The sequence below is a fragment of the Nicotiana tomentosiformis genome, chromosome 3 (genome assembly GCF_000390325.3).
Source record: "Nicotiana tomentosiformis chromosome 3, ASM39032v3, whole genome shotgun sequence".
NCBI classification, from domain to species: domain Eukaryota; kingdom Viridiplantae; phylum Streptophyta; class Magnoliopsida; order Solanales; family Solanaceae; genus Nicotiana; species Nicotiana tomentosiformis.
The window spans coordinates 93,144,958-93,217,046 of record NC_090814.1 but is presented as its reverse complement, the minus strand read 5'-3'; the positions used below and the strand labels follow the sequence as shown (position 1 = coordinate 93,217,046).

Here is a 72,089-nt window from a genome sequence, read left to right as displayed (position 1 = left end):
AAGGAAATATTATGTAACAACTGCCCACGATGTACAGTTCGACAACGAGGGAGCTAACACAAGGCGAATAATTCCAAATAAGGACAAGTCAACTAAAATATAGGATATCTAACTTCTTTTAAGGTTGGTAATTAAGAAAGAGATACAACAAATTCAATTAGGGATAAGAACCAGAAAGATAATCATAGCCCAATTAAGGATGAACAATTACAAAAGAGATAATTATAACTTCAAATAAAAATAAGCAGTTAGGGGAAAGATAACATGGCTATAGAAGAGATAACAATTTCAGTTAAGGCACAGATGACTCAAATAAGATCAAGGGCGGATCATGAAGTAATTAATTCTAATTAAAGCAGGTAGAGGTGAAACTAGTAATTAAGAGACGTATTCATAACATAACAATTGCATAATCAGTGAATACAAGGACCTAATAACCCTAAAAGGTCAACCTTCAACAAATAGGTCTGAGCACGTACTCGTCACCTCGCGTACATGGACTACAATTAGCATAGAAGACTCAAATCCTAAGGGGTAGTTCTCCCACATGAAGTTAGGCAAGATACTTACCTCGAACCAAGCTCAATAAATCAATAAGAATGCCCTTTCCTTGATTATCCGAATTTGAATGGCCCAAATCTAGCCAAACACAATTACATATCATGAATAAAATTACGAGAAACTAAAATTAATAATAAATCTACGACTTTAGGAAAGAATCAAAAATTCGGCCCAAAAAGTCGACCTGGGCCCACGTCTCGGAATCGGGTAAAAGTCACAAAATACGAACACCCAATCAACCACGAGTTCACTCGAACCAAAATTATCCAAATCCGATATCAAAATCCGAATCAAAACTCAAAAATTAATTTGAAGGACTTTCCAACTTTTTCCCAAATTTCTCAACCAAATTCCTTAATTAAATGATGAATTCAACTATAGATTAATGGAGTATAACCATAAATGAGTTAGGAATTCTTACATAGCTTTTTCTAAAAAACCCTTGAATTATCGCCTCAATCCGAGCTCTCAAAGACCGAAAAATGAAAATGGGATAAAACCCTTGAACTTGGCCTTTTCTGCCCAGCGATTTCGCTTCTGCGGGCTTCCAGTCGCACCTGCGAAAATTCCATCGCAGGTGCGGAAATGACTTAAGTCCTCTGGTCCGCTTCTGCGAGCACAAGGCCACACCTGCGAGTGCGCGCCTGCAGATTCTTGTATGCTTCAGCTTCTGCGATCCCTTCTCCGCAGAAGCGGCTCCGCTTCTGCGCCCCTTTTGTCGCACCTGCGACCACTGGTTACCCAGACCAGGGCCGCATCTGCGAGCTCCCTTCCGCACGTGCGAGTCCGCACCTGCGGCCACCCCACTGTAGGTGCGATTACACCAGAAGCTTGAAAGCTTCAGCAACTACACAAGTCCAAATTTCGATCCGTTAAGCATTCGAATCTCACCCGAGGCCCCCGGGACCTCAACCAAACATACCAACAAGTCCTAAAACACCATACGAACTTAGTCGAGGCCTCAAATCACATCAAACAACACTAAAAACATGAATCACCCTCCGATTCAAACTTAATGAACTTGAAACTTTAAATTTCTACAACCGATGCTGAAACCTATCAAATCACGTTCGATTGACCTCAAATTTCTTAGGCAAGTCCCAAATAACATAAAAGAGCTATCCCAACTCTTGAAATCACATTCCTACCCCGATACCACCAAAGTCAACTATTGGTCGAACCTCTCCACCTTCCAAGCTTCAACTTTTCCAACTTTCGCCGAAATCCTTCAAATCACCCTACGAACCTCCAAATCCAAATTCGGACGCACGCCTAAGTCCAAAATCACCATACGAAGCTGTGGAAACCATCCAAAACCCATTCTGGAGCCTTTTACGCAAAATTCAAATTTCGGTTAACTTTTACCGCTTAAGCTTCCAAAACTAGAATCCTTCTTATGATTTAACTCCGAATCATCCGGTAAATGAACGCGACCACGCACGCAAGTCAATACACATAATACGAAGCTGCTCAAGACCTTACGTCGCCGAACGAGACTTAAATTCTCAAAATGACCGGTCGGGTCGTTACAGAACTCCGATAAGGAACTACCCAGTCGCATAACATATAAAACAACCGAAAAGATGCTATGAACTTTCTCATAGAATGAGAAATAAAATACAAAAAAATAAGTATAGGGAACAGTACTCAACATCTCACTGTTGCGGTGTGCAACCCTATCCACACATGATACCGTTGCGGCGTACAACCCGATCCAAACAACATACCCTATGGCGGCGTGACACCTGATCCAAACAATATAACTGTGGTGGCGTGCCACCCGATCCACACAACAACGAACAAGGAAATACCCATCAACCATAATTCTTATACTTACGAAATGCCCGGATATCGACCACAAACATGCCAAGTGCATAATACAACCCTGGGGAGACGGATAGCGCTATACACTACAAAACCCAAGCACGAGTAAACTACAATAAATGACCTGCATCTCGAGAGCCATCCTACTCATATAAAACCACAAGCTACACTGGATCACAACATACGTACGAATAATCAAGCTATCCCATAACCCACCTGGCACAATAAAGTATTACATGGAATAGTTGGCTATAGGAATAACATCCAATGCCGAAGACTCCTCCATATGCAATGTTATGCTGAATGAACACATCTAACTTGACGTAGAGAACACATTCACATTAGACCCACCAATGGACCTCAAGCCAATTCTGATCATACCATACTGGGCTATAACCTTCCAAGGATCCACAATGGCCCTATTCATGACACACACGAGAAGCCGTCCAATCTGGAACAAACCCCTACAGTCCACAACCAAGGAATAGAGTGCCTTCTAGGCATAAACTCTCACATTAGCGATAGTACCATGATCTTCATACTTGGTTTTAATCCCTAATAAATGAAGTGACTAACATGTTACACTTATACGGTCTTCCCGTGGGTTATACTCCTACGACCTTCTGCACCAGGTAGAATAGTCTGCACATCCACACCTCCAACCGTACATATTCTGTAGTGCAAATCAAGAATCTGCAAATTAATACACAATGCCTCGTCCACAGAACACCATTCTTATGCGACATTGAGATAATGCCAGCTTACTCTGAACATCTGAATTCTCCCCTGCCCATCCGAGCTCGTGACATTTCTGTCAACACCGAGCCGTAACCTTGATCCTTCACTTCCAATTCCTATGTCGCTCACTGCACCTATCATGCCACTACGCGCGAGTACAAGAATTCATCATAACCCATGAACTACTCATAGAATAAACACTTCATTGGCTAGAAACCTTTCACTTAACTCATTTTAGAATAACCATTGCAACACACAACTGAATCCCCATAACCGCAAAAAATATAAACCTCAAGTTGTGGTCTAAATCATCATAACTCTTTTGGGATCCATTTACATATAACAAGTCCATTAGAATCAAATACCCCCCAAATTAATCAAATTATGGTGGTTTTCAAGCCCGCACATACAACCACCAACCACCTGTATAACTTACGCGCCAAAAGAATTGATCATTGCCACAATCATGCTGATTCAAACCATTACTAACCGACCCCACTTCTTTCAATTTACTCTTGACTTGCCTTAGAAATAATAATAGCTCCATTCGAGAACATAATGAAACTCAACAACACTCATCCCGAGTGACCCAATTCACGAGACCATATCGTCTCAATACCCATGAACCATCTCATACCCTCCTCATGTGCACAATAGCATCTCAAACTGGTACACCCATTCAGAAAGACCTTACGCGAATCCAAAACTGTTTCTCCCATTTTTCTAATACTGCCCCGCTGACCCAATGATAACATAGAAAATTTTTCAAGTATTCTTCACACTCTGCTGCAAAATCCCAGTCTTCAGCCATATAATGAACACATTAAAACCATTGTTAAGAGTCACCCACTCTGACTTGGTCCCGAATATAAGCCAAACTCTAGTACGTTGTTAGCACATGAACACTCCCAAAAAAGTAACCGGATAAATTATTTTCCTTGTACATCACATCCACAAGAAGCATAAACTCTGAGTCTTCCCAGAACCTGCTCATAAATCAATAAGGAAAAATATAGCACACATTCATCAAGTCCTTTGCTCGAATTACCCCTGATGTTTTCATTTCTTAGTCATAAAATAATCCACCAATGCACCGATAACCAGAAATCGCACAAGCAGAGAACCACACTATCCAATCTTAGACGGTGGGCTCCCCCACTTAGCTTTAAGCTACCATCAGATAATGTAGAACCCATAAAGATTCCTCCTTCTCAATTACCATGATCTCGCACCGTCAACTCGCCAAAATTCTCATAGTCTATTGTTAAACTTTTCATGAACATTCCGAATTACCAGCCACAATCGTATGTTCCACCCTCTGCCGGTTAGTAGGTAGAACTCTTGGTAGAAACTTCATCAAAATCACGCAATCGCTAGCCTGATCACAGGAGATAACCCACCTGTGGAATTCCATGCTAACATCTTCCAACGACGTTGCACTAGGTACAACTACTACGAAATCAGTAAACCCTCCTGAGCCCATGCTTGTCCTCTGGCTGTACAAGCTTGCCCATTCCCCATTGACATCAACTGAAAGTCCGACAATACATTCCAAACTCAAAGTCATGTTGCATCCAAAATGATAATCAGGTTTTCACACCCCTCTTCATTTCAAGCAAACTCCTTTCTGCCATATTCAATCTTCCTCAATACAGTAGCCTCCATCCCAAATAAAATCCGTAGACCTAGTCACTTTCCACCATGACTCCCAAATCGCTCTAAACTTTCTCAAGGCAGATGGCTATCCTACCACAGAATCCATACGCTACTTTGCCACTCCCACTTAGGTTAAACCATCTCCTTAAGCAACTTCTCGACCTCACCTATTCACACTTGACCTTCTAGCAATTCAACCACCATGGGACACCTCCCACCATCCTTCTTCCTCCTTTGTTGCCAAAATACTGCCTCAAATCATAATCCATCTTTGTAGTAACCGAACGGGTAAATTTCCACCAAATATGAGCCTCCTCAAGATCAGTTTTCCTGAGCCATTAACTCTCGTGATCCATAAATGAGCAACCTACCATTCACAACAACACAACACGGTAACAACGCATGAACATCATAACAATCTGTGCATAGCCTCAAAACTATAGGCAATACTGATACAAGTTTGAGATGACATAACACCCTTCCACAAGAAGATGATAATAACTCATTCGAATACACAGGGAGAAACATCCTGCTCTACTCCTGCAGTACCGCTGCAACTCCTCGATGCCCAATTGACACGAGCGCTCAATATCGTATAAGAATGAGTAGGAAGGGAATGAAGGCGGAAGCTTTATTGGAAATCAAATTGCACGATGAGGAATCAAGAAGGGAAGTGCTCCTAACAGCCCTGTAGCCTCTCGAAGATAAGTACAGACATCTTTGTAACGATCCGTAAGAATCTACTAGACTTGCTCATGACTCGTGAGACCCAAGTGAACCTAGAGCTCTGATACCATGCTGTCACGACCCAAAATCCACTGTAGGTCGTGATGGTGCCTAACACTGCCGTCAGGTAAGCCAACAATGATTAATCAACTTAGTTACTTATTTTATTATTTTTGAAATCATTAATACCATTAAATAAGTGAAGTAAAATCTGGTACTCGTAGAAAACCCGTGATTTTATTTTCTAATTTACGTATAAATTATAAAGTACAAAGTGAAATGATAATAATTACGTGAACTACAATAATGAACATCTAGTAGGAACACTCAACACCCGGTGTCACAAGTGCATGAGCATATACTAGGAATATAATAAAATGCAACATCTGTCTGGAATACAAGTTAGACAGGAGAATATAAATAACTCTGATGGATACTCTGTATGCTGCAAATCGTAACATATAATGCAGCTCATCGTAAAGTCCCCGCAACCGCAACACCTTTGCGCACAAAAGACCACAAGGCATATATATATATATATATATATATATATATACACACACATGCACAATAAGTGTAGCATGAGTACATAAATCAACGCGTACCTAGTAAGTATCTAGCCTAACCCCGGAGAAGTAGTGACGAAGGGTCGGCACCGACACTTACTAGAGGTCCAATAAAGTAGTATGTTAAATCCTAAATAGATATGAAGCACAATAGTAATAGTGGAATGAAACGGTAACCAACATTATCTTTCAAAATTTCTTTTAACAATATGAACTTCTCAATCTCGTATCATATCTCAACAGCTCGAAAACATATCAAGGGCCAATATCAAATGAATAATAAATACCATATAAAATGCAAGGCATCAATGGAAGGATAATCTCATGAATATTCGGACTGCTAGCGATATAACGCACGATTATTCTGAGGTTGTATGGCCCGATCCCATAAGAAATATGATATTGTAGAGGCGAATGTCACGATCCTATAATAATGTGTACACTACCGAGGGTCTAGGGACACGAACCATAGATGCATCTATTATACTGTCGAGGCGAGCGGCCCGCTCCCATAAAAGTATGGTACAAAATCCTGCCGAGGCAAATGGCCCGATCCCATTAGAATAAGAAGCTTTAACGGGTCCTTGACCCCACTCACGAATAAACGTGTGAGTTATGAACTTTAAGGAAAGCTTTGCGTTGAAAATGCACAACGCGGGAGGAATTCATAAGGGAGGCATAAATTATTTCGCGGATTATCAAGTAGCTCGTCACATCTCTATAATAGCGAGTCTATCACCTTATGCAAGTCTAGTCTCAAGTCGTAATGCGAAATAAAGGAATTAAACTAGCAAAGATAACTCAAATAGAATAATTATAGCAGGGCGTGAACCTAAGTCTACCCGGACATAATCAGGAATTCTAGTATACACACGAACACTCGTCACCTCATACGTACGTAACTACCATAGCATGTAGCACATGAGAATATAAAACCTATGAGGTAAATTCCCCCTCACAGGGTCAAATATGAGACTTACCTCGCTCTGAAGTTCCATAACCGGCTCCAATGCCACTCTAACACCTCAAACCAATGCTCATTGCTCCAACACTAGCCGAACAATGTGCAAACCAATACAAATATACTCTAATACTCGTAATAAATCAATTTAAAACAATTCTCAACTCCGCTCGAAAAGTTAATAACGTCAACCCCTAGGCTCTAGGGTTGCTTATCGGGCGGATTGGGCGGTTAATTACTCTTAACGGTTTGGCTTAACGGTTATCGGCTTTTAAATGTATTAATCCGCTAGCCACCCGATAAGATATCGGGCGGATTGGTATCGGTTTAGCTCTTATCGGGCGGTTATTGGGCGGTTTATCGGCCTAATTCAATATATATTGCGTGTATTAATTGTTTGCTGACCGCCTAGCATACAAATTCAAAATAGAAAATTATACGTTGAGTCCAGACATACATGTCTGTTAACGCCTACATAAGAATAATGTAGTGTGTCATGTGTTATAGAGTGAAAAAAGATGTGGCACAACACTGTTGTTCTTCTATTAAACATAGACAACATGCATTAGTTTTAAAAAATAAAAGCAGAGGTGAACCATAGACATCAACTTAAACAATCTTGTTGTAGGGTGGGAGAATAAGCTAAGCCAAGCCAAGCCTGGGATCTTCTGATGCATAGTACGTAAGGGTTCTGATTATTTAGGAATTAGGCGTTAGAACTTAGAGATAGAGTACTAGAAGAAGTGGAAGGATTTTTGATCTTTAATATATATATATATATATATATATATATATATATATATATATATATATATATTCTTAACGGGTTAACGGATTATCCGTTAAGAAAATTGAATAATCTGCCCCCAAACCGATAAGCCGTTAATAAAAAAATTTCAATCCGTTCCTCGTCCGTTAAACCGTTAACCCGATACCAATAAGCCATTAAGTTTTGGTTTCGGTTCGGTTTTCGGTTTCGGTTTAGTTTTGAACACCCCTACTAGGCTCACGTGCCCGAACACGACAAAACTCACAAAATCCAACAACCCATTCAATTACGAGTCCAACCATAATAGTTTCACTCAAATCCGACTCCGAATCGACGTTCAAAACTCAAAAATTCACTCTATAAAACTTTAGACAAAACCCCCTAATTTCTCTTTTAAAATCATCAACCAAATGCCAAAAATGAGGATAGATTCATGAAATATAATCAAACCCGAATAGAGAACACTTACCCCAAACCATATGGCGAAAAGCACTTCAATCTGAGCTCCATAGCTCCAAATATTATAAAATGACTGAGACCCCCAAAATATAGCCTCTGCCTAGGTATTTACCCTTCACGATCGCGAAGCACAACATTTCTCAACTCAAAACTACCCTTCGCGGTCGCGGAAAACCAATCGCAATTGCGAAGAACAAGCTGCCCAACTCCTCCAGATAGTCTCTAGTATAATGGTCATAACATTTTGTACAAATCTACAAATGACAAATGGTTTGAATCTCCGAAAACTAGATACCAAGGGCTACAACTTTTATTTTTGGATCATCTCCAAACTCCGTATAGATTGCAAGATATGAGCTTCCAAAGTCAGCCATGTTCAGCAAAACTTTCTTCTTCGCGAACGCGAATCTGTCTTCAGGAATGCGATTGACAGACCCCTCTCTCCCATTTTGCTCTTCGTGAACGCGATGCACACTGCTATAGCCAAAAACCAGCAATTAAAAATGGTCTGAAACCACTCCAAAACTCACCCGAGCCCCTCGGAACATACCAACAAGTTCCAATACCTTATACAAACTTATCCAAAGGGTCGAAACACCACAAATAACATAAAAATCATGAATCGATGATAAAATATTTCTTTCAACTTTCAAACTTTGACGAGCGCGTTCGAATCATATCAAAAAATTCCGGAATGATGCCAAACTTTATGCACAAGTCACAAATCATAATACGAAACTATTCCAAGGCTCGGAACCCCAAACGAACATCGATATCACCAAAATCCACCTCAAACCAAACTTAGGAAATTCTAAAACCTTCAAAATGCCAACTTTCCATAATAAGCGCCGAAATGCTCCCGGGTAATCCGATACTCATCCCTAACATATGCCCAAGTATGAAATTATCATATGAACCTATTGGAACCTTCAAATCCCGATTCCGAGGTCGTTTACTCAAAAGTCAAACCTTAGTCAATTTTTCCAACTTAAAACTTCCGAAATTAGAATTTTCCATCTGAATCAACTCTGAACTTCCCAATATTCGATTCCGACTATGCATACAAGTCATAAAACATGAAGTGAAGCTACCCAAGGCCTCAAACTGCCGAGCGATATGCTAGAACTCAAAACGATCGGTCGGGTCGTTACATTCTCCCCCATTTAATCTTATTTTCTTTTACAATTATTTTTATTTTTATTTTTTAGAGAGACATTCCATGCCTAATTGTTTTGCTTTACTGCCTTCTCATTTAATTTTAGATAAGTTTAGTTAGTACTAATATTTTGCTTCTTGTTTCTATTTGTTTTGTTTTACTGCCTTCTCATTTGTTTTAAGTAGCTTAGTTGGTAGTATTTTGCTTCTTGTTTAATTTTGTCGGTGGTCACATGTTAGAAATTTAGTTTTATTGTTGTGCATTTGTTTTAAAATGAATACATGAGGTAAAGAAGGTTAAGATAGTTGAGATTAGAGAGATCTAGTAAAGAGGCTGAGGAAATGGGCCATACGACCATTGATGAGCCATGAAACAATTTTGATCTTAGTGAATTATTGGGTCGATGTCGTCTTTGTAGGTTAAAGGGGGCTGCAAGATTGTTTTTTTAAACTTATCCTAATTAGTTTACTAAGGTTGAATCCACAAATGCTTAGTATGTTGAATATTATTAGTTTTGAAAAGTTATTCCGTCGTATGCGCTTAGATGATTTCAATAAAGAATCGGCCGGGTGATTTATTTTCTGTCGAGCCCATTCAAAAACAAAGGTTCGCATGCCTAATTTCTTCCAAATACTAATAATTTTATAATTCCAAAAGTTAAAACATGTCATGGCCTCCAACAATTACAAATATCCATAACTCGTGTGACCTCACAATAAATCTCAAAGTAGTAGGGAACAATTCTCACTCGCTAGTTGCTTTAGGTGCGTCTTAATAAAATAATCGTCAAAGTTATGAGTATGATTCCCGTGGTATAACTGTGACACGTAATCCCAAACTTAAGTGCGCGTTCGCGTGACTTGACCCTACAACTTCAAATAAATTAATAATAAATGCGTTGTAAATCACGAGTGTATTTCACGTGGTATGATTTGCAATGTATACAAAACAGCAAGTGTACGACATCGTAACTTGTTTAGAATAATTCATAAAGACATAAAAAGAATTAAAACATGCAATAAAAGCGATAAAAGGTAAAAGGCACAATAAGTCTAAAACATGTAATAATCGGACAATTAAGCAAGTATAATTCTAAAGCGACCGTGCTTAAACTATGGAATCCAGGTATGCCTCACACCTTCAGAATTCCTAACCCGGTCTTCTGTGTTTCGCAGACTTTAAAACAGAGTCAATTTTCTTTGAATTGAAATTTAAAATAAATGGCGACTTTGAATGCCGTAAATAATTATTTCAAGTGGCGTGTCACGACCCAAAATCCGTTAAAGGTCGTGATGGCGTCGGACACCACTGTCAGGCAAGCCGACTCCAAATAGTTAATTAAATTCTCATTTTAATATTTTTGAAATCGTAAATTTCCTTCAATTAAATAATAAATAATGAACTTCGCAGAGTAAATAATAATATTTTCCAATTTCAATACTGAACATCCCATAATCATCCCAGAACCCGGTGTCACAAGTGCATGAGCCTTTCTAGAAATTTAAAATAAAATACAATAACTGTCCGGAATACAACTTGGACAGGAAAGAAAATACAATACTCTAAAGGAAACTCTGCTGGTTGCGGTGCGTCGTATAGAATGCAGCTCACCTAAGTCCCCGCCATAATCGTGCCTCTGCGCCCACAAGGTTGTTAAACATATGTGTACCTGCAAAAAAATGTGCAGCAAGTATAGTATGAGTACGTAAATCAACGCGTACCCAATAAGTATCCCGCCTAACCCCGAAGAAGTAGTGATGAAGGGTCGACTTCAACACTTACTATGGGCTATAAATGGGGTATCAATGATATAATTAAGTATGGATTATATGAACGGTTGCCAGCTCAATATTTTGAAGTAAGTAAGCAATTCTTTCATAATTAAGAAATCTCCAAATTTATCTCCCATTATTTAACAATTTAACTCAAGCCGAGGAGGCAATATCATTATTTATAAGCTTCAAGGCAAGCAATACAAGCATTCGCAAATCATGCCGAGGTCGTACAGCCCAATCCAACAAATATTTAAATTGTGCACTGCCAGAGGGTCGAATGGCGCGAACCGTAGATGTATCTATTTACTACCGAGGCGCTCGGCCCGATCTACAAATAACAATTGTTTTCAAGAAAATACAAGTTCCTCATTTACAGTCAAGTATCTCATACAAACCTTCAAGTAAGTGAATTGAACCTTAAACAATTCTTTTATCAATTTCTATCATGAATAAGTGATTATATTAGCAAGTAAGGGCACAAACATTCCAAGTATAGCATGTTACGGGTCCTAAACTACCCGGACAATAGCATAATAGTAGCTACGTATGGACTCTCGTCACCTCGTACGTACGTAGCCCCCACAATTAGGTACAAACATTTATTTAATTCACCAATGGGGTTAATTCCCTCTTACAAGGTTAGAAAGGAGACTTACCTCGCTCCGAAGTTCCATAACCGGCTTCTGAGCCCTTCAAACAACTTGAATCGATGCACAACGCTCCAAAACTAGCCAATAATTATGCAAACCCATTAATATATACTGAAATGCTCAATATAATCCAATTCATAACAATTTCTAACCCCGCTTGAAAAGTCGATAAAAATCACCCTCGGGCCCACGTGCCCGAATTCCAAAAATTTTCAAAGATAAACTTTATCCATAACCTAATGAACTCAAATATATAGTTTATTCTCAATTCCATGCCCAATTTCGTGGTCAAAATCAAAAAATACAAAATTCTAGGTCTTCTACCAAATTATACTAATTTCCATGTTTAAATCCTTATACCAACCATGTATTTAACTTATAATAAGTGGGAATCTCTTACCTTGGCATTGATGACGAAGAATGAGCTCCAAACTCACTCTAAGATCGGCTTTCATGGAGAAAATGGGATGAAAATGAGCCAAGCCCTCATTTTTAAAGAACACACTGCCCAGCCCCGTCCTTCACACCTGCGATCAAGTAGCCTCACCTGCGGCTTCACATGTGCGAGAAACCTTCCGCTTCTGCGAGGAACTTTCCGCTTTTGCGAGGCACTTTCTGCTTCTGCGCTTACGCAGATGCGGCCAAAATCTCCGCACTTGTGGTCCTTCACCTGGCCAGCCTGCTCCGCACCTGCAACTCTAATGTCGCTTATGCGCCCTCCGCACCTGCGGTCAAAACATCGCAGGTGCGGGTACACCAGTTATCAGTTGTCTCAACTCTTCTTCAAATTCCAAATTCAATCTGTTAACCACCCGGTATCCACCCGAGGCCCTCGGGACCTCAACCAAATATACCAACACGTCCCAAAATACGTTACGAACTTAGTCGAACCTTCAAATCACATCAAACAACGTCGAATTCATGAATCGCACCCCATTCCAAGCTTAATGAAAATTTATAATTTCAACTTCTACATTCGATGTCGAAACCTATCAAATCACGTCTGATTGTCCTCAAATTTTGCACACAAGTCACATTTGACATTACGGACCTACTCCAACTTCCGGAATCAAATTCTGACCCTGATATCAAAAAGTCCACTTCCGGTCAAACTTCTCAAAAACTTTCAAATTTCTAGCTTTAGCCAAATGACTCCAAAATGACCTCTGTACCTCTGAATCCACTTCCGGACGCGCTCCCAATACCATAATCACCATACGAAGCTATTCCCAGGCTCGGAATCCCAAACGAACATTGATAACATTGAAATGCACTTCAACTCAAATTAATGAAATTCTTCCAAAATGCTAACTTCCGCAATAAGTGCCGAAACGCTCCCGAGGTATCCAAAACCCGATCCGAACATACGCCCAAGTTCGAAATCATCATACGAACCTGCTGGAACCTTCAAATCCTGATTTCGAGGTTGTTTACTCAAAATTCACACCTTAGCCAATTCCTCCAACTTAAGGCTTCCGAAATTAGAATTTTCTCTCCAAATCAACTCCAAACTTCCCAAAATTCCATTTCGACCATACGCACAAGTCATAATACCTGAAGTGAAGCTTCTCATGGCCTCAAACTACCGAACGATGTGCTAGAGCTCAAAACAACCGGTCGGGTGGTTACATTCTCTCCCACTTAAATATACGTTTGTCCTCGAACGTGCTAAGAACTACTCTGGGGTTGCCTGAAATCATTGTTTAATACCTCATGCACTTACCCGTGCTGCCACAACTCAGTTGAGCACACTAGCTCGAGCCAGTCTGAAGATTCTCCCTTTTTACTTAGCCAAATAAGTCTTAGAGTCCAATTCCAACATCCGAAATTCTCTGCCAGGCTTGTTCCCTTCATACGAACACCGTATCAATCACTACACGATGCACTGATACATGATTGCATACCTTTGCTGAATCCACACTATGCTCTGCTTAACTCACATGACCATAATAACATCACCTGATAACAATAGCAAAAATTTCATGAATTCGATGCTCACAATGCACCTCATGGAATATATAAGTCTTGCTCCAACTCTTGCAATACCGCCACAACGGAAGAGATGTGTAGAAATTCATAACCAATTGCCGAGTCATCAAACCATTGAATCTCCCCTCTTGACTAGAATCATCACCTCATTATGAACCAAATAATGGTATTTGCTCTTTAATAGACTGCATATAATTCGATCGCACTGATCCCAGATCCAATAATCTCATCTCTACCAGTATAAGCTGCTCAAGCAATAAGCTACCCCAGACACGATCAAAGGTCACATGTGATGCCACAATGTGCCAACAAGCTACCAACTCGAATGTGATACATAAAGAATACGAACTCTGGAAAGGACTAATCGACCCACGTAACTAACTAGACAACTGAAATGGTGTTACGAACCTTCCTCAAAAAATGGAAAACAAAACACACAAAAATAGATATAGGGTGTTGTACTCAACATCATACTGTTGCGACGCGAAACCCGATCCGAACATAAAATCTATATAAGGAGATACTTACCGAGCTAGAATGCTCATTATTATAAAATACCCGAATATCGGCCACAAGCACGCTAAGTGCATAATACCATCACTGGGGAGACAGATAGTGCCATACGCTACAAAAGTCAAGCACAACTAAGGTACGATATATGATCTAAATCTTGAGAGTCGCCCTGCTCACATAACATCATTGCTAAGCGGAACCTCAACACAAAATTTATCAAGCCGTTTCACAACTCACACGAAACAATATAGTATTACATGAAATAGCCGATGATGAAACGGCATCCAACGTCCGAATACTCCTCCATAAGGAGCATTATGCTGAAATGAACACATTCAGCTTGATACAGAGCCCATATTCATATTTAAATCCTTTCATGGAACTCAAGCTGATTCTGATCACACCGTACTAGGCTAATAACCTTTGAAAGATCCATAATAACCCTTTTTCCCATAACACACAAGAACAACCATCATAACTGGAACAAACTTCCACAGTCCACAACCAAGTGAACCGAGCGCCCTCCAGGCATAAATTCTCGAATAAGCGATATCACCACAATCTTCATACTTGGTTCCAATCTTCGATCAATCAAGTGACTACATGTCACACTTATACAATCTTCCCATGGAACGTGCTCCCATGACCTTCCACACCAGATAACAAGTCTGCACATCCATACCACCGGCCGCACAAACGCTGTAAAGCAAATCAAAAATCCGAAATCACTACTCAAAGCCCCTTGCACAGGACACCGAGCTCAGGTGACGCTAACGACAATAGCAGCTTACTCTAACCATCTGAATCCTTTCCCGCTCATCCGAGCTCTTGACATTCTTATCGACACCAAACCGCAACCTTGATCCTCAACTTCCGAATCCCATGCCGATCACTGCACTTAATCATGCCAATGCGCAAGAGTGCAAGAATTTCATCTTAACTTCTGAACTACTAATAGGGTAAACACATTCATCACATAGAAACCTTTTACTTAACACATTCCAAGAGAACCATTGCAACACGCGACTGAATTCTCATATCCGCAGAAAATACCAACCTCAAGTAGTGGTCTAAACCACCATAACCCCTTCGGGAACCATCTGCACATAACATGCCATAATACTCGAAAGCCTACAAATAAGATCGGTTACGGCGATCGTCAAACCTCGCATGTACCGTCACAAATAACATGAATAACCCAACACACTTAAGGAGTTGATCATTGCCATCATTATGCCAATTCAACCATTGCTAACCAAACCCGACTTCTCCTAATTTACTCTGGATCTTCCTTAGAAATAACAACCGCTCCTTTATCAATACAATGAATTCAATCCGCACTCATCCCGAGTGACCCCATTTTATGAGACCACATTGTCCCCAAAACCCACGAACCATTTCATACCCTCCTTGTGCGCATAATCGCGTCTTCAACTGATACAACCATTCTGATAATTCTTCTATAAATCCAAAGTTACATGCTCCCATTCCTCTCATAATACCCCGTAGACCAAAGATAACACAGAATACTCCAAGCTCCTTTATCATAATCCGCTGCAGCAGCTCGATATTCAACCATACTATGGACTCGAATCATAATCCTTTATCATAATCCTTAGGCACCACGCCTTAACTTTTGAATCCACTAGGACCGCTATTGAGAGTCACCCACTCTGACTTGGTCCCGAATATAATCAACTCTAAGGCTCTCAAGGAAGCACCTGGCCGAATCATCTTCCTTGTAACTCGCCCCTGCACGAAGCATAAATCCTAAATCTTCCCAAAGCCTAAGCATGAATCTATAAGGCCAACTACAGCACACATTCCTCAAATTGCTTGCTCAAATTACCACTAATTTTCTCTTTCCTTAGTCGTAATAACCCACCAATATGTCGATAACCAGAAATCTCACAATTAGCCGACCATGCAATCCAACCGTAGGCGGTGGAACTCTCCCACTTATCTTGAAGCTACCATTGCATAACTCTAGAACCTGCCAAGATTCTTTCTTCATCGTTGACATGACCTTGCACAATCAACCCACAAAATTCCTTGAAACCTTTCTATTAAACTCTTCATAGACACTCTGAATCACTAACCACCTTCACATATTTGACCTCTTACCGGATAACCAGTAGAATTCTTTCGTGACAGCTCCATCAACACCACGCAACTGTTAACCTGCTCACAAGAGATAACCCACTTGTGGAAATTCCATGCCGACATCATCCAATGTCGTTGCACTAGGTACAATAACTACGAAATCAGTAATGCATCCTGAGCCTGTGCTCATTCACAAGCTATACATGTCCGTTCACTCCTCATGGACATCAACTAAAGGTGCGACAATACATTCCAATCCAAAGTCATGTTGTATCCTTCTCCATATCAAGCAACTCCCTCCTGTCACACCCAATCTTCTTCAATATAGCAACTAATATTCCAAATTAAGTTCGTAGACCCAATTACCATCCACCATCATTCCCAAATCACTCTAAACTTTCCTCAAGACATGTAGCTATCCTATCACAGAACCCACATGCTACTCTGCCACTCTCCCACTTTGGTCAAACTCACTCATTTAAGTAGCTACCCTTACTCCTGTTTCTCACGTTTGGCCTTCTATAAGTTTATCCACCGCAAGGCACCTCCCACATCCCCTTCCTCATACTTCGCTGTCTAGTTGCTGCCTTAAATCATTATCTATCTCTGTAGCATTTGAACCATTAGATCGCTAACAACTTTAAACTCCTTCAAGGGTCATATTTCTCAAGCCATCAACACCTAGAACACGGATTCAAATCCTGAACCATCACATACTGCGGTCTCTGTTAACCGCTTTCTCGGCACCATTTATAATACCCTGCCCCAAGGCGAATTGAAGGAAACCATAACACCGGCAAACTTAACACATCATAACCAATCGAAGACGATGACGCCACATCATAGGCGAAGCTTCCACCACGCTGGAAAATATCGAGTCCCGCTATTCCATCAACCCAAGTCTGAACATTCTTAGTTTGATTGCCTCTCCTTCATTGGAAGTAAAATACTGAATCCCTGAATCATGCAGGAGTAAACATCCTTTCAAGTCATTCACTACCCCGAGACATAGGCAAACATCCTGCCATCATATCAATACTGTGTGATAACAACTCATGAGTATCATAGCAACCTGTGCATAGCCTCAAAGCTCTAAGAAGTACAGCTACTGAGCTGAAATGACAGAATATCCTTCCACAAGGCGACGACAATAGCCGAATAAACTACGCAGGGAGAAACATCCCGCACCACATCTGTAGTACCATTACAATTCCTCAATTCCCGACTTATAACCAGCGCTTCACAGAGCACAAGATTGAATAGGAAAGAGATGAAGGCATAAGCCTAAAAGGAATCAAATCGCACGATGAGGAATCAAGAAGAGAAGTGCTCCTAACAGCCCTTTAGCATCTCAAAGATAAGTACAGACGTTTCAGTACTGATCCGCAAGACTCTACTACACTTGCTCAAGACTCGTGAGACCTAAGTGTACCTAGTCCTCTGATACCATGTTGTCATGACCCAAAATCCGTTAAAGGTCATGATGGCGTCGGACACCACTGTCAGGCAAGCCAACACCAAATAGTTTAAATTCTCATTTTAATATTTTTGAAATCATAATTTTCCTTCAATTAAATAATAAATGATGAACTTCACAAAGTAAATAATAATGTTTTCCAATTTCAATACTGAACATCCCATAATCATCCCAGAACCCGGTGTCACAAGTGCATGAGCCTTTTCTAGAAATTTAAAATAAAATACAATAACTGTCCGGAATACAACTTGGAAAGGAAAGAAAAAACAATACAATGAAGGAGACTCTGCTAGCTGCGGTGCGTCGTATAGAATGCAGCTCACCTAAGTCCCCGCCATAATCACGCCTTTGCGCCCACAAGGACGCAAAACATATGTGTACCTACAAAACAATATGCAACAAGTGTAGTATGAGTACGTAAATCAACGCGTACCCAATTAGTATCCCACCTAACCCCGAAGAAGTAGTGACGAGGGGTCGACTTCGACACTTACTATGGGCTATAAATGGGGTATCAATAATATAATTAAGTATGGATTATACGAACGGTTGCAAGCTCAATATTTTGAAGTAAGTAAGCAGTTCTTTCATAATTAAGAAATCTCCAAATTTATCTCCCATTATTTAACAACTTAACTCAGGCCGAGGAGGCAATATCATTATTTATAAGCTTCAATGCAAGCAATACAAGCATGCGCAAATCATGCCGAGGTCGTACGGCTCGATCCAACAAATATTTAAACTGTGCACTGCCAGAGGGTCGAATGGCGCGAACCTTAGATGCATCTATTTACTACCTAGGCGCTTGGCCCGATCCACAAATAACAATGTTTTTCAAGAAAACACAAGGTTCTCATTTACAGTCAAGTATCTCATACAAACCTTCAAGTAAGTGAATTTAACCTTATACAATTCTTTTATCAATTTCTATCATGACTAAGTGATTATATTAGCAAGTAAGGGCACAAACATTCCAAGTATAGCATGATACGGGTCCCAAACTACTCGGATAATAGCATAATAGTAGCTACATACGGACTCGCGTCACCTCATACGTACGTAGCCCCCGCAATTAGGTACAAACATTTATTTAATTCACCTATGGGGTTAATTCCCTCTTACAAGGTTAGAAAGGAGACTTACCTCGCTCTGAAGTTCCATAACCGGCTTCCGAGCCCTTCAAACAACTTGAATCGATGCACAATGCTCCAAAACTAGCCAATAATTATGTAAACCCATTAAAATATACTCAAATACTCAATATAATCCAATTCATAATAATTTCTAACCCCGCTCGGAAAGTCGACAAAAATCACCCTTGAGACCACATGCCCGGATTAAAAAAATGTTCGAAGATAAACTTTACCCATAATCTCACGAACTCAAATATATAGTTTATTCTCAATTCCATGCCCAATTTCGTGGTCAAAATCCAAAAATACTAAATTCTAGGTCTTCTACCAAAAATCCCACAATTTATACTAATTTCCATGTTTAAATCCTTATACCAATCATGTATTTAACTTATAATAAGTGGGAATCACTTACCTTGGCATTGGTGACGAAGACTGAGCTCCAAAATCTCTCCACGATCGGCTCTCATGGAGAAAATGGGGTGAAAATGAGCCAAGCCCTCGTTTTTAAAGAACACACTACCCAGCCCCGTCCTTCGCACCTGCGATCAAGTAGCCTCACCTGCGGCTTCACATGTGCGAGAAACCTTCCGCTTCTGCGAGGAACTTTCCGCTTTTGCGAGGCACTTTCCGCTTCTGCGCTTGCGCAGATGCGGCCAAAATCTCTGCACCTGCGGTCCTTCACCTGGCCATCCTGCTTCGCACCTGCGATTCTAATGTCGCTTTTGCACCCTCCGCACCTACAATCAAAACCTCGCAGGTGCAGGTACACCAGATATCAGCTGCCTCAACTCTTCTTCAAATCCCAAATTCGATCCGTTAACCACTCGGAATTCACCCGAGGCCCTCGGGACCTCAACCAAATATACCAAGATGTTCCAAAACACATTGCGAACTTAGTCGAGCCTTCAAATCACATCAAACAACGTCGAATTCATGAATCGCACCCCATTCCAAGCTTAATGAATATTTAGAATTTCAACTTCTACATTCGATGCCGAAACCTATCAAATCACGTCTGATTGTCCTCAAATTTTGCACATGTCACATTTGACATTACGGACCTGCTCCAACTTTCGGAATCGGATTCCGACCCGGATATCAAAAAGTCCACTTCCGGTCAAACTTCTCCAAAATATTCAAATGACTCCAAAATGACCTCCGGACCTCCGAATCCACTTTCGGACGCGCTCCCAATACCATAATCACCATACGGAGCTATTCCCAGGCTCGGAATCTCAAACGGGCATTGATAACATTGAAATGCACTTCAACTCAAATTAGTGAAATTCTTCCAAAATGTTAACTTCCGCAATATGTACCGAAATGCTCTCGGGGTATCCAATACCCGATCCGAACATACGCCCAAGTCCGAAATCATCATATGAACCTGTTGAAACCTTCAAATCCTATTTTCGAAGTCGTTTACTCAAAATTCACAACTTAGCCAATTCCTCTAACTTAAGGCTTCTGAAATTAGAATTTTCTCTTCAAATCAACTCCGAATTTCCTGAAATTTAATTCCAACCATACGCACATGTCATAATACCTGAAGTGAAGCTGCTCATGGCCTCAAACTGCCGAACAACGCGCTAGAACTCAAAACGACCGATCGGATCGTTAAATGGCGACTCTTTAAAAATAAATAAAATAATCTCAATTCAATAATATAACTTAAATTAGAAAAAATCTTTCCCTCGTAAAAAGGAGGTGTGACGCCTATTTCTCATATTAGACCATATTTCACACATAAAAAAATTCATCTTAAATAATACGATTTGTGGGAAGGCCGATCTACACACTTGCATTTATCTTGATGTATATGATGTTGGTATTTATTTTTTGCTTTGTCTGACATGGTTGAACAATTAGGAAGTTCATAATAGTATCGGTGGTTCTCTAGCAACTTATGTCCATTCTTCATTTGTGGACAATTTTTTTGGGAGCATTTATCTCTTTTTACCATCTTACTTTTTATTTGGCCTCGAAAGTATGGTGTTTTTACTTTATTCTTTCATGTATAATTATTTATTAAGTTTTAATAATATTGATACTATTTTATGGTATAGTATATGTAACGACCCGACCGGTCGTTTTGCTTTCTAGGTCCATGTTCCCCTAAATAAGACTCCCTGTATGTGCTTTTACTATTTCATGACTTGCGGAGATGGTTAGTTTGGGATTTGAAAGGGTTCGGGTTAAAATCGGAACACTCAGTTCCTTAAAGTTGGCTAAAAGGGCTAAGTTTGACTTGAGTCAACATTTTGTGTAAACGATCCCGAAACCGGAATTTGATGGTTCCAATAGGTTCGTATGATAATTTTGGACTTGAGCATATGTTCGGATGGAGTTTTCGATGACCCGGGAGCATTTCAGCGCTTAATATTGATAGTTGGCACCTTGAAGGTTTTAAAGTTCTTTAAATTTGGTTTAGAGTAGGTTTTGGTGTTATCGATGTCTGTTTGGGATTCCGAGCCTGGGAATAGTTCTGTATGGTGATTTAAGACTTGCACACAAAATTTGAAGTCATTCCGAATAGTTTAAGTATATTTCGGCGTGTTCAGAGTAAGTTGGAAGAACTTGAAGTTCATAAGTTGATTCAATTTAGTTTGGGGTGTGATTCTTAGTTTTGGTTTTTTTGCCATGTTCTGAGGGTTCGAACAAGTCCTTATCCTATTTACGAACTTGTTGGTATGTTTGGACAAGGTCTTGGGAGCCTCGGGTGCAATCCGAGCGATGCCCGGATCGAGTTAGGACTCAAAAATGGCTGTTGATGCACCAGTTCTGGTGAGCCCGAATGTAATGACCCAACCGATCATTTTGACTTTTAGAACCGCATTCCCCTAAATACAAATCCCCGTATGTGCTTTTATTAATTTTTGACTTGCGGGGATGGTTGGTTCAGAATTTGGAAGTGATCGGGTTGAAATCGGAATAATTGGTTCCTTAGTTTGGCTTTAAAAGGCCAAGTTTGACTACGGTCAACATTTTGAAAAAACGACCCCGGAATCGGGATTTGACGGTTTTAATAGGTTCGTATGATGATTTCGAACTTTGGCGTATGTTCGAATTGGGTTTTGAATAAACCGGGAGCGTTTTAGCGCTTAATAGTGAAAATCAACTATTTGAAGGTATAAAGTTCTTTAAATTTGGTTTGGAGTAGGTTTTGGAGTAATTGAGGTCCGTTTGAAATTCCGAGTTTGGGAATAGTTTCGTATGATGATTTAAGACTTGCACGCAAAATTTGGTGTTATTCCGAATAGTATAAGTATGTTTCGGCGTGTTCAGAGTAAGTTTGAAGAATTTGAAATTTCTAAGTTGAATCAATTTGGTTTGAGGTATGATTCTAAGTTTTGATGTTGTTTTACACGTTCCGAGGGTTCGAGCAAGTCCGTTGTATGATTTCAAACTTGTTGGTATGTTCGGGTGGGCCCCCAGGTGCCCCGAGTGTTAACCAGACAAGACTCGGACCAATTTTGGAATTTAGAGGAAGAACTAAAGATTTCTGCTTCTGGTACGCTCGCACCTGCACTTGGACAGCCGCAAGTGCGACCCTCGCAGATGCGAGTTTTGTTCGCAAAAGCGGAAAAGGGAAGGGGAGGCCATCGCCGTAGATACGGAATTTTAGCGCACCTGCGAACGCGCGGGTGCGAAGTAGTATGCGCAGATGTGACTTTGGTCCAGGCAAGTGAAACTCGCACCTGCGAAGAATTTCCGCAGGTGCGAAAAAACTGCTTGGGCAGAACCTTAAAAACGGATGAGGCTCAGTTCATTTTAGTCCGTTTTTCTTCCATGTTTGGGCTATTTCATGGCTTTTTGATAGGGGATTTCAACTAGCAATTGGAAGGTAAGTTAATTCTACATACCTTGAGTTAAATACATAGATTATGGGTAGATTATAACCGGTAAATGTTAGAAATCAAGGATTTAGATGAAAAACCTAGATTTGTATAAAAACAAGATTTTAACCACGAAAATGGTTATGTAATTGGAGAGAAATTATATATTTGAGTTCTTGAGCTTATGGGAAATGTTTTCCTCCAAAAACTTCCGGAATCCGGGCACGTGGACCAAGGGTGAATTTTAGAAATTTTACCATTTTGATAGGGTAATTTATTTAATAGATAAATTTTGAATTATTGAACATGTATTAATTATTTTATATAACTTTTGGATAGTTTAGGATTTTTCGGCATTGAATTGAGGTTTTACGCGACATTTTGATCGGAAAGTAGACTTTGAGACAAGGTAAGTCTCTTGTCTAATCTTGTGAGAGGGAATTTACCCCATAGGTGATTAAATTAATAATTGTTGCTAATTGTGGGGGACTACGTACGCACGAGGTAACGAGAGTCCATGCGTAGCTACTATTTATGCTAAAGTTCGGGTAGTTTAGAACTCAAATCATGAATTACTTGTGTAAATTGTATTCTATATTTAATCAAATTATTTGAAATATATTATGAATTGTTACGGAAATATACTAAGATGGAAATCTAATATACTTAATTTTTCTGTATAAATTATTTAATTGTTAAAAGAAATTGTGCATCCTCTCGTATTAATCTATCAATAAATAAACTCTCCTTCCGGAGGTACATAAGAAAATGTCCTTCTTTCTTGTGGAGCGGGCCGAACGCCTCAGCAGTATAGATGCATCTATGGATCGCGTCGCACGTCCCTCGGTAGTGTACACGACACTCTGGATCGGGTCGTACGATCTCGGCAGAAATCGTGCCTAATAATAATAATAATTACACGATACTTTGTTATTTTAATTACAGCTTGTGAATTTAATTAATAGATTGGGAATTGTTGCATTTGAAGGAATTTAATTATTTCTGTTGGTTAAATAAAATTATTGTTAACTCTGTGAATCATGTTGATTTAAATATATTTCTATTTCTATTTTATTTATTATTATTGACCCTTAGTGAGCGTCAAAGTCGACCATCTCGTATCTACCTCTTCGAGATTAGGCTTGATACTTACTGGGTACACGTTGTTTATGTACTCATGCTACAGTTTTTGCACTTTTTGTGCAGAACTTGAGACAGGTGCTATAGTTGGACCTATCGGCACACACCCACGATATCCAGAGGCTTAATGGTGAGCTGCCCTTCTGAGCCATTCTACAGCAACAAGTGCCTCTTCCTAAAAATTTTATTCTGTCTACTGTATTTCAAACAATATTTGGAAATTTTTGTATAATCTATTAGATGCTCATACACTTGTGACACCAGGTCTTGGTACACATACTAGTAGAATTTTTAGATTTAATTATGTTCTTGAGTATTTTAAATTTTCTAAATCTTTTCATATTATCTTAATTGTTGTCAATAAGAAGAGTTTAATTACTCGGTTAATTTTAAAGAATTGAATATATGTTTAAATTACTAGTTGGCTTACCTAGTTGTAGTGTTGGGCGCCATCACGACCTATAGGTAAAATTGGATCGAGACAACATGGTATCAGAGCACTAGATTCACGTAGGTCTCACAAGTTATGAGCAAACCTAATAGAGTCTTGTGGATCGGTACGGAGACGTCTGTACTTATCTTCGAGAGGCTATAGGGTGTTAGGAAACTACTTTTCTTCATATTCCATCGTGCAAGTGATGTAGCACGAAATATATTTCTCTTATTCTCTCATAGATGGTGAGAACGTGCTCTAACGAGGCTCCAAACCAGGGAAGAGCTACTCCCCCAGTTGTTAGAGACCGAGGAAGAGGCCGAGCGAGGGCTCCAGCCTGTGGTAGGGGACGAAGACGTCCCAGGACTGTTCCAGTTATGCCGCCAGTGGGTCCAGCAGAGAATCCTATTGTTGAGGAACAGGGTGAGGTGCCTGTGGTAGAGCCAGCTCCGGTGGATTTCACATCTGCAACGGGATTCCAGGATGTCGTGGGTGGTATGTTGTGGTTCATGGACACTATGACCCAGGCCGGTTTATTTCCGGCAGACCCAGCCACATCTCAGGCGGGCGGGGGAGCACAGACTTCGACCGCACAGGCTCATGGGCAGGCAGCTGCTATATATCAGACCCAGGGTGCACTACCCGTTAGTAGAGCCCAGCTAGTGGCAGAAGCTACACCTAAGCCCAGGCCAGCTGCAGCCGCTGATCCGCAGAAATTATTGGACAAATGGACTAGACTACATCCTCCTGTCTTAGGGGGTGAGCGACATGAGGATCCCTAGGACTTCATTGATCGGTGCAGGGACAAACTGCACAACATGAGGATATTAGAGTCTTATAGGGTAGACTTTGCTACTTTTCAGCTAGAGGGCAGAGCCCGTAGATGGTGGAAGTCTTATCTTCTTGGCAAACCAGCAGATTCTCCTCCCATGACTTGGGACAGGTTCACCCGTATCTTCCTGGACAGGTATATTCGACCCTCCCAGAAGGAAGAGTTGCGGTTTCAGTTTGAGCAGCTCCAGCAGGGTCAGATGTTAGTGACCGATTATGAGGCGAGGTTCTCTGAGTTATCTCGCCATGCACTTATGTTACTCCCTATTGAGGCGGGGAGAGTGCGGAGGTTTGTTGCAGGTTTATATACTGGCATTCAGGCCACTATGGCTCGAGAGGTTGAGATGGGCACTTTTTATGAGCTCGTCATGGAGATAGCCCGGAGGATTGAGGGTGTGCGTCAGCGGAGCCGAGAGCAAATTATGAGAGATAAGCAGTTTAGATATTTTGGAAAGTTCAGAGGTGCTCCGTTTGGGGGCAGAGGTCAGTTCGTGATAGGGTAATCCATCAGGCCCCCATATCCAGCACCACCACCTCCTCGGGGTCCTCCAGTTCGACCTAATTTCAGTGTTATGCCACAGAGTTCTTATCGCCCACCAGCTATTCATGGTCCTTCCAGTGGGTATTCCGGTTCCCAGGGTCAGACTCTTAGTCAGCAGCCCATCACACCGAAGAGTTGTTACGAGTGCGGGGATCCCAGTCACATGCGGAGATTTTGCCCTAGGCTTTGGGGTAGACCAGTGCAGCAGGGTCAGCAACCTATGATTACCACACCAGTTGCTCCACCAGTCGTCCGACCACCAAGAGGTGGAGAATAGGTGGGTAGGGGTTGTCCTAGAGGTGGAGGTCAGCCAGGCGGAGGCCAGCCAGTTGGCACTCCAGCTAGTTTCTATGCTTTTCCGGCCAGACTAGATGCAGAGGACTCAGATGTCGTGATTACAGGTACTATTTTTGTTTGCGGCAAATATGCCTCTGTATTATTTGATCCAGGATCTACGTATTCATATGTGTCATCTCTATTTGCTCAATTTCTGGGTATTTCTCGTGAGTCCTTGAGTACTCCTGTTTATGTGTCCACTCTTGTGGGCGATTTTGTTGTTGTGAATCGGATCTACCGGTCCTGTATTGTTACATTCTGTGGTTATGAAACTAGAGCAGACCTCCTACTTCTTGAGATGACCGATTTTGAAATTATCCTAGGCATGGACTGGTTATCTCCATATCATGCCATTCTAGATTGTCATGCCAAGACTGTTACCTTGGCTATTCTAGCATTGCCTAGGCTAGAGTGGAAGGGTTCGTCTGTTAGTGCATTTAATCGGGTCATTTCTTTTATGAAGGCTCAACACATGGTTGAGAAGGGTTGTTTAGCTTATCTAGCCTATGTTCGGGATACTACTACAGAGACTCCAACTATTGATTCAGTGCCTGTAGTTTGGGAGTTCTCCAATGTATTTCCTTCAGATCTTCCAGGCATGCCACCTAATCGTCATATTGATTTCTGTATTGACTTGGCCCAGATACCCAGCCTATATCTATCTCATTGTATCGCATGGCTCCGAAAGAATTGAAAGAATATCTTGAGGAGTTACTAGTCAAAGGGTTTGTCAGATCGAGTGTATTGCCTTGGGGTGCACCGGTGTTATTTATGAAGAAGAAGGATGGAACGATGTGAATGTGTATTGATTATCGCCAATTGAACAAAGTCACTATTAAGAACAAGTACCCGTTGCCGCGTATTGATAATCTATTTTACCAGTTGCAGGGTGCTAGGGTGTTCTCTAAGATCAACTTGAGGACGGGGTACCATCAGTTGAAGATTCGGGATTCGGATGTTCTGAAGACTGCTTTCCGAACTAGATATGGTCATTATGAGTTTCTAGTGATGTCCTTTGGTTTAACTAATGCCCTGATAGCGTTTATGGATTTGATGAATAGGGTATTCAGGCCATATATTGATTTGTTTGTCATTGTCTTCATTGATGACATCTTGATCTACTCGCGCAGTAAGGAAGAGCACGAGCAGCGTATGAGAGTGGTGCTTCAGACGCTGCAGGAACAAAAGCTATATGCTAAGTTCTCCAAATTTTATTACTAGCTAGAGTCTGTAGCATTTTTGGGGCATATTGTATCGGGCGAGGGCATTAATGTTGATCCCAAAAAGATTGAGGCAGTTCATAATTGGCATCGTAACACTTCGGCGACTGAGATCAGGAGTTTTCTGGGTTTAGCCGGTTATTATCGTCGGTTTGTGGAAGGTTTTTCCTCTATTGCAGCACCTTTGACCAAATTAACCCAGAAGGGTGCTCCGTTCCGATGGTCCGATAATTGTGAGGTGAGCTTTCAGAAGCTCAAGACAACAATGACCAAAACACCAGTGTTAGTGTTGCCTTTCGGTTCGTGGATGTATATAATGTATTGTGACGTTTCACGCATTGGCTTGGGTTGTGTATTGATGCAGGAAGGATGAGTTATTGCATATGCTTCACGTCAGCTGAAGCGGTACATGATTTGGAGTTGGCTGTGATTGTTGATACTCTTAAGATTCGGAGGCATTATCTTTATGGGGTGTCTTGTGAGGTTTACACTGACCATCGCAGCTTGCAGCATTTGTTCAAGCAGAGGGACCTAAATTTGAGATAGTGCAGATGGCTTGAGTTACTAAAAGATTATGATATTACTATCATGTATCATCCGGGCAAAGCAAATGTAGTTGCAGACGCCTTGAGTAGAAAGGCGGAGAGTATGGGTAGTTTGGCTTTCATTTCAGCAGAGGAGAGGCCATTAGCTTTGGATATTCAATCCTTGGCTAACCGACTTGTGAGGTTGGACATTTCAGAGCCCAGTCTAGTTCTTGCATGTGTCGTAGCCCAGTCTTCACTATTTGAGCAGATCAAAGCTCGCCAGTATGATGATCCACACTTAATGGTTCTTCGAGAAATGGTACTACGGGGTGGTGCCAAGAAAGTTGCTATTGGCGTAAATGGTGTTCTGCAAATTTAGGATCGTCTATGTGTTCCTAATGTGGATGAACTGAGGAAAAATATCCTAGTGGAAGCACACAGTTTTAGGTATTCTATTCATCCAGGTGCTACAAAGATGTATCGTGACTTGAGGCAGCATTATTTGTGGCAACGAATGAAAAAGGACATAATTGAGTATGTAGCTAGGTGTCTAAATTATCAGCAAGTTAAATATGAGCACCAGAGACTAGGTGGCCTACTTCAGCAGATGACTATACCAGAGTGGAAATGGGAACACATTACTATGGACTTTGTAGTTGGGTTGTCGTGTACCTTGCGGAAGTTTGATGCAGTTTGGGTGATTGTTGACAGGTTGACCAAGTCGGCACACTTTATTCCGGTTGTGACTACGTATACTTCAGAGAGGCTGGCCCAGATTTATATTCAGGAAATGGTCTGGTTGCACGGTGTGCCAATTTCCATCATATCAAATAGAGGCCCTCAGTTTACTTCACATTTCTGTAGAGTAGTACAAAGTGAATTGGGGACCCGTGTAGAGCTCAGCACAGCCTTTCATCCGCAGACCGACGGGCAGTCAGAGCGGATAATTCAGATTTTGGAGTATATGCTCAGGGCATGTGTGATTGACTTTGGAGGTCAGTGGGATCGTTTCTTGCCTTTGGCCGAGTTTGCTTATAATAACAGTTACCAATCCAGCATCGAGATGGCTCTATTTGAGGATTTATATGGTCGGCGATGTCGTTTGCCCATCGGATGGTTTGATCCCGGTGAGGCTAAGTTATATGGTACTGATTTGGTAAAGGATGCCTTGGAAAAGGTAAAGTTGATTCAGGAGCGACTTCGTACAGCACAGTCTAGACAGAAGAGTTACGCGGATCAGAAAGCGCGTGATTTATCATTTATGGTAGGTGAAAAAGTTCTCTTGAAAGTTTCGCCGCTGAAAGGAATCATAAGGTTTGGGAAAAAGGGCAAGTTGAGCCCAAGGTTTATAGGCCTATTTGAGGTGTTGAGACGAGTTGGGAAGGTTGCTTACGAGCTTGCTTTGCCTCCCAATCTATCAGGAGTCCATCCAGTTTTCCATGTATCTATGCTACGAAAGTATCATGCCGACCTGTCACATGTGTTAGACTTCAGCACAGTTCAGCTAGATAATAGCTTAGGTTATGAAGAGGAGCCAGTTGCCATTGTTGATAAACAGGTTTGCCAGTTGAGGTCCAAGAGGATTTTTACAGTAAAGGTCCAGTGGAGGGGCCAACTAGTCGAGGAAGCGACTTGGGAGGCCGATAAAAACATGTGGAGCAGATATCCACACTTATTCAGCACTCCAGGTACAATTCTAAACCTGTTCGAGGACAAACGTTTGTTTAAGAGGTGGAGAATGTAATGACCCAACTGGTCATTTTGACTTTTAGAACCCTGTTCCCCTAAATAAAACTCCCCGCATGTGCTTTTATTAATTTATGACTTGCGGGGATGGTTGGTTCAGAATTTGGAAGTGATCGGGTTGAAATCGGAACAATTGGTTCCTTAGTTTGGGTTTAAAAGGCCAAGTTTGACTTTGGTCAACATTTGGAGAAAACGACCCCGGAATCAGGATTTGGCGGTTCCAATAGGTTTGTATGATGATTTCGGACTTGGGCGTATGTTCGAATCGGGTTTTGGATATCCCGGGAGCGTTTTAGCACTTAAAAGTGAAAATCAACTATTTGAAGGTTTAAAGTTCTTTAAATTTGGTTTGGAGTAGGTTTTGGAATAATCGAGGTCCGTTTGAAATTCCGAGTTTGGGAATAGTTCCGTATGGTGATTTAAGACTTGCACGCAAAATTTAGTGTCATTCCGAGGAGTATAAGTATGTTTCGGCGCGTTCGGAGTAAGTTTGAAGAATCTGAAATTTCTAAGTTGAATAAATTTGGTTTGATGTATGATTCTTAGTTTTGATGTTGTTTTACAGGTTCCGAGGGTTCAAACAAGTCCGTTGTATGATTTCAAATTTGTTGGTATGTTCGGACGGGGCCCCGGGGACCCCAAGTGTTAACCAGATGAGGCTCGGACCAATTTTGGAATTAAGAGGAAGAACTGAAGCTTTCTGCTTCTGGTACGATCGCACCTGCGTTTGGACAGCCGCGGGCGCGACCCTCGCAGATGCGAGTTTTGTTCGCAGAAGCGGAAAAGGGAAAGGGAGGCCATCGGCGCAGATGTGAAATTTTAGCGCACCTGCGCGTTGCGCAAATGCGACCTTGGTCCAGGCGAGTGAAACTCACACCTGCAAGGAATTTCCGCAGGTGCGAAAAACCTGCTTAGGCAGAACCTTAAAAACGGACGGGGCTCAGTTCATTTTAGTCCATTTTTCTTCCAAGTTTGGGCGATTTCAGAGCTTTTTGAGAGGGGATTTCAACTAGCAATTGGAAGGTAAGTTAATTCTACACACCTTGAGTTAAATACATAGATTATGGGTAGATTATAACCAGTAAATCTTAGAAATCAAAGGTTTAGATGAAAGACCTAGATTTATATAAAAATGAGATTTTAACCACGAAAATGGTTATGGAATTGGATAGAAATTATATATTTGAGTTCTTGAGATTATGGGTAACGTTTTCCTCCAAAAATTTTCGGAATCCGAACATGTGGACCCGAGGTGAATTTTAGGAATTTTACCATTTTGGATAGGGTAATTTATTTAATAGATAAATTTCAAATTATTGAACATGTATTAATTATTTTATATAACTTTTGGATAGTTTCGGATTTTTTGGCATTGAATTGAGGTTTTACACGACATTTTGATCGGAAAGTGGACTTTGAGACAAAGTAAGTCTCCTGTCAAATCTTGTGAGGGGGAATTTACCCCATAGGTGATTAAATTAATAATTGTAGCTAATTGTGGAGGGCTACGTATGTACGAGGTGACGAGAGTCCGTGCCTAGCTTCTATTTATGCTAAAGTTCGGGTAGTTTAGGACTCAAATCATGAATTACTTGTGTAAATTGTATTCTATATTTAATTAAATTATTTGAAATATATTGTGAATTGTTAGGGAAATATAGTAAAAGATGTAAATCTAATATACTTAATTTTTCTGTATAAATTATTTAATTGTTAAAAGAAATTGTTCATCCTCTCGTATTAATCTATCAATAAATAAACTCTCCTTCCGGGGGTATATAAGAAAATGTCTTCCTTTCTGGTGGAGCAGGCCGAATGCCTCGACGGTATAGATGCGTCTATGGATCGCGCCGCACATCCCTCGGCAGTGTACACGACACTCTGGATCGGGCCGTACCACCTCGGCAGAAATCGTGCATAATAATAATAATAATAATAATAATAATAATAATAATTACACGATACTTTGCTATTTCAATTGCAGCTTGTGGATTTAATTAATAGATTGAGAATTGTTGCATTTGAAGGAATTTAATTATTTCTGTTCGTTAAATAAAATTATTGTAAACTCTGTGAATCATGTTGATTTAAATATTTCTATTTTTATTTTATTTATTATTATTGACCCTTAGTGAGCGTCAAAGTCGACCATCTCGTCTCTACCTCTTCGAGATTAGGCTTGATACTTACTGGGTAAACGTTGTTTACGTACTCATGCTACATTTGCTGCACTTTTTGTGCAGGACTTGAGACAATGCTATAGTTGGACCTATCGGCACGCACCCACGATATCTAGAGGCTTAGTGGTGAGCTGCCCTTCTGAGCCATTCTGCAACAACCCGTGCCTCTTCCTGAAATTATTATTCTGTCTACTTTATTTCAGAGAGTATTTGGAATTTTTTGTATAATCTACTAGATGCTCATACACTTGTGACACTAGGTCTTGGCACACACACTAGTAGAATGTTTGGATTTAATTTTGTTCTTTTTTATTTTTAATTTTCTAAATCTTTTCATATTATCTTAATTCTTGCCAGTAAGAAGAGTTTAATTACTTGGTTAATTTTAAAGAATTGAATATATGTTTAAATTACTAGTTGGCTTGCCTAGCTGTAGTGTTGGGCGTCATCATGACCTATAGGTAAAATTAGATTGTGACACCAAACCTGCGAGCTTTTGGCCTCAGCTGCGAGCCCGCGGATGCGTGATTTTGGCCGCAGAAGAGGTTTGGGAGCAGTTGGCCAGTGGCCCGCAGAAGCGAAGGGGAGTGCGTAGAAGTGGACTCGCTTCTGTGATGAGGAGCCGCAGGTGCGAGAAGGCCGCAGAATGCGCTTCTTTGACCGCAGAAGAGGGATCACGACCGCAGAAGCGGGATCACGACCGCAGAAGCGGCAAGCGTTGGGCCTGGGGAAATTCGGCAGAAGCAGACCTAGTTCCGCAGAAGCGGTACCGCAGATGCGCCCAGTGACCGCAGGTGCAAAATCGCTGGAGGCAGAATAGTCCATTTAATGCGGGACTTAGGTTATTTTGGCTTACTTTCTTTCATCTCTTGGGCGATTTTGGAGCTCTTGGAGAAGGGTTTTCACCTAGCACTTTGAGGTAAGTAATTTCTATACAATGTGAGTTGAATATATAGATTATGGGTAGGTGTTAACATGTAAAAATTGTGAAAATCATGGGTTTAGGTGAAAAACATAGGTTTTGATAAAAATGGGATTTAACCACGAAAATGGTTATGAGATTGAGTGAAAACTATATATTTGAGTTCGTGAGGTTATGAGTAACAACTTTCTTCAAAAATTTCCGAAATCCGGGCACGTGGGCCCGGGGGTGAATTTTAGGAATCTTCCAATTTGGTTTGGGTAATTACTCTAATAGTTAAATTATGAACTTTTGAACATGTATTAATTAATTTATATAACATTTGACTAGTTTCGGGTCGTTTGGAAATGAGTTGAGGATTTAAAGCATATTTGTGGATCGAGAGTGAGCTTGAGAACGAGGTAAGTCTCTTGCCTAGCCTTGTAAGAGGGAACTCATACCCTTAGGCGTGTTTTTGTTGTGAATTATATGTGTGGGGAGCTATGTACGCACTAGGTGACGAGAGTCCGTGCGTAGCTATATTCTATATGATATCCGGGTAGTCTTAGGCTTACACCATGCTTTGTTTGCTCTAGTATGTTGGTCCTACATATTAGTTATCTTAACTAGAGCTGAGATTAAGGATTTTAATATTTAAAGTCTCCCATTTAAATTTCTTATGTGTGGGAGAGAATGGAAGAATTTTATAATAACTTTGAGAAATCTATATCCATTCACGTCGCAAGTATTTTCGCGAGCGAGGTAAATTCCCTCTACTCTCATGGGAGAGGGTCGTTCGCCTCGGCAGGTTAATAGATGCATCTATGGTTCGTGTCGTTCGACCCTCGACAATGCACACAGTATATACATATATTTTGGATCGGGTCATACGACCGCGGCATAAATCGTGCGTAATAATACTTGGAGCCTAATCTTCGTAATATGATTTTTATTGGCTGGAGAGGTTACAGTTATTTAAATGATGGAAATTGACTTGGGTTTTATTATTAGTGAAAGAAATATTTATTTATCACTTGTTATGGAGATTTATGGTTGTTTACATAACTCATGCTTATTTAATATTTAGGTATTTTATTGTTAGCCTAAAGTAAATGTCGAAGTCAGCCCCTCGTCACTACTTCTTCTAGGTTAGACTAGATACTTACTGGGTACATGTGGTTTATGTACTCACACTACACTTCTGCACTAACCGTGCAGGATCTGAGGCAAGTGCATCTGGACATCATCCCGGCGCGCACTCCTGATGCATCGAGACATAGCGGTGAGCTGCCTTCCGAGCCATTCTACAGCACCCAAAGTCTTTCTTTTGTATTTATTTTTTCTCTACTTTATTTCAGATAGTAGTTTAGTGTTTTGTGTATTCTACTAGTAACTCATACACTTGTGACACCAGGTCTTGGAATTTTTGCTAGTAGACACTTAATGATTTTGAGTGTTTATTTCACTGCACTTGATCTTACAACTTGTTATGTTTTATTTTATTAAATTTTCTCGTCCCTTTCTTTTGTAATAATTAAAAATAAACTATTTTAAAAATGTTAAAAGAATATACACATGGTCAGTTCACCGTTGGCTGGTCTAGCGGCAACGTTGGGTGCCATCACGATCTATAGGAAATTGGGTCGTGACAGTATACTACCTGACTCGGTATACACGATAAATAATTAATTCATTATATAGTGATCTTCATCAATCACGATTCATAAAAAAATGTACTTTATTCTTTACTCAATGTTTTATTTAAATAATATTAATATTATATTTTATAGAACTGTGTCTACATGACTCGACATACACGTGCAACGCACGTGCCGAGGAACTAGTATATATATACATGTGTGTGTGTGTGTGTGTGTGTGTGTGTGTGTATATATATATATGGGAAGAAGGAGAAGAAGACCTCCAATAAGGGAGGGTGTTTTTTAATGTAGGATGCCATGACAGCATTTAAACTTGGGATTTTTACCTTCCTATACTACATATGAAACTTTATTACCCTCTCTAATCAAGTTTTAACTTAATTACATAGGCATATATATTTTACTAATTATATACAATTAGTATTAATGAGTATCTATTTATATTGGGAATTGAATAGGAAAATACTTATTTCCCATCACTGCTTGCTCTCTCTCTCTCTCCCCCCGTCTCTCTTTCTCTCTCTGTGTCTCTCTCTATCTTTCTCTCTTTCTTTGTTCTTTCCCCAATTTTCTTCCTTCGTTTTTCTCTGCTTTTTATCCTCTTTTTTCAGGGAATTCATCAATGAATTTTAATTATTTCAATATAGAGTTTTAGCTTAGCAATTTGTTTTTCATTGCACAATTGGTGTTTGAATTGAAATCGTCAATCAATAAATTTTGAAGGTGTTTGATTCTCAACCACTAACAGCCATTAAAAAGTTTTAAAGCTTTGAATTCGAATTTAGATTTTTAAAATCTACTGTTTGTTTGGATTGGGTATTGTTGCAAACAATTGAAAATCTTCTTTAGAGTTTATATCTCAATTTTGAGGGTGTTTGTGAAGATTAGACTTTATTTTGGATGAATTTCAGACTGAAACTCGAAGAAGAACTCGAAGATTTATTTTGGATGAATTTCAGAATGAAACTCGAAGAAGAAGAAGAAGAAGAAGAAGAAGAAGAAGAAGAAGAAGAAGAAGAAGAAGAAGAAGAAGAAGAAGAAGAAGAAGAAGAAGAAGAAGAACACATGACATACAATATACTTACGAAATTATATTAAAATTATATGTAAATTGTATTTAAGTTGTATTATGTTGTAATTATATTTTTTTTATTTGCATGTTGTATGAAAGTTGAAAAATACTTGTATAATGTATGAATCATTGTATGAAACTTGTATTTAAGTTATAAATATTATACTTTTACATAAATTTGTTGATATGTATCAAAATTGTATTAAGATAGGAAGTTTTGATTAGAATTTCAGAAAGGAAGAAGAACACACCACTTACAAAATATATACAAATCATATACAAAATACATACAAAAAGACATTATATAAATTTTGTATGAAAATTGTATTTAAGTTGTATGATGTTGTAATTGTATTTAACTGTATAAAAATGATGTATGAAAGTTGTAGATAAGTTATAAATAAGTTGTATACTATATAATTAGTTGTATAAAATTTGGTTTTAGTTTATATGTTGTTGTAGATATATCAAATTTGTATCAAATACTTAAGGGACCTCTTCTCTCCAATTTTTAAAAGTCAAGAAAACATCGTCGTCGGTTGAATATTTCATCCCTCGATGTTCTTGCCTTTCGAGTAAACCCTTGGTGCCAAGCAAGTTGAGAAGCGGTTTGGTCGACGAATTTGGTATCGGTTGATTTATTATAAGATGTTTCAAGATAAATGGCAACTCGCCAATTAGTTCGACGAATGGACTGAAGCATCACATGATCCTACTATATTTCATAAGAGTGTAACCAAATTCCCTAATTTAAGGCACTAATAATGGATTGTACATAGAGAGAAGTGACAGAAAATAGAAAAAAAGAAGAGAGAGAAAAGGAAAAAAACATAACTGAATTCCCTAATTTAAGGCACTAATAATGAATTGTATATAAATTGTAAGGAAACTTTGTTTAGGGATGGTAATATACAAAATTAGGATAATTTTAATAAATAAGTTTCAAATATTGTATAGAAACGAAAAAATACCTTTAAACTTTTAAATACTAGGTTGTTTTGGTCAGCTCAACCCAACTGGCCCATTTTAGAGGGCAAAGACCCCTAAAACAAACGGATGGCATAATATTTTTACCTTTTTAATCAAATACTACTCCTATAATATTTTGCCAAATACGTAGATGGCCTCTGAACTTAGTAGATATATTTACTTGGGCACATTAACTAAGGTTTGTACTAATTGAACACTTAAACTAACACTAAATTGTGTTATTACGTACACTTTTATTAAGATATTGTTAATTTTGTATTAATTGTATGTAAACTTAGCTTAGTTGTTAGTTTGAGTGGTCAGTTAATTGAGTTAGTATTAGTTACATTAGTTGAGTTAGCATTAGACATAGTGGAACTCACACGTGTGTTGTATATATGTATTCATTTGCTAGTTAATACAATTCAGTTAGTTCATTTCTCACACAACAGATTCTCTCACCCTTCTCTCTCTTCGAGAACTTTCTAGGGTTCCACCATTGAAGCTCGAGCTGTGCTCATCCTTCACTTCTCCATCTTTACATGGTATCAGAGCATAGTAATCATCTCACTATTGTCCTTGATTTCTTTCTCAATTGAGTTCTAAAGCTGAAATCACAGTCTGAAGTTTTGCCCCAATTTTCTTGATCTATCATTCTCTTCTCTTTTTCATTTCATTTTCAATGAATTGACACTATTTTTCATGGCTATCCGTGATCCAAACAATGATTCTGGAGTTGAACCGAGCAACTCAACTCCCGTCACGGCGTCGACTTTAGAATTAATTTCAGTTGCCCTTTCTACATGCACCCGTAGGACAATCATGGTGCGATGCTAGTGACAGTTCCGTTCAACGACATCAGATATAGATCTTGGAGGAGAAGTGTTCTTAGAGCCCTTTCAGTCAAAAATAAAAATAGGTTTTATAACTGGTGTGTACAAACGCCCAGACCCAGATTCTATAATTCAGTTAGTGGGAGAGGTGTGATGATATGGTAACCTCATGGATCCTGAATTCTCTATGAAAAGATACTGCTGATAGTGTCGAGTATGTTAGTAATGCTTTTGAGTTGTGGAGTGAGTTAGAGGATAGGTACGACAAGACCAACGACACCAAATTGTATCAAATCCAAAAGGAGATCAACAATTTAACTCAAGGAGTCCTTGATATTACCGGATACTACACAAAAATGAAAAAACTTTGGGAGGAATTGAACATGATAAATGTCAAGTCGCAGTGTAGTTGTCAATGCACCTATGAGGCTAAGGATAATGTAAACAAAGCTAAGCAAGACAGAAGGCTAATCCAATTTCTCACGGGATTGAACGAGGTATACACCACAGTACGCAGTAGTATACTCATGATGAATCCCTTACCCTGTATGGCATAATCTTTTTCTTTGCTCATTCAGGAGGAAAAACAAAGAGAAGTAAAGCCACCCAATCAGCTCGTGATGGAATCTGTTTCTTTAAATGCTAATGTCCCTGCACATAATAGTTTAAACAGGGCACCTATCCACAACAACTTTAGAACCAATTACTCTCCAAATAGATATTCCTCCACTAACAGACCTCATCATTTTTGTGATCCCTGCAAGCGTCCTGGTCATACCCAAGACAAATACTTCAAGCTCCACGGTTACCCACAGGACTTTAATCATAATCCCAAGTACAATAAAGGTAAAAAAAACTATGACTAATGTACACAGTACTCCAATTGAAGTATTTCCTGTGAAAAGTGAGGAAACACAGTCCCAAGGCAGAAGCTCCAATGTGAGTCCTACTAGAGAGCAATATGGGCAACTGGTGACTTTACTACAGCACTTTCAGGCTAGTTCTGCTGGATATAACTCAGATAGCAACATCACTGGTGGAGCTGTGAATTTTGCAGGTATTCTTGCTTGCTCTGTCTCTGTTTTCTCTGTTGATTTTGGATTACTGTGATGTAAATGCTTTAAATCAAGAGTTGACATTTGGATTTTGGATTCCGGTGCTTCTAATCATATGACGTTCAACAAATCCTTGCTCACTCAAATTAAAATATTAGTGTATCCTATGTTAATTACTTTACCTAACAGCTATAGAGTCAAAGTCACAAAAATTGGAACAGTTACTCTTTCACTAAACATTACCCTGCATACAGTTCTTTATGTTCCATCTTTCAAATACAATCTTATTTCAATACATTCTTTAGCTTCTCAACTTAAAGGTTTGGTTGCCTTTTCTAACTTCCTATGTCTACTGCAGGCTCCTTCATTGAAGAGGCCTCTGGAGATTAGTAAGGTCAAGGATGGCTTATACCTCCTATGTTCAAGTTGTTTGAAGAATTCCTGCTCCACTTCACCTGCCTCCTTATCATTCTCAGATTCTATTTTTTCTAAAACCACTGATGTAAATAGCTTGCACTGTCAACATTCTGATTTACTTGTAAATGTTTCCACTTGCAATTCACCACTTGTAAATAACTCCATTGGTAATAAAACTCAGTGATTTTCATCACATTCTTTCTTATCTGACATGAATCAAGCTGACTTATTGTGGCATTACAGATTGGGACATGTGCCCTTTATCAATATGAGGGAATTATCCTCTATTCCTGTCCAGTTCTCAACCAAATAACCTTTCCTCTACTCCATTTGTCCCATGGCTAGACAACCTAGAGTTGCATTCCCCCACAGAACCATCACCATCACCTCTATCTTTGAACTTCTTCATGTAGATATCTAGGACCTTACCATGTTTGCACCCATGACAAATAGAAATATTTCCTCACCTTAGCGGATAACCATAGTAGACCCAGCTAGACCTACCTCCTAAGTAATAAAAGCAATACATTTCAAGTCATTATATGGTTCATATCCTTGGTTGAAACTCATTTCAGAACAAATGTAAAGTATCTCAGATCAGACAATGGTTCAGAATTTGTCAATGTAGAAGCCTCATCATTTTTTCAGTCAAAGGGGATTATTCATCAAAGGACATGCCCCTATACTCCTCAACAAAATGGGGTAGTAGAAAGAAAACATAAGTACCTTTTGAAAACTGTCAGGATACTTCTTTTTCAGTCCAAGTTACCCTTGCAGTATTGGGGTAAATGTGTATTGGTTGCAACTCATATTATAAACAGACTCCCCACTACTTACCTGAAGAATAAATGTCCAATTGAAGTCCTCTATAACAAAAAACCAACCTATTCTTATTTAAGAAGCTTTAGATGCCTATGTTTTCCCAATACACCCAAGATTCATAGAGATAAATTTGAACCTAGGATCACTCCTCATGTCTTTGTGGGATATCCTTATGACTAAAGGATAAAAAGTTCTTATTCTGGCCACTATAAAGATTCATGTCTCCAAGGATGTAACCTTTCAAAAGCACATCTTCCCCTTTGCTATCTTACCTGATTCCTCCTCTCATTTTCCCTCAGTGCTTGAGTCTGTTCCTCCTACAGTGGATGTGCCACTTACTGAGGCACATTCTAATGATCATGCACCTGAACCATCAACATGTACTGATGATGTCTCCACTATACTCTCGCCTACAGATAGTTCAGTTGTGCACTCAACCAATCACTCTTTACAATTGCAATCTCCTGTTACTCCTTCACCACCTCTATTACTCCTTCACCACCTCTAACTCAGATCAATCAGGTGCCTAGAAGGTCCACTAGAGAGCATCACTTACCTGTGCATTTGAAAGATTATGTATGTTCCATGCCTAACTTACATCCTGATACACACTCTATATCTGTTTCATCTTCTCCTGCTACCACATCCACTTCAGATTCCTCTTTCTCTCATAATTCTCTCATCTCCAAACATCATCATGTTTCCTTCAACTCTTTGGTTCCTAATAGTCAGCAACTTGTGCAAAGTATTTGTCATGATAGTGAGCCATACTCTTATAAGGAAGTATCTTTGAATCCTGCTTGGCAAGCAACCATGCCAATAGAGTTTGAAGCACTCCATACCAATCACACTTGGGACTTAGTTCCTTTGCCTAAAGGGAAGAAGCCAATAGGTTGATGGGTGTATAAAATCAAACACAAAGTTAATGGTAGTATTGAGAGATTCAAGGTCAGGTTGGTGGTAAAAGGGTATTTTCAGCTGGCTGGTGTTTATTATACTGAGACTTTTTCACCAGTTGTGAAAATGACCACTATCAGGGCACTTATAGCAACTACAGTAAAGAAACATTGAAAGATATTTCAACTTGATGTAAATAATGCCTTGCTTCATGGAGATCTACATGAGGAAGGGTACAGGGATTTTCCTCATGGCCTATTGATTGATACACTTGGACTAGTGTGCAAGTTGAATAAATCACAATATGGATTGAAGTAGGCCAGTCGACAGTGGTATGCTAAACTAACTAAGGCTCTGTGCCCCAAAGGATATGTTCACTCCCTTAATGATTATTATCTGTTTTATAAGAATAGTGGCTCTTCCATAATCTATGTTGTTGTTTATGTAGATGATGTAATCATTATTGAGAACAATTCAAAGGAGATCACATTGTTGAAAAATATTCTACTTGCTTAAATTAGAATCAAGGATTTGGGAAGACTGCACTATTTCTATCACGACCCAAACTGATGGGCCATGACGAGTGCCCGAGTCCTACCTGTCGAACACTCATAAGCATACGTCTAAGATATAAACATGAATTAAGGGTAGGTCATGAATAACATCTGCCATTAAACTGCTGAAGCACGTGAAAAATATACATGAGGAAAATATGTCCAAAAGACATATATATATATATATATATATATATATATATATATATATATATATATATATATATATATACACATACACATACACATGCAGAATACGGTAGGGCGAGCCGACAAGGCTGTGATAGATAACTATATATATCCAAAACTGGAAGCCGACAAGGCCACATATTATTCAGCTATACATGACTGTCTACAGACCTCTAATAGAGTGTACAACTATATAAAGTACGGGACCAGGCCCCGTCGTACCCATATCTACATACCAAATATAGCGTACCAAAACTAGCAACAGCTATGGATCAAGTAGAGCACACCAACTCTCGCTGATCAAGGATCTTAAAAGGGGGGACTGTCAGCCTGTCTACCTGCACCTGTGGCATGAAACGCAGCGTCCCCAGGCAAAAGAGACGTCAATATGAATAATGTACCTAGTATGTAAGGTATGAAAATCAGTACATAAAGACATAGATGAAACATGGAGTAAAGAATTCCACCTGTGAGTCTAAAAAACTTTGTGAATCCTGAAACATTTATAATGTCATGCACATGTGTATAAATGTCGTATCATGCAGAGGTATAGGTGTACATAACATCATCAAGCCTCTGAGGGCATCCCATCATCTCATCTCAGCCACTGTGGGCAAAATCATCAACATATACAAGCTGATCAGGTGGTGGTGTGTATATAACGCCGTAACCTTTTCCCACATCCCAGATACATATAATATACGCGTATATAATGCCATCTGGTCATTGGTCAATGTATATGTATAAATGAATGAAATGCATAAGAAATACATTAATAAGATTTCTCGGAATGTTATAAGATCAATATGTCTTCGGATAAACTTTATTAACTACGTATTTTTCTGAGACCCATGAGTAGAAGATATAATAATAAGCCACATGGGGAATCAAGAACATAGACACCCCTACTACTTCTATGAATAGAGTCATTTATGAAAGTTGTGCGTTTGCTTGTTTTGTTTGTATCGTATGAATCATGCCAAAAAGAAAGAAGGGGTAGCCTTAACATACCTGAGTTGATTCTCTTGACAATCCCTCCTACACACGTTAATCGCGATGAAACACATAATGACGAGATGGAAATAGGGAAAAATCCATATAATATTCTTGAGAAATATTATACCGTACTCCCTTAGAATAGCAACTCTTACGTTGCTAAGTAGTCTTGTATGAATTTTATAGAAAATCACATTGCTATCATTTTGTATGAGTTTGCTGGAGCAATTTACATTGCTATGAAGATTAGATATATCTCTCTTTGTGAATTTTGAGATATCTTTTACCTTAGTGGGTATGGGCCCCACTTAGGTGATGACTTAGCCAAAAGTTCCTCTGAATGTGCCACCTTGTAATGTAAGTAAAGAGTCACAAATGGGGCATAACTTGCTGACACGTTGGGGGGAGATTTCCCACCAATAATTATCCACCTATTTCCTTAATTAACTTGTTAATCCCATACTAATCCAATAATTAACCAATTACCCATATAATTAAGAATTATCTCAAATTACTTAAAATACTGATCACTTTTAACACACTGTATACACCTTACTATCATGGTCATGTGGTACCTTGTATGGCACTAGTCCATAAATACCGGGTATTATAGCTCGGAGAGTATTTTATTCCAAATTGACAACCTTTAACGAAACTCATTTTCTTTGATTCGTTTACCCTTTAACCTTCATGGCACTTACTTATCGCCTGTTATAAGTGGCACAAATGCTTATAACCTCAAAAATAATCTCATTCCTGAGTCTACGTCAATTAACTTACGACGAAACTTTAACGTACGAAAACGTGAAATGTAACATCCTTCCCCCTTAGAAACATTTGTCCTCGAATGTTTAACTCCTCGAGATCTATATAAATTTTAGCAGAGTCGCCTTTATAACAATACTACTACGAACCCTTCCTGTAGAAAACTCAATAATTCAATTGCCACATAATGTCACAATAATCAATAGAGACGATGGCCTCACACGACTAATGATAATAACTAACACAAGAATCCATACTCGTACTTTAAGGCTGTGATGTCTCAGTCGGATCCTTTTCTGGATGAGGAAACAAGTGAGGATATTTAGACTTCATGTCTTCTTCGGCTTCCCAAGTCATTTCTTCTACATTATTGTTTCTCCAACGTACTTTCACCGAAGCTACGTCTTTAGTCCTCAATCTACGAACCTATCTATCTAGTATAGCAATGGGAGTTTCCTTATATGATAGCTGCTCTGTGACCTAAACATCGTGAACTGACACGACTCTAGAAGGATCTCCGATACATTTATGAGGCATAGACACATAAAAGACTGGATGTACAGACTCCAAGTCAGAAGGCACGTCTAACTCATATGCTACCTAGCCTACCTTGCGTATGATCTTATATGGTCCAATGTACAGAGGGCTAAGTTTTCCATTCTTACCGAACCTCATAACACCTTTCATTGATGATACCTTTAGGAATACCCAATCGTCAACCTGAAACTCTAAGTCTCGTCGTCGATTATCCGCATAAGACTTCTGACAGCTTTTGAGTTGCTAATAGCCTTTCCTGTATAAGCTTAATCTTCTTGATTGCCTGTTGTACCAACTCTGGTCCTACTAACTTAGTTTCCCTAACATCAAACCATCCTATAGGCGACCTACACTTCTGCTTGTAAAGAGCTTCATATGGAGCCATCTGAATACTGGAATGATAACTATTATTATACGCAAACTGAATAAGTGGTAGATGATCATCCCAGCTACCCTTGAAGTCTATCACACAAGCTCGTAACATATCCTCCAGTGTCTAAATAGTACGCTCAGCCTGTCCGTCTGTCTGGGGATGAAATATTATACTAAGACTTACCTGAGTTCCCAATCCTTTTTGGAAGGACCTCAAGAAATTGGCTGTAAACTGATCTCATCTATCCGAGATAATAGATATAGGGACACCATGAAGTCATACTAAGCCTTGCATAATCCTCTACGGAATATGTAGTCCAAACAGGAAGAAAATGGGCTGATTTTGTAAGTCTATCAATAATCACCCATATAGAATCGAACTTACGCTGGGTACGAGGTAAGCCTATAATGAAATCCATATTAATTACTTCCCATTTCCAAGTCGGAATTTCTATAGCCTGCAATAATCCACCGGGTTTTTGATGCTCAATCTTAACCTGTTGGCAGTTAGGGCACTAAGCAACAAACTCTGCTATATCCTTTTTCATTCCGTCCCACCAATATATTTCCCTAATATCATGATACATCTATGTTGCTCCTGGATGGATAGAATAACGAGAATAGTGAGTCTCTCCCATAACCTGCCAGCGCAGCCCTGTAACATTAGGGACACATAATCATCCTTGATATCTAAGGACTCCATCTCCTGTAATCTCAAATAGTATATTCTTCTTCCGAGGGATTGTATCCTTGTAATGAGCTAACACATTATCCTCGTACTGGCGTTCCTTCACTTCAGTTACTAAAGTGGATGTTGTCATGTCCTGAATAGTAACTCTGGTATCACCTGAGTTCAGTAATCGAACTCCAAGACTAGCTAGCTGATAAATCTCATAGGCTATCCCCCTCTTCTCTAGCTGTAAATATGATAGGCTACCCATAGATCTACGGCTGAGCTACTACATTCGCCTTTCTTGGATGGTATAAAATATCAACATCATAGTCTTTTAGTAGCTCCAACCATGTCCTTTGACGTAAATTAAATTCTTTTTGCTTGAAGATATACTGAAGGCTCTTATGATCCATATAGATATCAACATGAATGACATACAAATAGTGCCTCAACATCTTCAGTGCATGAATCACCGCGGCTAACTCTAGATCGTGGGTCGGGTAATTCTTCTCGTGCTTTCTTAGTTGTCTAGAAGCATAAGCTACAACCTTACCATGCTGCATCAGTACACAACCCAATCCAACGCCCGAAGCGTCACAATAGATAGCATAACCATAGGTCCTCTCTGGGAGCGTTAGAACCGGTGCTGAAGTTAATCTGTCCTTCAATGCCTGGAAACTCCGTTAGCAAGCATCAGTCCATTGAAACTTAGCTCCCTTCTGAGTCAACTTTGTCAATGGTGCTGAAAGGGAAGAAAATCCCTCTATACTCCAATGCAAATAATTGATCAATTTATAATAATTCTCAACTCCGCTCGAAAAGTCAACAAAGTCAACCCTAGGGACCATGTGCCCGGATTCCGAAAATTCTTGAAGACAAACTTTACCCATAATGCCACGAACTCAAATATATAATTTATCCTAAATTCCACGTCCAATTTCATGGTCAAAATCAAAAAATACGATTTCTAGGTTTTCAACAAAAATCCCATAATTTCCACCAATTTCCATGTTCCAATCCATGTATAATTCATGTATTTAACTCAAAATGAGAAGAAAACACTTACCTCCTGGTTGATGATGAAAATGGTGTTCAAAAATCACTCCGAAAGTCGGCTCCCATGAAGAAATGGAGTGAAAATAAGCCAAACCCGGGTTTTTAAAATGACACTGCCCAGCCCGACCTTCTTCGCGTACATGGCCTTACCCTCGTGTTCGCGAAGAGGATCTTGCTCCAGCTCCAAAATTCCCTTTCGCGAACGCGATGCACTGGTCGCAAACATGGTGACCAACTCTTCCGCCCCTACGCGAACGCGATTCCAGAAAAGCGAACGTATAGAACAATTTCCTTATACCCACCACCTGTCTGCCTTATACGTGATCGCGTAATCCCACTCGCGATTGTGAAGCACTGCCTCCTCCAAGTATTTATGAATGCACGCCCCTAATCACGAATGCGATTAGCAAATGGCCAAACACCCCCACAGACCTTCACGAACGCGGTCCTTTCCTTGGGAACGTGAAGAAGGACGCACCAGACCTCAGAAAACAGCAACTCAACATGGCAAAATGACTCGTTGCCTCTCCGAAAGACACCCTTGGACCCCAGGACCCCGTCCAATCACACTAACAAGTCCCAATACATGAAACAAACCTGCTCGAGGCCTCAAATCACACCAAACAACATCAAAACTATGAAGCGACGATCAAAACTTCCTTTTAACTTTTCAATATTCAAACTTTGACGAATGTGTCCAATTCATACTTAAACATCCTGGACTGACACCAAATTTTGCGTGCAAGTCACAAATCCCGATCCAAACCTATTCCCAGGCTCGGAACCCCAAACGGACATCGATAACACCAAAGTCCACATCAAACCAAACTTAGGAAACTCTAAAACCTTCAAAATGTTAACTTTCCACAAAATAAACCTACCTCTCGGCGATCCCATATTACCTTTCCACTCCAAACCAAGCTCCCCTGGAAACTGGAATCGAATCATCTTTGATCTACAATCAATGTTGGCATAACAAGAAGCCAACCAATCCATACCCAGTATAACATCAAATTCTACCATATCTAACTCAATTAGGTCTGCTACTGTAGATCGACTATGAACTGCTACTGTATAATCTCTATATACCCGCCTAGCTATTACTGGATCCCCAACAGGTGTGGACACCTCAAAAGGTTTAACAGACTCAGGTTCTATTCCAAACTTACTAGTAACCAACGAAGTAATATATGATAAGGTGGAACCTGGGTCAATCAATGCATATACATCATATGAGGAGACTGATAATATACATGTAACAACATCAGGTGACGACTCCTGATCCTGTCGACCTGCTAATGCATAAATGCGATTCTGAGGACTACTCGAGCTAGATGCTCCACCTCTGCCTCTACCACGACCGATTGGTGCTTGTGAACCTTGCCTTGGGGGCATACTGATGATGACGAACCAACTACAGATCCCGCTGGCTAAACTATGCTTCTACCACCTCTAGTCGGACAATCTCTCATAACGTGGCCTAGATAACCACAAGTATAACAAACACCCAACCCTATACGACACTGCACGACATGCTGCTTACCACTGAGCACATCGTGTCAAGGGTGGCCTCATTTGACTTGACTTACCCATGTACAGAGAACTTGAGGCCTTAGAATTCTGACTAGGCCTTGAATATATAGAAAGATCAAATCTCCTATCGGCAAACTGAGGGGGTGCACTAGCCGATGGCTGGGCTGGATACCTCGGGTATTGTTGTCTCTTACCACCTCAAAACTTACCAGAAGGACCCAAAGATCTCGCTCTGTTACTCTAGCCCCTATCATGCTTACGATCGGCCTTCTACTTCTGTTTACGCTCCTGTATACCCTGAGCATATGCCTGAATACGAGAAATATCAATGCCTGGCTGAAGTGAGACTGATATACAGTCATTAAGTAGGTGCGACTCCAACCCCATCACGAACTGGTGAATCGGATCCTGCATCTTAGCTACAATAGTGGAAGCATACCTAGCCAAACAATCAAACTGAAGGTTGTACTCCCGAACACTCATATTACCCTGCTGAAGGGTCAAGAACCTATCAACTCTAGCCCGTCTAAGCTCGGGTGGCAGATAATGACGAAGAAAAGCCTCTGTAAACTTATGCCATACCGCTAGAGGCGTATTCTTACCTCTGGAAAACTCCCAAGACTCGTACCAATTAACTACAACATCCTGAAGTCTATAGGAAGCTAGCTCAACTGACTCAGTCGCAGTGGCCTTCATTACCCTCAAAGTCCTCTGTATCCTATCGATAAATACCTGAGGGTCCTCGCTTGGATCTACTCCAGTGAATACCGAAGGGTCCAAGTTAATGAAATCATGAACCCTCGCACGGATGGCCCTATCTGCATGACCAATACCTACTTCCTGACGTCGAGATTGTGCGGCTACTAATCGAGTCAATAGCTGAATAACATTTCTCATCTCCTGATCCGGTGCACCTGGCTGAGGAGCTAAATGTACAGGGGCAGGCACTGGAGCTGGTGCCCCTTGGAGCTCCTCTGGAGAGGGTGGGGTATGTGAAGTTTGAGATGGAATCTCACTATGAGACTCTCCCCGAGCCCAGATAACTCGTGGCGCTCGACTAGTAGTCTCATCAACCACGGACTTGCCCTTCTGGGCGGCTGTAGCCTTCTTAGGCATCGCTGAAAACATAATATATCGTTAGGGAAATGAATCCTTATATCGCATGATCTAAGATGAGAAAGGAGGATAACATCTTATATGTCTTGTAGCCTTCTGTTTATAAATGTGGTGCACAACACACTCATAAACAAGACTCTACTAGACATGGTCTGTAGACAACCCTAGGACAGAACTGCTCTGATACTATTTTTGTCGTGACCCAAACCGATGGGCCATGACGAGTGACCGAGTCCTACCTGTCGAACACCCCTAAGCATACGTTTAAGATATAAACATGAATTAAAGGTAGGCCATGAATAACATCTGCCATTAAACTATTGAAGCACGTGAATAACATACTTGAGGAAAACATGTCCAAAAGACATATATACATATACATGCGGAATACGGTAGGGCGAGCCGACAAGGCTGCGATAGACAACTATATATATCCAAAACTGGAAGCCGACAAGGCCACATACTATCCAACTATACATGACTGTCTACCGACCACTAATAAAGTGTACAACTGTATAAAGTATGGGACTGGGGCCCATCGTACCCATATCTACATACCAAAAATAGCGTAGCAAAACTAATAACAGCTTCGTTTCAAGTGGAGAACACCAACTCTCACTGATCAAGGATCCTAAAAAGGGGGACCGTCAGCCTGTCTACCTTCACCTGTGGCATAAAAATGCAGCGTTCCCAGGCAAAAGGGATGTCAGTACGAATAATGTACCGAGTATGTAAGGCATGAAAATCAGTACATAAAGACATAGATGAAACATGGAGTAAAGAATTCCACCTGTGAGTCTAAATAACTTTGTGCCCACCTGCAGTAGGCCATATCGACTTTATATCATGCTTGGGCTGAAAGAGCCCTTCCGGAGTCTGTACACATCCCCAGTGAGCGTAGATGATTATATATATATTCAGGATGAACTTCCCAGGGCATGGACTTGCCTTAGTTATTTATATTGTGATGAATTTTCCCTGGACATGAAGGTGCGTTTTGACCAGCACACATTAAACAGCTACTTGGGGTTTGATGATGTTGAGCCCACACGGTATTTGGAGAAGTTTGCAATGAGGGATGCAGCTCGCCCATGGCTAGCTAAGATTCTGGCAGCTCCTGGGCCACCACCACCATGGATCACAGTAGGAGTGTCTATTCACAAAAACACCCTAAGTTTCGAGGCAAAGGGGTGGCAGACCTTTGTATGCAGCCGACTGGACCTGAGTCAGAATGAGACATACCTTCCTATCCTGCGGGCAGTTCTAGTCGCCTCCATCATGGCCGGGTACCCGATCAATGTGGGTGCCGTGATGTCGGCCAACATATTTGTGGTTGCCAGGCAAGCTGATACCTCCTACCCGTATCCCAACACCATTACTGAGTATCTTACGGATGCATGGGGTGGATCAGTGAGAATTTGATATGAAGGTGCGGGCAAAGAAGCCCTTCTCATGGTATTCGTTGATGGGTGCACACAACCCTAAGAAAAAGGGTCAGCCGACTACCACCATAGGCCAATCTGATGAGCCATCGGTGGTAGCTGCAAAGATAGTCGACATGCCATCTACTTTAGCAGAGCTTTCAGCCAATGCAGTAGTTATGCCCCCCACCTCCACCCTCAGTGTCTCCAGCAGCCCCCGTTACAGGTTCTACCACGACTTTGAAGCCGATGTCGATACCCACTGCTCCACTATTTGCGTTGTGAGTCTTCCAGACACTGGAGAGCCTCAACAACTGGATGCAGACAGCTACTACAAAGTTATCTGGCATATACGGTAATGTTGCAGCACAGTCCTCCATTTCGGCACCCCAGATTCCCCCCACAGTTGAAGAAACTCTGAAGAAGCTCTTGGAGAATCAGAACACAGTCATGGCCACTTTGACACTGCCGAGGCAGTACGTCAGATGTTCACCAACCCAGTACTCCCGGAGTTGATGATTATGAGATCTAGTTGGATGAGACTAAGGTCGGTGATGTTGTTGTGGACACAGAGATGGCCAAGGAGCCATAGGGAGTTTTCTTCACTCTTACCCTTCCTTTACTCTTAATTTGTTAAGCATTGGGGACAATGCTTATTTTTATTCGGGGGGTGGAGTTTATTTGATATATTTTGATGATTCTTAGATAATTGGTTTGTAATAACTGCCAGTATTTTCTTCTTTTTCCTTATTCTGTATATATTCTCTATTTTCCTCTCTCATTATGTATATATCTTCTTTCATTATGTATATTCGTTATGCTTTCGATAGTTTTTGCTTTTTATCTTCTTTACATGTGTTTTCTTATTAGTTAGTGTTTAACCAAGTAATTTGTTTTTTGAGTTAGTAGCTTCTTTTTTATTTAATAGCTTCTTTTTGTGTTGTAGTAGATAATAAGCCTTTGGTTTTCTTAATGCCACGGTTCTTTCCAAAGGTAGTTTTTGTGTGGACCGGGTGACTCTTCCCAACGATAGATGGCGTGACAACCTTCTTAAGGGACTGAGTCCGTTTTGGTGTTTAGGTAATAATAGTAGTAGTAAAGAATAAAAATACCTAATTAAGTCATGCCCGAAGAGTCAAACATGCTTCACTTGGTACTAACACACTTAATCACGTGCTTATGGTTTAAAACAAGTTTTTTTGGAAAGAAATAGCTCTAGTTAGTGACTTTGTGACTCTTGTGTTGACTTAGGAAATCATCGAGTGGTTTAATCAAACCATAGTGATTTTCAATCTTGAATGTGGTCGTTGTGGGCCCTCGACTCTATCCTCTTTAACAATCCAGTTGCATGAGAGGTGAGATGTTTTTGTTGCAAGTCCAAGTACCCGTGCGAATGGTCTAGAACTTGCCCCGAATGTGTTTCAAGGTGAAATCTTAAGTTTTGCTTGGCTTGAGAAGTGATTGTAGGCTTTCCTTGACCCGTTTGAATTTTTCCATTACCCACCAATGTTTTTATCCCTAGTTAACCCAGTTGAGCCTCGAGCCTTTCTCATTTGATAACCATGTTACAAGCCTTTACCCATTTTTCCGTGACCCTCTCTTGGCACCCAAGATTTCCTTATCACTTGTGATACAATTGGATAAAAACATAAGTTTGGGGGAGAGACGAGGAGCTTGAAGGAGGTATCAAGGCACAAAAAGAGAAAAGAAATGATGAGAAGGAAAGGCAAGAAAAGGAAAGAACAAAAAGAAAAATGCAAAAGAAAGTGAATAAGTGGAAGAGTTGAAGGGATGCAAAGAAAAGTAATGATACAAAGCATGAAAAAATCAAAGAGGGAGAAAATGAATGTCATGATCAAGAAAGAGTGATGCTAAGTCTCTCTAGTTCTCCAAGGAAAAGAAAGTGCCTCAAAGAATTGGCAAAGTATGAGCCGCGAACAAATAAATGGAATGCTTAAGAAAAGATGAACCCGCTCTACCATAGTATATTCAACCTTAGTCCAAAAGCATTCATTACAATCAGAAAAAGCCCTACGTGATTTCAAGCCGAGTGAGCTTACATTAGTAGCGATCTACTTGAGGGAAAAGTCTATAGTACTTAAAGCCGTACTTGTGACATTCTCTAGAGAGAGATGAAATATTTCGCAAATGTTTTTTGATTGAGTGCTAAAATTCTTAAGTGAGATAGGCAAAAGGAGAGTAGAGGAGGAGAAGTTTGGGATTCACAATGACCTACATGAAAGAGCGAGCTTCCTTGATGAATAAAGTCAACTCTTGATGCTCAAGTGTCACATTAGAACTATATGTGCATAAAAGTTTAACTTGTCGCCTTGTTGATAATACATAAGTAGTGGGGGTAATTGTTGGTCCTAATTAATGTGTGAATGACTCACCTTTGATTGGCTGAAATGGCCCTTAACTTGTAGAGGTGGGAACTATTTTATTTGCTTGAGGACAAGCAAAAACTTAAGTTTGGGGGAGTTGATAAATGGGGATTTTGACTACTTATTTTTGTTTTAGTCTACAAGCATTGAATTGTGTTCCCGAAACTGATGAAATGTGCTAAATTGCAGGAATGTTAGAAGATGGACTCCTGAGATAAAATCCGACTCAAAAAGAAGTAATCAAAACTCAAGGCAATAAAAGTTACAGAAGCTTATAAAGTGCGGACCGCAGACTTTTGTGCAAATTGCGGACCGCACATGAATTATGCGGCTGCAAAAGCTGGGCTAGGAATAAAGTTCAGAGAATGTGCAAATTCCCAAGTTCCAAGTCCCTCAGAATTACGGACCGCACAGGAATTGTGCGGCCGAAAAAGAAGTGCCTTGCAGCCGCAGAAGTAAAGTTGCAGACCGCAGAAGTCCAAGCTGCAGACGCAGTTTTAAATATGTGAACCGCAGAAAGACTGCCTCGCGACCGCAGATCAGAATTGTACGGCCGCAGACATCCAGTTCCTGACAAGTTGAAGAAACCTGCAGACCGCACATGGAATTGTGTGGCCGCAGAACCTCCCGAGGGGCATTTTTGTCCGAAATTGTTAGATTTGTATAAATAGAAGAGTTTCACGAAATTAGTTCAACTTTTGACATCAGCAACTACAGTAGTCGTTTCTCTTTGCTTCTTTTAGTAGTTTTTCATATTTTGGGATATTTTAACATAGATTTTATCATTTTGATTTTATTTAATTAGCATTTCTTCTTATATTTATTCAATTTCAAGCATGAGTAGCTAGATTTTTACTAGGGTTGTGACCCAACCCTAGTGTGTAAACCTTATGGGTGTTTAATTTAATGCTTGTATTTACTATTCAAAAGAGGATCATACCACATACCTATATCTCTTTACATTGTTCATTTACTTTTACCATGACTCATACTTGTTTACTTTCTATTCCGCTTGATATATTAGACCACTAGTAAGTGTCGATGTCGATCCCTTGTTACTACTTCTCTGGGGTTAGGCTAGATACGCATTGATTTATGTACTCATGCTACACTTATGCGCTTATTGTGCAGGTGTGTGTGTGTGTGTATATATATATATATATATATATATATATATATATATATATATATATATATATATATATATATATATATATATATATATTGATGGTCTTTTGGGCGTAGAGGTGCGGCTATTGTGGTGACTTTATGGTGAGTTGTATTCCAGGTTACGATCTGCAGCATACAGAGTCTCCATCAAAGTTACTTACATTCTCCTGTCTAAATTGTATTCCAGATAGATGTTGTATTTTATTATGTCTCTTAGTAGCTCATGCACTTGTGACACCGGATTTTAGGGGTTTCTAATGGATATTCATTATTGCAGTCATGTAATTATTATCATTTTATCTTGTAGTTTATACTTTATACGGAAATTGATAAATAAAAATCACGGGTGTTCTACGAGTACCGGGTTTCACTCTATTTATTTAATGGGATTTATGATTTTAAAGATAATGAAATGAGTAACTAAGTTGATTAATCACTCTTGGCTTGCCTGACCGTGGCATTAGGTGTCATCACGGCCTATAGTGGATTTTGGGTCGTGACAGCTTGGTATCAGAGTTCTAGGTTCACTTGGGTTTCACGAGTCATGAGCAAGTCTAGTAGAGTCTTGCGGATCGGTACAGAGATGTCTGTACTTATCTTCGAGAGGCTATAGGGCTTTTAGGAGCACTTCCCTTCTTAATTTCTCATCGTGCGATTTGATTCCATCAAAGCTTATGTCTTTATTTCCTTCCTACTCAATCTTATGCGACATGGAGCACTTGTTATCAATTGGGTATAGAGGAGTTGTAGTGGTACTGCAGATGTGGTGCAAGAAGTTTCTCCTTGCGTATTCGAGCATATTATTATCATCGTCTTGTGGAAGGGGGTTTTGTCGTTTTAGCCCTGTATCAGCATTGCCTCTGGTTTTAAGGTTGTGCACATATTGTTATGATATTCGTGCAATGTTATCATGTTGTGTTATTGAGAGTGGTAGGTTGCTCATTTATGGGTCGCGGCAATGAATGACTCAAAAGGAGGATTTCTTGGTTCATGGTTTAGAGTTTCAACATTTATTTCTAGCGGAGGAAAGGCAATCGGACTATAGATATTCAGGCTTTGGTTGATGGAGTAACAATACTTGATATTTTCGAGCGTGGTGGAATTCTCATTTGGGATGTGATGTCATCGTCCTTGTTGAACGCATTAAGGTTTGTCGGTGTTATTGTCATCTTTGATTTGCCCTCGGGGCAGGGTGTTGTGAAATGGCGCCTGAGAAGCGGTTGTCAGAGATGGCGGTGTGTAGCGGTTTTAGAATCGAATCGGTGTTTCTAATGTCGATGGCTCGAGGAAAATGATCTTCGAGGAGGCTTAGAATTAGCAGCAATTTATTTGTTCAGGTGCTACAGAGATGGGTTTTGATTTGAGGCAGCAGCGAAGGATGAGGAAAGACATGGTGGGAGGTGTCTCGCGGTGATTGAATTGCTAGCGGGTCAAGTATGAGCAGTAGAGGTCGAAAATTTGCTTAAGGATATGGTTTAAGAAAAGTGGGAGTGGCAAAGCAGCATATGGATTCTGTGGTAAGATAGTCGTGTGCCTTGAGAAAGTTTAGAGCGATTTGGGAACCATGGTGGGAAGTGACTAGGTCTACAGACTTTATTTGGGATGGTGGCTACTGTACTGAGGAAGATTTAATATGACAAAGAGGAGTTTGCTGGAAATGAAGAGGGGTATGAAAGCTTGATTATCGTTATGGGGTACGACGTGACTTCGAGTTTGGAATGTATTGTCGGACTTTCATTGGATGCTAACGGGGAATGAACAAACTTTCACAGTTGGTGGATGAGCATGGGCTCGTGAGGGTTTGTTGATTTCGTGGTAGTTGTAACCAGGGCAGTGTCTTTGGAAGATGTCAAAATGAAATTCCACAGGTGGGCTATCTCCTGTGAGTAGGTTAGTTGTTGCGTGATTCTTGATGAAGTTCTACGAAGAGTTCTACTTTCTACACAGCGGGAGGCATGTACTGGGATGTTAGCTTAGATCGCTTGAAGAAGATGGTGCGACTGTCAGGAGGTCGAATGTACGATTGTGGTTGATAATTTGGAATATTTTATGAAACGTTTAACATGATATTGAGATAATTTGGCGGGTTAACGGTGTGAGATCATGGTAATTGAGAAGGAAGAATCTTTGTGGGTTCTACATTTATGTGATTGTAGTGTAAAGCTAAGTGGGGGAGCCCACCGTCTATAAGTGAGTCACATGACCATGTGCCTATATGGTTATAGGTTATCGGTCCATTGGTGGATTAGTTATGACCAAGAAGACGAGAAATTTTGGATAAGGAAGTTTGACATATATGTGTTACATTTTGCCTTATTGATTCATGTGTAGGTGTTAAGAATGGTTCAGAAGTTATGCTTCTGTGAATGTGATGGGTAAGGAAAAGGATTCATTCGGTTGCTTCATGGGAGTGCATATGTTCAAACAGAGCACTAGTTATTTGGTTAAATAATCGAAACTCGATTAGAGTGGGTGACTCTCGGTAATGGTCTTAGTGGATTCAAGATTTAAGGTGTGGTGCTTAAGGATTTTTCGGGTTCGTTATGTGGCTGAAGACTGGGTTTTACAGCAAAGTGTGAAGAGTACTTAGAGTATTCTATGTTATTGTTACATTTCGCGTTTTTGTACATTAAAGTTCCATCGTAAGTTAGTCGACGTAAATTTGAGAAAAGATTATCTTTGAGAGGATAAGAAGTTAATCCTATTGGCCTTAGGTTTTACAAGGGCGTATAAGAGTGGTTAATAAGTATTAGAAGTTAGAAGTTAAACGAATCAAAGAAAATGCGCTTCGACAATGTTCGAGAAGTAGGGTGCCAAAATTATATCAAGCATACATATTTTACATTACTATACATTGCCATATATATATATATATATATATATATATGTAGGGATTATCTATAAACAAAGGAATGAAAATGAGGTGCTTGCTTCACCACCACATTTAATGAGCTACTTGCTTGTCATCACCTTGTTGAACAAGTATATGAGTCATACAAAGCATATATATCTATTAGTGAGCCCCATAGTACATAAAGTAATTATACAACTTGATATTGATTAGGTTGCTGATTTCTCTTCACAACAAAAATGTTCCAGTACTTGAGAGCCTCATTTGGCTTGGAAAGTTTCTCATGAACATGTGTAGAAACCTTAGTTAACCTTAGAAGGGTTCATACATTATTTTGGATGTTCTCTTGAACAAGATAAACATTTCCAACCTATTATTTCACTTGGAGAAGAGTTTTTCTCCACTTTGAGAATTGTTCTTTACTTAGGGAATTCTTTTAAAGCAAGGAAGAAAAAGAAAATCCTCCAGCAACTTGATGCTTCACTTTGCTCAATTAAACCCTATGCACAAGCAACATTTTTTTTGTCATGTATGGAGGAGCAAGAATTGTTCATGGAAAGTTCTAATTGAATTAAAGTTGGAATAGGAGTTGTTCTTGGACATCTAAGGTATGAAATCCCCCTTTCTTCATGTGTATGATCTTGTATAAGTGTTATAAGTATTAGCTTCATGAAACCATATGAAGCAGTAACTAGAAGTTGTGGACTAGTATTGGATATTGCTTTATTAGATTGTGGAAGTTGCTCTTGCATTTTTCAAGGGGCTGAATGGGTGGTGATTGGTTATTGATATTGTATTGTTATTGTTTGTATAATAACATAAGTATTATTGTTGTTGTTGTTTGGGCTGTTTGGTGGTTGTTGTAACCTGTGGGGAGTCATATAAATAGGGGAGATGTTGTTTGTTTTACGGTAAAATAGGTTGTGATTGATATATAATAGTTACGACTTTTAAATGATAACGATAGTATAATTTCTCTTATTGTAGAATAAGGAGCCATGACATTTGTATAGCTTGAGGTTGGACAGTATATACAAGGTATGTTAAGGCTATCCCTTCTTTTATTTTGGCATGATCCATACGATACAAACGAAACAAGCAAACGCACAACTTTTATAAATACCTATATTCATAGAAGCACTAGGGGTGCTTATGTTGTTGATTCCCCACGTGTCTTATTATTAAATCATTTTTTCATGGGTTTTAGAAAATACGTAAGTTGATAAAGTTATTTCGTGATATTACCCGAGGGCATATTGATCGTACGACATCCCGAGAGATCTTATTGACTTACTTCATTATGCATTGCATTCATTTATACATGTACATTGACCCATGACCAGATGGCGTTATATACGTGTATATATATGTATATGTGGTATGGATAAAGGTTAGGGCATTATATACGCACCACCACCTGATCAGTTGGTATACGTTGATGATTTCGCCCACTGAGGCTGAGATGATATGATGGGATGCCCTCAGAGGCTTGATGATGTTATGTACGCATATACCTATACATGATATGACATTTGTACGCATGTGCATGACATTATAAATGTTTCATGATTCACACAACTATTCAGACTTACAGGTTGAGACCTTTATTCCATATTTCTTTTATGTCTTCTATGTACTGATTTTCATGCCTTACATACTCGATACATTATTCATACTGACACTCCTATTTCCTGGGGCCTGCGTTTCATGCCCGCAGGTGCAGGTAGACAGGCTGACGGTCCCCTTTTTTAGGATCCTTGCTCAGCGAGAGTTAGTGTGATCCATTTGATCCGGAGCTGCTTTTGGGTTTTGGTACGATATATTTGTATACATATATGGGTATGACGAGGCCCAGTCCCGTCCTTTATACAATTGTACACTCTATTAGAGGTCTATAGACAGTCATGTATAGTCGGATAGTTTGTAGCCTTGTCGGCTTGCCCTACTGTATTCCGTATATATATGTACATATGTCTTTTGGGCATGTTTTCTCGCGTATATTATTCACATAATTCAGTAGTTTACTGACAGGCGTTATGCATGTCCTACACTTATTTCATGTTTTATCTTAGACGTATGCTTAGGGGTGTTCGACAAGTAAGCTCGGTCACTCATCATGACCCATCGGTTTGGGTCGTGACAAAAGCGATATCAGAACAGTTCTGTCATAGGGTTGTCTACAGACCGTGTCTAGTAGAGTCTTGTTTATGAGTGTGTTATGCACCACATTTAAAAATAGGATGCTACATGACATATAGGATGTTATCCTCCCTTCTTATCTTAGATCGTGCGATATTAGGATTAATTTTCCTAATGATATGTTATGTTTTCAGCGATGCCTCCGAAGGCTAGAGCCGCCCAAAAGGACAAGTCCTTGGCTGATGAGACTACTAGTCGAGCTCCACGAGTTACCAGGGCTCGGGGAGAGTCTCATAGTGAGATTCCATCTCAGACTTCACATACTCCGCCCTCTCCAGAGGAGCTCCGAGGGGCACCAGCTCCAGCGCCTGCCCCTGTACACCCAGTTCCTCAGCCAGATGTACCAGGTCAGGAGATGAGAGATGTTATTCAGGTATTGACTTGATTAGTAGCCGCACAATCTCGGCGTCAGGAAGTAGGTATTGGTCATGCAGATAGGGTTATCAGTGCAAAGGTTCGTGATTTCATTAATTTGGACCCTCCGGTATTCACTGGAGCAGATCCAAACGAGGACCCTCAGGTATTTATTGATAGGATGCAAAGGACTTTGAGGGTAATGAAGGCCATTTCGACTGAGTCAGTTGAGCTAACTTCCTATAGACTTCAGGATGTTACAGTTAATTGGTACGAGTCTTGGGAGTTGTCCAGAGGTGAGGATTCCCCTCTAGTTGTATGGCAGGAGTTTACAGAGGCTTTTCTTCATCATTATCTACCACCAGAGCTTAGACGGGCCAGAGTTGATAGGTTCTTGATCCTTTGGCAGGGTAATATGAGTGTTTGGGAGTACAGCCTTCAGTTTGATTCTTTGTCTAGGTATGCTCCCACTATTGTAGCTAAGATGGAGGATCGGGTTCACTGGTTCGTGATGGGGTTGGAGCCGCACCTGCTTAATGGCTATATGTTGGTTTCACTTCAGCCAGGTATGGATATTTCTCGTATTCTGGCATACGCTTAGGGTGTAGAGGAGCGTAATCAGAAGCAGAGGGTTGATCGTGAGCATGATAGGGGCCAGAGTAAGAGAGCGAGATCTTCAGGCCCTCTTACTGAGTTTCAAGGTGGTTAGAGATAGCAGTACCAGAGGTATCCAACCCAGTGGTCGGCTAGTGCACCCCATCCATTTTCCGGTAGGAGATTTGATCGTTCTACATATTCAGGGCCTAGTCATAATTCCAAGGCCTCTAGTTCTCAATATAGGGGTGAGTCAAGTCAGATGAGGCCGCCCTTACCACGATGTGCTCAATGTGGTAAGCAGCATGTTGGGCAATGCCTTGTGGGGTTGGGTGTTTGTTATACTTGTGGTTATCCAGGCCATGTTATGAGAGATTGTCCGACGAGAGGTGGTGCAGGTAAAGTTCAGCCAGCGAGATCTGTAGTTTGTTCGTCATTATCAGTACGCCCCCTGGGCAAGGTTCACAAGCACCAATGGGTCATGGTAGAGGCAGAGGTAGAGCATCTAGCTCGAGCGGTCCTCAGAACTGCATTTATGCATTAGCAGGTCGACAGGATCAGGAGTCGTCACCTGATGTTGTTACAGGTATATTATCAGTCTCCTCATATGATGTATATGCATTGATTGATCCATGTTCCACCTTATCGTATGTCACTCCGTTGGTTGCTAGTTGGGCTGGCAAGTGGGCCAGTCCAAACGGTCCGGGGCCCAGTCCCGGGCCGGTCCCAAATTAAACGGGCAAAACGGGTACGGGCCTAAATGGGCTTTTCCTAAGAACCGAGACCGGGACCGTTTGGTCCCGGGCTAAGTGGGCCAAATATTTTTTTAAAAAATAAATAAATAAATAGATATTAGAGACAAAAGGATGTTAAAATAAATATCTAAGATGTATAGATATTCAAATATATATAGTATATAAGATGTATATATAGTATATCGATATAAGAAGTATATATATTCGATAAGCTATATATATACATCTTATATACTATATATAAGATGTATATATAGTATAGTATATATATTAAATATATATATAGTATATCGATATAAGATGTATATATATATATATAAGCTATATATATCGAATATATATAGTATATAAGATGTATATATAGTATATCGATATAAGATGTATATATATATATATATATATATATATATATATATATATATATATATATATATATATATATATATATACAATGAAAGTACCTAGGCTCTGATACAATTTTAACAGGATCAAGTGGCGGGTGGTAATCCGCCATGCCTTCTCAATTAAACTAAAACAGAAATCACCGTTTGACCGGGAACTGGACTTGTTTCGCACCTCTCATCTGACATTTATATGTCTGGAAGGTTTCCACCAGTTAAAGATTTCTATTTTAACATACTTGTGAATTCTTAATCTAGCTAATTCAGTACCCTTATATTTAAAGACTGGCGGTAATCCGCACAATCAGTAAGGATATAAGAATTGAAATATACTTGAATTTTACATATAGTTTAATGACTGTATGGAAGGTTAAAAACCTTTACTCAAGCAAGGGGTCTATGTTAATATAATACATACTTTTATTGAGCCCATGTGTCTAGCAGTTCTAACCGTGAAAGAAGATGCCCTTTTAACTCCTTTATCGGACTGAGGTTCACGGTTGGCTAGACGAAGCCACTAAGGCAAAGCTAATAAGAGCAGTGTTATATTAGACTGTACCAACTATCTTGGCACCAAGTCAAAACTCTATATATAAAGTTCATTTATATTTAAATAGATGTCGTCTCTTTCATAGTTTATATAGGAGAGAAGTTAGATACTCAACATAGCTATGATGTCTCTTAGCCGGACATCGTCACGGCCAGAGAGGAGAGACTGGAAGAAAAAATAAGAAAGAAATCAGTACCTTTTGGCCGGGATGCAAGGCCTGAAGATGAAGAACTGAAAACTTTATTTACTTGTTCTTCTGTTACAAAAACTTCCAGCCACTTGATCCTGTTAAAAGGGTATCAGAGCCTAGATACTTTCAGGGTATATATAAGATAAATATGAAATATTCGACATAGATATGTTTCTGAAATATGGATTTAGGAGAAACTAGTATGAAAAATACTAGGTTGGAAGAGGTAGATATACCTCAAAACCTTGATTTGTTAAAAAAATGGACTATTCCTAAAGTCCCTATTAGAACAATCTATGATTATGGATGGTTTGATAAACTCTCTTCTAAACAACTTGTTAAAACAACTGAGCAATCTTTAGCTTTAAATTCGTCTGAACAGACTATTCGTTTGTTAAACAAGCATGATGTAGATGTTTATAAACACCAGTATAATTATTTGCATATTGGTATGGTTCAAATTGCTTTTAAGCCTTTAACCCTTAAAGGGTTACCAGAGACATTTTTGGCTGCTCTCAGAGATGCCAGAAATTTGAATTTTAGACAGTCTCTGATGGGTTCTATTGAATCTACTGTCGCCTATGGCCCAGTATATTTTAATACTCAACCCAATTTGCAATTATCTTTATCTGATGTTAATATACTTGATGCATTAACATTAAATGTGAAAACGCATGGTTATAATTATGCGCCTGGTTCTGAACTGATATGTTTATCATATAGAATATATTTTAAATTACTATCTACGTTAAACCCCAGATGTAAATTATATGATACATCTGATCAGACTATTCTAGTGGAAACGAATTTTGCAAAGTCTAAGGTCACCACGAGAAGACCTATTAAGTGGGAAGAAATTAATTTTCCAACCACATGGACTTTGGATTCGGTTATATCCCCCAGTCAGATAACTGATACTGTTAGTAATACTGAGTATTCTCATATTACTCAAAATCCGGATGGTAGGATTTGCATTCAGTTTGATGATAATAGTTTCACTTATAGTAGACAGTCATTTTCCAATAATAGACTGTTGCCTGCTATTAGTTCTAATTATAATAAACACTCCTTTACCAATCGTAGACTGTTGCCTGATATTCAACACATTTCTCCTGTTGAACCAGTCTATGGACCAGCTAGAAATCGTGTTGCATCTTTATACACAATTTCTACTAAAGTAGGTGATAAACCTGTTGAAAGGGTTAAGATTAACCCCAAGACAAATATTGTTCAGGATAATGATAATATTTCTGATAAGGATATTCCTTCTGCGTCCGAGATAGATTTTGACCCAAATGATGTTTAAATGATTCCACACCAAATTGATTTTAGTCCAGGGTCACAAGCTAGAGGTTATATTCAAAAAGAATTTTTCAGTGATAAATGGAACAGATTTAAAACTTGGTTTTTTGATACTTATAGTAAAGAGGATTTAAACAATATTTCTCAAGAATTTTATGAAACTTGTGCTTTACATAATCAAATTATGTATTTTGTTCCTTGATTTATAACCACATATTTATCACTTTTTATAAAAGTTTTAGAAAGATCTTATAAAGACGGGAGTGGCAATATTACTAAAGCCATTTACCCTCCTCAAGCACCTTTTGTTTTACCTAATAATACAGGTATTACTTTTACTGCATTTCAAAAATTTATTGATGAAGATGTTGCTGCAGTCAGCATCGCAGAAATTAATAAATTAATTTTTCAAAATAATTATTTGAGCTTATATGTTAAAGTTTTGGGAGAACATATTAGTTTTCTTGATAAAAAACTTGATGATTTAACAGTTTTGATAAAAGAAATGAGTACTAGCAAGAAAATAACTGATATTGCCTCTACTTCAGAAAGCAAATCAGAACCTCAAATTGTTGTTACTCATATTCAGAATTTTAAATTTAAATCTTTTAATGATTTAGAAGAACTTTTTGATAAAAAGTTATCCGGTTTGAATATTAAACCCATAGATTTATCAAACGATTTTGCTGATAAATTAGATTCTACTTTTGAATATAAAAGGATGTTTTGTCAGAGTTTAATAAACTCAGAAGTTACCCAAAAAAGAATAGTAAGTTTGCAGATAGCAGATACGCTGATAAACCCAGAATGCAAACTTATTATTACAATCGTCCTACTCCTCAAGATGTTTTAATAGAGGAACGTGATTGGAATCAGACTAATACGTTTTACAGTGGTTCCGAAATTTACGAATGGAATCTTGATGGATTGACTGATAGACAATTGACTATTCTTGTACATAGAATGCTTATGTATGCAACTATCTGTAAAAGTGTAAAAAATACAGATAGAAATATTTGCAGAATGATTGTTGCAGGTTTTACTGGCCAACTTCGTGGTTGGTGGGACAATTATTTGACTATAGAAGAAAGAGCAATGGTTATTAATGCTCAAGCTACTGACAAAGGAGTTGATAACTTAGGCATCGCCCTAGTGGCAAATAGAGAAGATGCTGTTTATACCCTTATTCTTACTATATTAGAACACTTTAATGGTAGATTTACCAACCAGAATGAGACTATTCGTACTCTCCTTAATAGCCTTAGATGTAATACTTTAAGTGAGTTTAGATGGTATAAAGACACTTTTATGAGTATAGTGATGGAACTACCATAAAATAAGCTTGAACATTGGAAAGCTAAGTTTATAGATGGCCTCCCCTCTTTATTTGCTGAAAGAGTTAGAAAGATTTTAAGAGGTAGTTATGGTGAAATTCCATACAGAGACTATACATATGGTAAATTGATAGGAATTTGCACACAGGAAGGGTTAAACCTGTGTAATGAATTAAGATTGTCCAGACAGCTTAAAATGGATAAGCTTAAGGAAAGAAACCAATTAGGGGACTTTTGCACCCAGTTCGGTTTACCCGAGACTTCTACTCATAAGAAGAAGAAACATAAGTATCATAGATACCCCAACCAAGACAGTCCTTATAGGAGAAAGAGATTAACGAATGAATCCTATAAATAGAAAAAGAAAGGAATCTATGAACAGTAAAAAGTGGGTCCCGTGGGTCCCAGTTAAAATGTTTCTACTGTTGAAACAGTGTATCTACTGTTGATGAACAGTGTATCTACTGTTTGAGTGGGGTCCGGAGGCTTCACTGTGTTGTGGGTCCGGCGGCTTCACTGTTTGAGTAGGGTCCAGCTGTTTCACTGTGCTGGTCTCTTTTTCGCTTCTTTCATTTTGCGGATGAATTCTTCCGCATTATGCAAATCTTCATCAGACAGTATTTTCTCTGATTCAAAGGGTTGAGAATCTTCAGCGATATCATCGTTGCTGGTTTCACTCTGCATAGAAGTGTCTGATTTCTCATATTGATTAATGGAATGAAGTAAATTTCTTTTGACCTCTTCCAAGTAGTTGTTAATCATCTCTGCTTTATCTCCTTCTTAAAAGGAAATCCTTCTGGCAATATGCCTCACTGAACTGTTATCAATTACCTCTTTCTGAGGTTTGCTGGAATATTCTTCGAGAAGTTATAAACATTCTCGTCTGTGCTATACCCAGAAAAGTGCAGAAAATCTGCACTGCCAGTACTGGTTAGTATTGTTTCATAATAGGAACGGGTTTTGTATGACTCACCCGGATAATATAACCCATTTATTAAATACCTTTGGAATATCTTCCACGGCTCTTCTTTTCTCTGAATGTCAGAATTTTCTAAAAGAAATATCATTTCTTTTTTAGAAACTTTCTCATATGACTTGATATCATCATTGTCATCTTTTGTAATAGAAGCAAAAGTATCACTTTGCTTGGAAGAAGTATCTTTCTATTTTTGAGCAGTTAAATATGCCTGCAAATGTGCGTATAACGGACTATCTTCTGGAATATCCTCCAGATGGACGGATGGTCCGATCGATGATTCTTCTCTGAGAGATATCCTCTCATTGGTTAAACTCTTTCTTCCCATTTATATAACTGGGGAGTTTGATGTGGATCCGTATGACGATCCTGAAGGTGATGATCTTCCTCTGGACTGTGGGGATGATCTTCCCCAACCTCTACCTCTTCCCCTACCCCAGGGGGGGTTTCATCCTGTAAATATTCACGGGATAAGAAATATGGCAGAGAATTATCAATTCCCTTTTTATATTGTATTTCAAAATTAAAAGGGGCTAATTGAGCCTGCCATCTTGCAAATATCATTTTCGAGGCATCATGTTTAAAGTCTTTGTTAAACATATATTTAACAGATTGTGCATCAGTTTTTATCAAAGACTTTTGATTATATAAGTCGTCCTAAAATTTTAAAATACATTTTACTATGGTTAACATTTCATGTGCCACAGTAACGTATTTTCTCTGGGCTTCAGACTATTTACCAGAGTAGAATCTAATCAGATATTCATGTTTATTATTGGGATTAATCTGTTTCAAAATCCCTCCGTAACCAATATTAGATGCATCAGTCTCTATAATCTTTTGCCATGCAGGATTAGCAAGGGTTAAGCAAGGTAAAGATTTAACACGGTGCTTAATATTTTTAACCAAAGTAGTATGACTATCAGTCCAAGGATTGTTATAATTCTTTTTTAGCCTATCATATAAGGGGGCTAAGTCACGCGACAAATCTTTATAAAAAGGCGAAATATAATTTAAACTTCCCAAAAATCTTTGTAACTGAGTTCTATCAGTAATAACATCGGGAAATTTTGAAGCAAAATCTATCAATCTTTGAATAGGAGTAATTTTTTCTTGACAAATATAATGTCCTAAGAATCGAATGTTAGTTTGGAATAAACTCATTTTTTGTTTTGAGATAACTAAACCATTTTGTATAACAATTCTTTTGAAAATATCTAAATGCTTAATATGCATTTCAAGTGTTTTGGAAAATACCAAAATATCATCGATATAAATAATGATGAAGTCTAGATAGGGGTTGAAAATATCATTTATAATTTTTTGAAATTCTGAAGGGGCATTCTTCAGACCAAAAGGCATAACATTCCATTCATATTGCCCAAATGGAACATTAAAAGTAGTTCTATAAGTATGCTCTTTAAATATTTGAATCTGCCAATATCCATATTTTAAATCGAATTTTGAAAATATATTGGCATCATATAATCTAGACAATAAATCTCTTTTATTAGGAATAGGATACCTAACCCACTTCAAATATTTATTCAAGGGGTTATAATTAATGACCAATCTAGGAATACCACGTTCCTTTTCAACTGCGTTATTAACATAAAAAGCTGTACAAGACCAAGGAGATTTTGAGGGTTTTATCAAACCCTTTGATAGCAAGCTATCAATCTCTTTTTTGCAAAATTCTACCAATTCTGCATTCATCTGACAAGGTCGAGATTTAGTAGGAATATCATCCTCAGAGAAATTATCTTCATATGGAAGAGTGACAATATGTTTTTTTCGATTCCAAAAAGCACTAGGATGCTCAGCACAAATATCAACAACAATTTGCTCGGAAATCAATTTGATTTTTTCCTGTACTTTAGTAGAATTTAAAGTATCAAATATATTCATATTAAACAATTCTAATTGTAAAGAATTAATATGTTTTTGCTTCATATCAATTAAAGCATTAATATCTCTAGTTACTGGATCTGTAACAAAAGTATAACTTATCTCTTTATCCTTATAGGTAGCAGTAAAACCTTTCGAGTCTATGCTAGTAAAAGGATAAATAGCATTAATAAATGGTGTTCCAAGTATAATAGGAGGGTATAATTGGTTTTTTACCAAGAAAAAGAAGTGAGGAATACAGACTTTATTCTGACAGATACCCGTATTAGGAAGCTTATACTTTATATCTAAAGCATGTCCAGATGCAGATCTAACCATATGAGTAGTTTTTTAAAAATATTTCGTAGGTATTAAACCTTCCTGAATGTAGCTAACATCTGCTCCACTATCAATCATGGTAATGTTTGTAATTGAAAAACTATTATCAATGAGAATAGTACATTTGATATACCATTTATGAGCAGTAATAATTTGCATCATTCCTAGAAACATATCATGTTTAGGATTAAAACTAATAGGTTTTTCTTCAATATCATTTTCAAAAATACCTTTATTTTTATCATTAGATTTCTCAGCTGGAGAATTGATTTTCTCAATCTGAGTAATGCTATGATCACAAATCATTTGATTTTGTTTAAGAGATTTGATCTCTCGTTTCAAGTTTTCAACTTCAACCTTCAAATCATCGAAAGAGGAATCTCTCGCTGGAGTTGCATTTTTATTTAAAAGACGGTTATTAACCTCCAGTAAAGAATAACGCAGGGAATATTCAAATTCTTTTTCAAAAGGTTTTGCAAAACTAGAACTTGAACTAGCAGCCAAATTAATAATTTTTTCACGAAGTTTTTCATCAGTAACTTCTTTTAAAAGTTCTATTACATTATCAGATGTAATAGTTTTCATGTTCAAATCTTGAAACTGTGATTGCAATTTATAAAATTCATCATCATTACAAGTACATGTATCACCTTTGCAAGTTGTACAAGTATTATCAACATTTTTATCACTATCAGATAAATCAAGCAAATCTATTTCAGCTTCGGATTCTGACTCAGAATAATAATCAGATTCTGATCCAGAAGTGTATAACAAACTATAAACCTTATCACGTAACTCATCGTCTAGTTCTAAGGTTTTCATCTTTTGAAGCTTACAATTCGGGGCTATATGGCCAAATTTGCCACACTTATAACACTTAATGTCAGCAAGATCTCTCTTAGACCTATTTTTGGTAAATCTAGTAGACTTGCGATGAGCTTTCTTAGCTTCTCGTTCTTCTTTGGATCTATTTCTTAGCTTCTTTGAATATCTATGAAATATTCGACATAGATATTTAGAAGAAAGGGAAGCGAACCGAGACCCTCTCTCTCTAGAATTCTCTCTCTCTCTTCAAGTGTAATTAAGAGTTTTGTAGTTTGAAGTTTTTGTAACAAAAGAACAAGTAAATAAAGTTTTATACTACAATAATGATCGACACAAACATACTTGGTTTATTAAAGTGTGTGCAAAGATATTTGCAGAGGCTGTTCCTAATTGGTTTTTGAACTGGTGGTCATACCACGGCCCGACAGTAAAAATTTTACCAAATCCATTTCTCAGGTTATACAAAGAATGGATAAAAATTTCCCCTTTTATAAACAACTTATATCACACGGATCATATCTGTTACCCAGATAAAATTAACCAGATTTATTTCTTTCTAGAATTCTCTATTCCCTGGATTCACAAATGGACTCCAGAAGTCGGATTCACCGAAGAACAAGTTCCATGCTTATACAGGATTTTTTACAATAATTTTTGGGATAAACTAATGAAGAAGGATCCCAAAATAAAGACATTATATGGTCAAGAACTCTTGGATTCAATCGAAATAAAAATTCAAAATCCATTCTTTGTATAACCTGAGAAATGGATCTAGTAAAATTTCTTACTGTCGGACCGTGGTATGACCACCAGTTCAAAAACCAATTAGGAACAACCTCTGCAAATATCTTTGCACACACTTTAATAAACCAAGTATGTTTGTGTCGATCATTATTGTAGTATAATACTTTATCAAATGCCTGGATATAATCCCAATAGGTAAAATTTATTCTAGATCTATTAAGACTAATACGTCTTACAGTGGTTCCGAAATTTACGAATGAAATCTTGATGGATTAACTGATAGATAATTGACTATTCTTGTACATAGAATTCTTATGTATGCAACTATCTGTAAAAGTGTGAAAAATCATGTTATGATCTGATACCATTTTAACAGGATCAAGTGGCGAGCGGTAATCAGCCATGCCTTCTCAATTATACTAAAATAGAAATCACCGTTTGACCGGGAACTGGACTTGTTTCGCACCTCTCATCTGACATTTATGTCTGGAAGGTTTCCACTAGTTAAAGATTTCTATTTTAACACATTTGAGAATTCTTAATCTAGCTAATTCAGTGCCCTTATATTTAAAGACTGGCGGTAATCCGCACAATCAGTAAGGATATAAGAATTGAAATATACTTGAATTTTATATATAGTTTAATGACTGTATGGAAGGTTAAAAACCTTTACTCAAGTAAGGGGTCTGTCATAATATAATACATACTTTTATTGAGCCCATGTGTCTAGCAGTTCTAACCGTGAAAGAAGATGCCCTTTTAACTCCTTTATCGGGCTGAGGTTCATGGCTGGCTAGACGAAGCTACTAAGGCAAAGCCAATAAGAGCAGTGTTATATTAGACTGTACCAACCATCCTGACATCAAGTCAAAATTCTATATATAAAGTTCATTTATATTTAAATAGATGCCATCTCTTTCATGGTTTATATAGGAGAGAAGTTAGATACTCAACATAGATATGAAGTCTCTTAGCCGGACATCGTCACGGCCAGAGAGGAGAGACTAGAAGAAAAACTAATTAAGAAAGAAATCAGTACCTTTTGGCCGGGATGCAAGGCCTGAAGATGAAGAACTGAAAACTTTATTTACTTGTTCTTCTGTTACAAAAACTTCAAACTATAAACTCTTAATTACAACTTTAGAGAGAGAGAGAGAATTCTAGAGAGAGAGGGTCTCGGTTCGCTCCTTTTTCTTCTGAACAAATGAAACGTATAAATAGAAAAGAAAAGAATCTATGAACAGTAAAAAGTGGGTCCCGTGGGTCCCTGTTACCGTATTTTTACTATACAAAATAATTTTTTTACTGTTGAAACAGTGTATCTACTGTTGATGAACAGTGTATCTACTGTTTAAGTGGGTCCGGCGGCTTCACTATGCTGTGGGTCCGGCGACTTCACTATTCTTGTGGGGTCCAGCTGTTTCACTGTGCTGGTCTCTGGTCTGTTTCTTTCATTTTGCGGATGAATTCTTCCGCATTCCGCAAATCTTCATCAGAAAGTATTTTTTCTGATTCAAAGGGTTGAGAATCTTCAGCGATATCATCGTTGCTGGTTTCACTCTGCATAGAAGTGTCTGATTTCTCATATTGATTAATGGAATGAAGTAAATTTCTTTTGACTTCTTCCAAGTAGTTGTTAATCATTTCTGCTTTATCTCCTTCTTGAAAGGAAATTCTTCTGGCAATATGCCTTACTGAGTTGTCATCAATTACCTCTTTCTGAGGTTGGCTAGAAAACTCTTGGATTTTTATTTCGATTGAATTCAAGAGTTCTTGACCATATAAAGTCTTTGTTTTGGGATCCTTCTTCATTAACTTGTCCCAAAAGTTATTGTAAAAAGTCCTGTATAAGCATGGGACTTGTTCTTCGGTGAATCCGACTTCTGGATTCCATTTGTGCATCCAGGGAATAGAGAATTCCAGAAAGAAATAAATCTGGTTAATTTTATCTGGGTAACATATATGATCTGAGTGATATAAGTTATTTATAAAAGGAAAAATTTTTATCCATTCTTTGTATAACCTGAGAAATAGATCTGGTAAAAATTTTACTGATGGACCGTGGTATGACCACCAGTTCAGAAACCAATTAGGAACAGCTTCTGCAAATATATATGCACATACTTTAATAAACCAAGTATGTTTGTGTCGATTATTATTGTAGTATAACACTTTATCAAATGCCTAGATATAATCCCAATAGGTAAAATGCATTCTAGATTTGTTAAGGCTTATCTGCCTTTCTTTCATTGTGGATATACCCCAGTCTTCAACAGATATGATCTGTTTAATTATAATCTTTGAGAAGTTATAAACGTTCTCGTCTGTGCTATACCCAGAAAAGTGCTGAAAATCTGCACTGCCCGTACTGGTTAGTATTGTTTCATAATAGGAGCGGGTTTTGTATGACTCACCCGGATAATATAACCCATTTATTAAATACCTTTGGAATATCTTCCACGGCTCTTCTTTTCTCTAAATGTCAGAGTTTTCTAAAAGAAATATCATTTCCTTTTTTGACACTTTCTCATATGACTTGATATCATCATTGTCATCTTTTGTGATGGAAGCAAAAGTATCACTTTGCTTGGCAGAAATATCTTTCTATTTTTGAGCAGTCAAATAGGCCTGCAAATGTGCGTATAACGGATTATCTTCTGGAATATCTTCCAGATGGACAGATGGTCCGATCGATGATTCTTCTCTGAGAGATATCCTCTCATTGATTAAACTCTTTCTTCCCATTTGTATAGCTGGGGAGTTTGATGCATATCCGTATGACGATCCTGAAGGTGATGATCTACCTCTGGACTGTGGAGATGATCTTCCCCAACCTCTACCTCTTCCCCTACCCCAGGGGGGTCCATCCTGTAAATATTCACGGGATAAGAAATCTGGCAGAGAATTATCAATTCCCTTTTTATATTGTATATCAAAATCAAAAGGGGCTAATTGAGCCTGCCATCTTGCAAATATCATTTTCGAGGCATCATGTTTAAAGTCTTTATTAAACATATATTTAACAGATTGTGCGTCAGTTTTTATTAAAAACTTTTGATTGTATAAATCGTCCTGAAATTTTAAAACACATTTTACTATGGTTAACATTTCATGTATTTTCTCTGGGCTTCAGACCATTTACCAGAGTAGAATCTAATCAGATATTCATGCTTATTATTGAGATTTATCTGTTTCAAAATCCCTCCGTAACCAATATTAGACGCATCAGTCTCTATAATCTTTTGCCATGCAGGATTAGCAAGGGTTAAGCAAGGTAAAGATTTAACACGTTACTTAATATTTTTAACCAAAGTAGTATGACTATCAGTCCAAGGATTTTTATAATTCTTTTTTAGCCTATCATATAAGGGGGCTAAATCACGCGACAAATCTTTATAAAAAGTCGAAATATAATTTAAACTTCCCAAAAATCTTTGTAACTGAGTTCTATCAGTAATAACATCAGGAAATTTTGAAGCAAAATCAATCGATCTTTGAATAGGAATAATCTTTCCTTGACAGATATAATGTCCTAAAAATCTAATG

General features: G+C 38.9%; 1 pseudogene; it reads left to right on the top strand.

Moving 5' to 3' along the window:
* The first annotated feature begins 24,710 nt into the window (after positions 1–24,710).
* LOC138908172 (uncharacterized) lies at positions 24,711–40,087 on the top strand (annotated as a pseudogene).
* Positions 40,088–72,089: the final 32,002 nt, after the last annotated feature.